The sequence below is a fragment of the Choloepus didactylus genome, chromosome 8 (assembly GCF_015220235.1).
Source record: "Choloepus didactylus isolate mChoDid1 chromosome 8, mChoDid1.pri, whole genome shotgun sequence".
NCBI lineage: Eukaryota > Metazoa > Chordata > Mammalia > Pilosa > Megalonychidae > Choloepus > Choloepus didactylus.
The window spans coordinates 40,609,003-40,681,091 of NC_051314.1; the positions used below are offsets into that span (position 1 = coordinate 40,609,003).

The 72,089-nt window shown below is 43.8% G+C and overlaps 1 protein-coding gene and 1 long non-coding RNA gene across 2 annotated transcripts; one reads left to right on the plus strand and one right to left on the minus strand.

Annotated features, from left to right (window-relative positions):
• Positions 1-1,725: 1,725 nt before the first annotated feature.
• On the minus strand, positions 1,726-23,174 carry LOC119541835. The gene is made up of 3 exons (XR_005218358.1): positions 23,147-23,174; positions 9,741-9,948; positions 1,726-9,197 (listed from the first exon to the last, which is right to left on the minus strand). It is a non-coding gene; the product is annotated as an uncharacterized LOC119541835 (long non-coding RNA).
• Positions 23,175-26,002: 2,828 nt separating this feature from the next.
• On the plus strand, positions 26,003-30,824 carry DUSP6 (dual specificity phosphatase 6). Its single transcript, XM_037846121.1, has 3 exons — positions 26,003-27,216; positions 27,829-28,266; positions 29,329-30,824. Exons 1-3 carry the CDS (start codon positions 26,817-26,819, stop codon positions 29,634-29,636), a joined length of 1,146 nt encoding a protein of 381 aa, XP_037702049.1. The 5' UTR covers positions 26,003-26,816; the 3' UTR covers positions 29,637-30,824.
• The last annotated feature ends 41,265 nt before the right edge of the window (positions 30,825-72,089 follow it).

Consider the following 72,089-nt stretch of genomic DNA (forward strand, 5'->3'; position numbering starts at 1 on the left):
TGAAAGGTCTCAGAGCTATGATGAAAAAAAAAATTTAATATCAAATTACAGGGTTCTGTACTTTCCAGGTATGTGTTGTATGTAGGGACAAGGAGGGAGGGATGTTCTGGTTCCCAGTCAAAAATTATGGCTAATCCCAATCAACCCCAATCAATCCCAAGCAGAGCACTAGATAGAGGAAAAAGAGAGAACTGAGGTTCATGGTGTGGGCCAGGAGAGAGTCAGACCTGAGCTAGCTGAGTACACTTGTGTAAGTTGTTTGATCTCTTTGAGCCTCAGATTTCTCACCTGTAAAATGAAGATAATACCTGTTCAGTCCTTCTCACAGGACCAAAAGAGATCAAGTACATGAAGGTGCTCTGAAAAATCTTAAAATATTCCACAAATACAAAGTACTCGTTAAAAGGTTCCAAATGAGAAAAACAAAGAAATACTGAAATATGTCAATGGAAGTCAGAGATTCTCTGAGAGGTTTTCCGTCTTTGAACTTGGTTGAAAACAAAAATTCCCTTTGATTTTCTTTGCCTGAAGAGTTTGCCCAGCTAACTGCTGCTTTACATAAATCACCAGCTCCACCTGGAAAGTAAGGACATCAGAACCTCTGGAGCCCCTTGGAGGCCAAGCAGATCTGAAATCATCTTTGTTTTGGTCTCCTTCCATTGGAGTAGAAGCTCCCCATAGGCAAGAATTTTGCCTGCCTAGTTCACCAGTACCAAATACTGGGTACAGTACACCACACTTAACAGGTTCTCAACCAAGAATGCACTGAAGCTGTCTCCCCATACCATGCTGGGGTGTTACCTGCAGCAGAAACCGACCAACTGAAAAATAAAGGAAAGAAAAGAAGAAAAACGTCAAAAGGTTCAGGAGAACTCTGGTAAATGTTTCAGGAACATCCCCTCCTCCCCATCTCTTTCCCCAACTCCCTCTTGCCCCCTAAACTCCAGGGGGAACAGGCTGGCTATTGCTGCTTTAAGATACATTCCAAACATAAGCTGAAAATAACTTCAAAGAAGGTGACATCTTGGGGATGAAAAATGCTATGGCCAGGAGATGCTGCTTATAAGAAAGTAAAATACAGTCTGATGCTTTTTTGGTTGCTGTAGTGCAGGAGCAGTGGTTCCAGCTGAATTTAAAATTGCTGCCTAAATAAAGGAATGAGGATCTTCTGGGAAATGTAGGCCCCAAATGGAGGGTTGTGGTTTGAAAGGGTTCCCACGCAGTGATTTTTAAAATGCCTATTGACCTAACCGCTGTGACTGCTTCTCCATCATAATCTGTTATATAATTACTGTGCAACTTTAAGTGTTGCTGCCTCTTACAAGACCGATTTAAACTTACCCACCTAGACCAGCACCACTGACATTTTTCCAGAGTCTGTGAGGCGCTCTGGAATTGCACTGGCAGAACTAGGGAAGCTGGTGGTCTCGACCAAACTCAGCCAGGGAAGATTGGCTCAGGGGCTCCTTTTCCTTCCCAGGTTTGTTTGTGAGGCCACCACTCTCTGAGGAATGCCATTTTGGAGATGAACGACTTGAGAAACACATTGTCTGACACTAAAGTACTACCACCACCCCTCCACTGCCAGAAAAAAAATCTTTGATATTTAACATTGCATATTGGAAGGCTTAGCTTTGCTTCATGTCCCACGGGGCACCTGAAGCATCTGAGAAGCTATTTTAGTCAGAATTCTGTGACAGGGCTAACTGAAGCCAACTCTGGATATCGTAAGCAAACAAATGAATTTATTGGAACGATATAGAGCAGCTTACAGATCAGAACAAGAGGCTGAAGAATCTGCTTTATTAAAGTACAAGAGCAGCTCCAGGGATACAGGTTTTAGAATAATGCAGTTTCCTTAGGCCGTTGCCACTAGGCTCAATGATTTCCAGCCATTCTCAGTTTTTGTGTCACTTCTCTCTACATTGAAATTCCGGGTCAAGAGCATCGGAGAAGCCTAGTTTCAGTCATGTATCCAATCTCCCATTCGCCAGGATAGGGGGAGACACCGAGATTGATGGTTGTTTCTCAGAGAGGAAAAGAGGTCCCACAAGAAGAATCGAGGCTCTCTCCTCAGCCTGCTAGGGAGAGGTGTGGAGGTTATACTATTTTCAGCTCACCATCCTCCAGTTCTACCTCATATCTCTCCTTTGCCCCAAGCCAAGAATTAGCATGCAAGGCATTTCCACACCAGAATAGCATACGCTCATTCTCCTCAGAAACAATCTGTAATATGTGAGCAGCTTAGAATTTTGGAGACAAGAAAAAATTGGTAAAAGGAGTGATATTGGAGGTGGGGGGGGTGAGCATCATGCCTCCTTTTGAGCTGTTCAGTTGGTTTCTGTTCTCGTAGGACAACATGTTTGATTTAATTTAAGAGCAACTCAAATTCTATTTCCACTGCAGTACCTTGAGTTTTCTATTCGTGATTTTTAAAATGTGAAGGGAAAACAAGGACTCAAAAATAGCCAATGGTGTTTCCTTAATTCCTTTTTTCTAGAACTGTTCTTCCTTAAATATTTTTCTTACATTGTATTGTGTAATTAATGTAACATTTTTAAATTGATGAGACAAAAATATAAGGGTGCAGTTACCAGAGAAGCAGGGAAAAGTTACTGGTCAGATCCCTTCCCTACCCCTACCCACTCCACCCCCACAGCTTGCTCATTTTGGTGGTTCTTGACTCTGCTCCCTGACCTACTTTGTCCCAGGGTTTCCAAATAAGTGACCTCTCAGGTGGTACAAACTAACAGCCTATAATGCACCCAGGAATTCATCTGAATTCATCCAGCATCCTAGAGTGAAAAAACCACCACCACACAATGGAGAAGAAATCTCTTCCATTTAAGTGTTATGCCTGTACAGGTTCTGATTTGGGGAACATGTAATTCTGTTGTTGTTTTATAAAATATATGGGTTTGTTTCTCTCTTAAACTCATTTATTACATTTTTTAAAAATAACTTTGGCTTGTTTTATAGTTCAGTAAAAAGTTAAAAATTGACTTTGATTCATGTTAGAGCAAATCAATATATTCATTCTGCTTTTTTGCCTTTTTTCCTTTCAGTTCTGCAAATTCCCATCATGTCTCTATCACACTAAGCCACCAAAGCAGAACGGAGCTGAGGTTCACTGGACACTGTCATCATCACATGCCAAGCATTATGCCAGGTGTCTTAGCATATATTATTTCATTGAGACTTGTAGTATCTTTAATGGACATGTGTAATCTGAGACCCAGAGATGTTAAAAAATGTATCCAGGGTCACAAAGCTAGTAACTGGTGGACTCATATTGGAACCCACATCTGCCTGATTCCAAAGAACAATCTTTCTATTATGTTATATCAAATAAGACAGTTAGATATTAGCTCATCAAGAACTACTAAATACTCCAGGACCAAATGCACATTAGGAGTCCCTGAGGATCAAACCAGAGCTAGGAGAGATAGAAGAATGGAAGCAGAAAGACTTGTATCTGAAAAGTGGTCCTTTGGCTCCTTCTCTTTCCTTTCAGGAGCACCCAGAGGGTGGGAGGGCTGTCTGCTGCTGAGTTTAGTGTTGATGCTTCTGGATCAGGGAGAAGGATCAACGAAGGCTGGGGCTGGGGGCCCAGCTTATAAAATAGCCTGAACAAAGCTTTCATTGAAAGAGACATTGATTCATTCTTTCATGCAATGAAATTCATTGAGTGTCTTTGGGAAGCCAGGCATACAAAGATAAATAAGACATGGTTCTCCCTTCAAGGACCTCAATGTCTATTGAATGGAGAGAGATAAGTCAACAAGCTCTTGGAGTGCAATGGGATAATATATATTGTCCACTACACTTACGTACTCATCCTATAGTCAACATATCATGGGCACATGCTGATTTTTGATGACCCAGTAACCACTCCACCTTGATTTTCTTTTAAAGGATTACCTCTCCCCTCAGTGTCTGGTGGGACTATTAAGTCTAGGTGCCCCCAGCCCTCCATTCACCAATAGGCAGCCACCTGACCCAAGCTGGAACAATGTTCACCCTACAAAACAAAGTCTTGAACAGAGGACAGAAAGATGGGGAAATGACAGAAGATTATTTGTTCTGGGGCAGGGCCTTGAAGACATGATACTGTCAAATTGCTGCTGCAGTTGCTGCATCCCCACCACCCTGGTTTCTATCAATTTCTGAGTCTTCTGGTCCATCCTAAGAGCTGACAGAAACCCTTCCCATAAATTCCCATGTCACTATGTTAGTCAGTTGCTTGCATGCAAAGAAACCTCACTAGCCAGATCAGCCATCTCTTCTTTAGAACAGAATGTTTGCTTGGATTCCCTCACACTTGAAGTCCATATATATTGACTAATAGGGGCCTTCACTAGACAACAAAACCCAGTTAATTTAATGTTTCCTATTGGTTGTATATACAAAGGTGATTATTCATATGTACATGAATCTTTGGGCACACAGAGTCTATGTCTTCAATTTCTCCCTCTACATCTATAAAGTGATGGTGCAAAGTCTTCTGTATGTGGCATCTCTGGTTCAGAGAGGATTCTGATTGATAATGTTCATGCTTTTCAAGGGATACAGAGCAGAGTGCTTGAATGCACTGGAAGCCACAGAATAAATATGATCATCTTCCTGAATATCAAGTTTGCATAAAATAAATTTGGGGCAAATTATTTTTACATGAAAACGAACTCAGGGAGTTGAATGCAAAATCTATGTGTTTTAAGATACATAGGAGACTTTAAAGTCTGAATTTGAGGCTACAACCCCAGAACTCCCAGAACGAGTTAATTAGTTACTCTCTTTAGCCACAAGGAGTACACTGGTAGATATACAAAGCACTGACATTCATTATGAAATTTTTTGTGCAAGCTACAATGTGATTCTTTTTCCATGTATACCTGCACTGAAAATCTGAACTTTGATATCCGTCTTCATAGAATTTCCCTCACTCTACTCTACACCACCAAGTTCTGGGGATTATGCAATTTTTTTTAAGCAAGTTACTAAACCTCTCTGAACTTTAGTTTCTTCATCCTTAAATTCTGGGGTTCTACACTTCAATGCAGATAAGTTATGAGAATTAAAATGTGACAATGTTCATGAAAACACCTCATCTAATGTCAAGCATGTAATGAGTGTTCAATAAATACTAGTTCCTTCTCTTCCATTTTGTTCTGAGAGAGAAGAAAAGAGAGGAAGGGAGGGAAGACAAGAAGAAGAAAGTGACAGAAATTTTACTCCTCCTTGAAGTGACTAACACCCATGAGGGCCAAGTAAAGCCCTCCAAGCAGAGGCTTTTTTTTTTTTTTTACTACCCAATTAGCAAGTCTGTAAGGTGGTCCAATTTTATGGCCATCCCAAAGGACTTCTTCTTATGGTTTCTTGTGCCTTGGGTTTGGGTACTTCCAAGCCTCCCAGTGCTGAGACTCATGGTACACTACTCTGGAGCTCCAAAATTTCTACATTAGTCAGAATTCCTTCAGTTCCAAGGGATGTAAACCCAACTCAAATTGAGTTCAAGCAAAATAAAGGGGACTTAGCTCTTACACAACTGGGAAAGACAGTGGACTGGCTAACAGAATTGAAGGATGGATAGCAGAAACTGGAATGAGAACCCCACTCTGACAGGACTTTCCACCCCCTTTGCATTGCTGCTTGCCCATGCTTGGTTTCATTCTCTTCAACCACAGACTGAATTCTCAACTAAGTGGGAAACCCCAGTTTTTCTCCATATCTTTGGAGGCAAAAACATTTCCCCATCAGCAGTCTAGCCCCCAAATCAGCAAATCCTGAGGATGGATCTTATTGGCACAGCTTTGTCACATGCCCAGACTAGCCCAATCACCATGCCCAGGGGAATAGGGAACCATGACTAGCCAGGCATGGGGCACGTGCCCATTGCTGCGAGTGGGGAAGGCAGTGAATTTGTGGGAAGAGGTGGCTGAGAAAGCTTACAACAAAAAACAATACCACAGTCCTCTACATGTCCTCTCCTAGGGCTCCAGCTGTCTCTTTCCCATCCTCAGATCATTTCCATGTCTGAGTGGCCAACCTCTCTTCCCCCGACTCTAGAAGCAGTCTGTAACTGTTGACCCTGAAGATCTCTAGTGGCGGCACTGGTGTCACACGGCTCTTTCAAAGACCAGCCCATTAAAGAAATTTTGCTCAATGTATTTTCTCATTCATTCCATCATTTCTTCATTTATTCACCCAGGCCTTCATTCATTCCCTCATTCCTTAATTTATTCACTGAACAAACACTAACCGGATACTGTTCTAGCAACTGGAGGATACAAAAATAAATAGAACATAACCCCTACTACCCTCAAGGAGATCATTAATTCATTAGGAGTTGAGCAGAGAGAATGGAGAAGAAGAGAAATGACACAGAAAAATAATTATATTGGTATGATAAGTGATATAATAAAAATATAAATAATGCATCAGGAGGAGGCAATGGTGGAATCTCCTTGGAGTAATCAGGGAAGACTTCTCAGAAGAGGTGGCTTTTGAACTATCTCGCAGGGCTCAGTTCTATTTACTGGGTGAAGAAGGGGAGAAAGTACACTCTAGGCAGAGGGAACAGCATGAGCAAAAGGGCTGGAATAAGCAACTACAAAGGTGGGTGAAAGTCAGATCATAAAGGGTTTGATGTAGCATGCTAAGTAATCTGGAATTTTTCCTGAAGACCTGGAAAGTTAAGTGTGTTAAACAGTGGAAAGACATGAAAGATCCCCTTGGTGAAAGATGTGTTGTGGGCAAGAGAAGTGAGCAGTCCAGTTAGGAGGGCTGCAGCAGTATTGTAAGTGAAAGATGGTAACAGACTGAACTCACTGTTGTGTTGGAGAAGGGATAGATTCCAGAATCAGAAGTGATAGAGCTGGTCAGACTTGTGACTACTGGGTATGGAAAGCCAAGAATAGAGAAGTGGAAGATGCGGAGTTTTTCAGTGAAACAAAGTATATGTGTGTGTGTGTGTGTGTATGTGGGGGGGGGGGGCAGGGGAAGGCCTCCATTTAGCTCCTTTCCAGTGGTGCAGAGGGTATGTTCTAACTTGGCCATTGGTTTTGTTAGCCTTTTCTTATTTGTCAAGGCTGTCTTACTCTACCCCCACCTCCACTTTCTCAGCCCTGGGATGAATGCATCACTTCCTCCTAGAGAATAATCTCTATTATCTAGGAAACCTGGCAGGGACACAAAATTCCTCTTTCCATCATGTCTCCTAGGGCCCAGGGGAACAATGTTCAAGTATAGATTCTTGAAAATAGTCCTGGGTAGCATGCAGTACTCCAACATCAACAAGCAAACTCTAATGATGACTGTGTGTCACAAGGATACTGACTATATTGGTGATCCTATTTACATTATCATCTAGGTGATCACAGCCCATCCAGCTCACACCGTCCCACCATACCTTCTCTATAAGGATTTCCAGACTGCTCAGCACTATCAGTTCCTCTACAGAGAAAAGGCTTTCAGTTACTTGTGGTCATGCAGAAAGAATCCTACAGAACTTGGGTGTGCAGAGTTGGACTTGGTGAACTATGCTCTCCACTCAAAAGTACAAAGGCACAAGTAGAGAGCAGCTTCGGTGAGTCAGAGCCCACTCCGCCTGTTTGTCCTTTGCACTCTGCCTTTGGAACCAATAAATACCTTAACACCTAACACCGCATCCTCCTATCTGCAGGAAAACAAGCTGGTAGGAAAGTTGTGTAAGACACCTACAGGCACCAATGGCTCCATCCTCCCTAGAAAGCCCCTCAACCATCTCTTACTTTTGAGATAGAAAAGATGAATCGGCAACAGGTAACTAATATTTTAGCAAACATATTAATGGTGCTTGGAATATCACCTTCTTTCCTGGGCAATCATCTGAAAAATAAAAATCAGGTGCCCAGATGTTCTAGTAGCTTTTGTAACCCCAGAATTTTCAAAATCATGTTACTCAATTCCCATTTGTAAGGTTAGCCAGGTGAACAACATGTATGGGCACACAGGTTGTAAAGGAAATCTTGATGGATGATAGAAGAAAAAGAGAAAGCTCACTAAAAATTTATGCTCTCAGCCAATTTTTGCTGGATGATTAGATCCTTGCATTTGTTACAGCTCAATCACCTGTATTTCATTTTAAATACATTTCCATCAGTTTCTCTGCCAACAGAGCATACTTGATAGAAACATCTCATAATCAATTTATACTGCTTCACCAGTTTTATGCATTTTAAATTTAAGGAAACAACAATTAGGGTATTTTCAATGATAAAAAGAACTCTATTAAGCTACCACAAATATCAAAAGTTCCTGGCCATGCTAACACTTATGTAATGGTTCTGGAAACCCCACACACTGGAATAGACCTACAACACCAGGCGTGACTCATCAAATATTTCTATGCACACACTCTCTCTCAAGCACTCTCTAGTTGGGATTTATTTTTTCAAAGATAAAATATGGTACATCAAATCCCAAACTTCTTTCTGTAATTTTTTGGAAAGTACTGTTGCCTCACATGATAGCATTAGTGGATGCTGCTGTTTTCATTAATAAGGCAGCCAGATGGGCTAGCATTGAAACAGGTTGAAACTTTGAAATTCTTCCTCAGGAAAAAAAAAATAAAATAAAGAAAATAAAAATATCATAGAGAACATGTGGGTTCTCAAATTTCCAAATAGTCCTCATTTCCTCTTGTGACTTTATTCCCAAGTTTATTTTTTAAAAGTTGTGGCTGGTAGGATATGACTGATCGCCTAATCCCCTGAGCAATGCTAAGGAAAATGGTGAATGTTGTAGAATTTTAATCAGCATGGGCAGACCTGAGCCCCCGAGATGAAGGCTCATTTTTAACACCTGCTATGAAGCCTTTTATTGTATGCCTTCCATGAGCCCAAATGCTTGTGGGGAATTTACCAAAGTTTATGGCATAACCTGCATCCCTGAAAGCACCTGTTTGGTGCTAACTTCAACACCAAGGTAATGCATTTTGCATTAGCAATCATCAGAATGGAGTTTAGGACCCCAATCAGTGATGAGCCAAACCAGATTGGCAAGGTGGAGGCTGGAGGGTGAGGGTTTGGGAGGCAGTTCTGCCAGGCATTCGAAGCAGGTTGTAGATGGGATTTTTTTTCTAGGTGGTAGAGGGAGAAGAGTTCAGCCAGATGGTTGTCCTCAGGGGCTTTCCATAAGAGGTCGAGCCTGTGTCCCACCTGCAGGAGGGTGAAGAGAAGGAATCAGACAGGCGATCACCATCAGAGAACCAAGCAGCCTGAAGTGAGGCCCCAGGTCCAAGTACAAGGTTGAAGGAGGAACCTGAGCTCTGAGGAGGATGTATTAAAAAAAAGCTGAATTCCCATTTTAGAGAAACTTAGAGGCAGAACATAGAGGCAGGAACAGGACAGAAACCCAGTTATGAGAACTGGAATACCAGGTACAGCCCGTCACGGAAATGAAACGGCAACTTTGCAGTTGGAAATGGGGAAAGAGGTCAGACCAGAACCTGGAACCTGGCTGACCCAATACTGAGTTACGCGAGCTACTTATATTTCCACTGAGTAACAGCAGACTTGGGCCCAGTGCCTGGGGTAGGGCTGAGTTGCAGGTAGGGTTCCCAGGCTCAGCCCAGGGTTTGAGCCTGAATTCAGGGGATGGGAACCAGGCACAGTGGCCGAACACCACCCACACCAAAGTTCCCATGGCTCCCAGCCCTGTTTTCCACAACTTGTTCCCCTTTTGCAAGCTGTTTTTGTTACCCGGAATTCCTAGGGCTGCTCAATGCCTTCAGGACCTAGTTCAAAAAGCGTCTTCTCTGGGAAACTCCTCCTTCCTCCTCTGAGTACTCTATACACGTTCCCATTATGATACTTTCTACACTGTGTCTTGTGCTGTTTTTGTTTGCACGTCTCTCTCCCCAGCTAGCCTTCAAGCTTCTTGAGGAAGAGCCTTGACATCTCCCGAGTCCTGCAAGATACAAGCATAGAATAGATTCTCAATAAATATCTCATGATGAATAAATGAATGGAGTGATTGAATGACCAAGTATTTATTAAATGAAAATGAATGAATCAATAAACAGGTGAACACATGTTAATGATTCCATGTATTGACATGCCAACACAAAATAATAGAAGCTGACATTTATGTACCCTGTGCTCAGCACTTTCCATATATGATCATCTTTCATCTTCCCCATGTATTGACATGCAACACAAAATAATAATAATAGCCATCATTTATGTACCCTGTGCTCAGCACTTTGCATAGATGATTGTATTTCATCTTCAAACAACCGGAGAGGTAAGTGCTATTAGAACACTCATTTTGCAGAAAAGAAAATGGAGGCATCATACTGGAGTCTTCAAGAACCCAGTCTGATTTGGGATCTTTATGTTCTGCTCAGCAGTAGGATCCCTCCCTTCTGGGGCCCTTTACTTGCCACAGGGGATATGTGGTTGTGGGGGTGGGGAAGCGTTGCGAGGCTCTGCTCGTCTCTCTGCCTTTCTCCTCCCCTGCATCATGGATTTAAAAAGAGAGTATGTCCAAAACCATCTTGCCAGGTCCCAAGTGATGGTGAGACCCATGGGTGAGACCAGACTAGAATGGGCCAGGGCCCCCCAGTTTTCCCTTGAGCTCTTTATTCTGCTAGCCTTACGGTGTGGGATAGAGCAGGAACTGAAGTAAAATTGTAAGGAATTTTCAAATTTACCTGATATTTGTACATCCACCACTTTCCAAGGACCACACAAAGCCCTTTAGGTACATATCTGCTTTAGTCCTCATTTCACTAGGATAGATTTCCTTATCCCCCAAAGTAAATGAGTCACCTGAGATTCAGGGTTTAACAACTCCAACGTCCCATAAGCTGGAAGCAGAGCTGGGATTTGAACCAAGGACCCTCTGCCTCCGACATGAAGCCACTCAACAAATACCTACCATGTGCCTCCTCGTGGGTGTGTTCCCACCCCCCCACTCCCCACCCCCCCATGGTATGTTGCCCCCAGTAGCCCCTTGATGTTGGGAACATAACCATAACCACTTCCTCTGGCTATTGGTCAGAGTCTCCTTTAAAGGTATCATTTTAGTGGCAGCTTTTTGGTCTGCCTGCTAGAAGAAGTCACAAAGATCCCATTTGATAGCAACCTCTGAAGGACTGTCCGCTGTAGTGATGCACAAGATGAAGAGTGGCTCCCGCCATAAAATGGCTCTGAGAAGCATGCAGAACCAACAGGCTCATTGTTGATGCCCTTTTCCTCTGTCTGCCTTGGGGTCTCCTTCCCCTCCCCGGAACCTCGGTCCCCACAGAATCCTTCTCCTCCTGTTCTCTCCTCTTCTTCTCTTTGGCAATTCCTCTGCTCAGAGTTTACATGCAGCCATTTCTGTTGACCTGTTGAAATGGCACCAAAAGGAGAGACGAGCACCTAGAGACCACATCCTGCACTGTTTGCTCTGTGAAGTTCCAGACTGTTTAATCAGCGCTACCTCATCCTAATAACTCCAGATTCCACTTTTCTTAATGACTTCCCCCTCCTTAAATGCCTACACAGTTATCTTTGAAGCAGAAGAATAGATGAATCATTCTCAGGAAATGGGGGGAGGGACGTGTGGTTGGAATGGCAGATGGCTGAGTGTGTGGGCACAGAGCTGTCTGTGTTGTTCCTTCCACCACCCTCTGGAAAGGAGTCTTTGGGAGTGTACATTCATTCCAGGGTGGGGGTTGTACCCGCTTTCAGGTACTGACATGTAAATCCACATCCGCTGAGTTCATCTCAGACAGCCAAACTCCAGGGAAAATGGGAAACTCAGGCTCAGGCCTGGATTGGACTATTTAGCCTGTCCTTGAAGTTGTGACATTCAACCTTCTAAAGGTAAAATGATAAACTACTTTTGAGTAGTGGCCACAGAATTCCTCATGCTATTTTCTTTTCCTGTCCCCTGCAGGACGTGAACTAAGTATGTGAATAGTCTTCCTATGCTGCAGCTCATCCCCCCCTACCTCATAAAGGATTGGCAAATGCCTAGAAGAGAGCTAGAGGACGGAGACTGTAAATACAGATAAAAATGTAGGTTATGCAGGAAAACAAATTTCTTGCTGGGGGGTTTGGTGGTGGGGGCATGGAAAGGATTTAAAGGCGCGAAGGTGTCAGGGATGGAGAAGGAAAGAATTCATGTGTTCCTCTCCAAAGTTAGCTCCCTGCTGCGTGTATGGAAATGACCCCAATTCTGGTAGCGTCTTTCACTTGGATACCTGAAATAAGTTTCTAGAATTCTACGATCCCAAGGGAATTTACTGTTTGAAAGATTCTGACTTTTTCAGAAGGCTTCATTGAGTCCTGCTGTTATTTCTAGGTAAATTTCCAAACATCATCTGAATGTATAGGGAAGGATAAGCATTTACTATTTTATTTTATATTATGAAGCTCGTTTCATCCACAACTCCCCCCCCCCCTTTCTTTTATTGCTTTTCCTTTTCTTTCCCTACTTCCATCACCACCATCTGTCCCCCTTCACCTAGACCCACACCACAATCCACCGCACAGGACCCTGCTGTGGGCACACAACTGTGCAGGAAGCTAAGGGTTTGTCATTCTTTTCCCTAGTCAATAGGTGTTTTGGTAAAACATACATCTAGAATTTCTCAGCACAAATAACTGTCTACCACTTGGAAAAAAGCCTTGTAGTTAAGAGCATTTTTTATTTTAATGAGCACTTCTTTAAAAATCCATTTTAATAAAAGTCATCTGATTAAGAATAAACTCAGTACAGAAATCAATCTGAATAATCATAATAAAATATTCCAGCAATCAGGAATCTTGCTAATAATAGAATTTCAACCCCCATTGTGATTTGATGATTTGTTTAATTAATTTGAAAGTCATTCATATTAATCTCCACAAAAGCACTAATTCCTACATTATTCCATAGTTCCAAGACATGACTGACTCAGAACAGTTTTTGTGCCCCTAAGATCCCCTGGCCAACCTGAGCCCCAGGCCTGGGCCTCTTCCTGAATGCCAGCCTCCTGGGGGGCAAGGGGCTTTGGCAGGACCCATCTCACCTGCTCAGCAGGAGCCTCAGCGACCCAGGGCCCAAGGCTGACCTGAAGAGACATGTGCCTTTGGACTGCTCTGCTCCCACCTGTTCCAGGTAGCTTGGTGAGACGGGGATCTGGCCTCCTCAATGGCTCCCTGCGGTGGCTCGTTAACAACCCAGAAGTGCTGGGGAGCTAAAGTTTCAATCAAGAGCCTGGAAACCCTCTTCCTTTCTACCCTCCCTCACCCCCACCTGATGGATTGTTCCAAAGTGACTTGCAGGACAGAACAACTGGCTGTGATTTCTTGTGAAGTGATGACCAGTTCTTTAGCACACCAACTGATATCCGGATTCTTTGCTCCCTACCTCGCCTCTTCTCCCTCACTCTTGTAGCCCTAGGATTTGCGCCTCCCAACACAGCCTTAGCAAGTAATCTTTGCCTCAGGCTTTGTTTTCCAGGGAATTTGGGTTAGACAATGATTATTGTTTTAAAATCGTATGTTCTATCTTCAGTCCTGCCTCCAGTCTATTTTCTCCTTGGTAAGAGGGATGAATGGAGATATATAATTCTCATTAAGGTGAAATAGAGTTGCTCCAGTAAAGTGACTCTAGGTTGAGAATAATTCCTAAATCTCATCTCACTTTCCAGTGAGTTTTCTCTCATTCACAATATGAGTGGATGTTGGTAGTTCTTTCCTTGAATTGGTTGCTTCTGCCCAGTCTGGTATAGTGAACCAGGACAGCAGAGTCCTTCTTCCTATGTACCTCCCAGTACTGACACACCCACTGCCCGATCTCTCCCTTATTATCCTTGTTGTTATTCTGCCTGCACCGTGCCCTTACCTCCCAGTGAATTCCTGATGTGTACTTAACCATAAAGCCAGTTCAAACTAATATTCAAACTCTTGACTCAGAATATTCTGTTCCGTGTATAATATGCATCTTCTAATCCGAAACTGAGAAAAATATCAGCTGCCCAGAGCAATGTGGTATTTGGGGCTTGTAAACAAGACACTTTAAACCTCCTCAGACTAAGAAAGAGAAGTAAGGGAGTTTTTCACTTCTCTATTCAATGGGCGAGATAGTATCTTCTTATGGAGGAGCGGGGTGGGGAAAGGCTGTTAGACATTCTGCGGCATCGCTCCTTCCTTTTCTGCTTTTGCAGAAGGCAGGGAGTGGGAATGCTAGGAGAGTACATTAAGGCTGTTACTTTAATGAGTTAAAATTCCTCAGAAAGTTGCATAGATAATCTATAGCTGAGAAGAAGCATAAAACAAACAACTCTTCTGGGATTAAAACAAAACAAACATTACAAAGGACTCTTTGACCCTGAGCCAGCCTAAGGAGTAAGAACAGTTTTCATTACAACTCGAGATTTATAATGAGTTGAGAAGGAAAAGTTAGTCATCAGTGAGTTATGTACAAAAAATTACATTTTAGGATTAGCAAGTGGTTCTACATTTTCCCATTTGAAACTAATGACTGATTAATGCTATTTAAGTTCAGTGGCTACAATGAACTTATGATGGTTGAAAAATAAGACATAAAAAATAAAATATGATTAACAATCTAATCAAAAAATGGGCAATGAATGTGACTAGACAGTTGGTAGGAAAGGAAATTTGAACAGTGTTTAACATAAGGAAAGATGCTCAACCTGATTCTTAGTAAGAGAAATGCGAATTAAAGTCCCCATGGGATACTTATATTCACCTAAGCAGATTGGCAAAAGGTTTGAGAGCACACTGTGTTGGCTAAGGTATGGGGAAATAGGCAAGCACACATATACTGGTGGGAATGCAAACTAGTAAAATCTCTGAAGGAGGTGTTTTTGTTTATGGCTATCAAAACTATAAATTTACATACTCTCACTAAACAATTCCACATCTAAAAATTTATCCCACAGATATACTCGCATATAAGGTGAAAGAATATGTAAATACTTATTCATTGCAGCTATTGCTTACAATAGCAAAAAGATTATAAGCAACCTCCATATCCATCAATAGGAAGACTGAAAAAATTATGCTATGCCCATGCCATATAGCTATTAAAAATAATGAGGAAGCTGTTTTCTGATGAGCCCATCTCTAAAATGTGTTAAGTGTGAACTCAAACTGTACTCCTGTATGTTTACTCTGATACGATTATGTAATGATAACATCAGTAATAATAAATGTATATGCTTCTCTATGTATACATTCTCTCTGGGAGGATACAGAACTGGTTAACAGTAGCTGCCTCTAGGGAGAGGAACTGGGTGGCTGGGAGAGATTTGCTTTTACTCCATATCACTTCTTTCCTTTTAAATTTGATCCCATACACAAGGATCACCTATTCAAAAAAAAACTGATAAATGTTTTATTTTTAAGAAAAGAAAAACTCAGTATAATATGTGTATACATTTGAAAAGGGACCTTCATCTAATTCTTGGGCTGACTCTATATTCTGTAGTTCCAAGTCAATAGGAAATAGCATGCACATTTTTTTTAAAACAAGTCCCTTTTAAGATTGAATCAGAAATTAAAATGATAAAATGGCAGTCCACTTTACTTTATTAATAAATGGATAAATCTTTATTACTTTCCATCTATAACTCATTCTTTTCTGTACAATCACGTTTCTAGTTGTTTTCCTTGAGTTCTTTGCAGGAGAGGGATCTAAAAGGTAAATAGGTAAGTATATGGAAATGCAGACTGTGGCATCGTGATATTTATACTACCCATAAAATAAGAGCTAATTTGTGTAAGCATTAAAAAGGGTTATTCTTCTGTGATCTGTAATCTCCCAATTGCTTTGTGACGAATTTCACCAGTAAGTTTTCCAAGAAATGTGTCTTAAGAGAGAACAGATGAATCAGAATAATTTACTGTACTAGAGCAAATATTTCCATTAGAAAGAACTAATAATTTATTACGTAAATGTACTCCAGAAAGCATGTATAACCGTCTCCGTATGTATTCCTGACATGTCTTCTCATTGTCACTCTGTTAATGATTTAGTTTCCATATATAAAATGAAGTCCTTCGGAGTTCCTCATTATAAGTTTGACTCATCCAGTCCTGGGGACGGAGGGGCCCCATCAGTCGTCTAACACAACCATCCTTTTGGATCTTGAACTATGATACTGTGATAATAGTACACTGAATGCCACCCTTGTACCATTCACTCTGAGTTCATAGTCCTACCTCTAACCTTCCTAAGGGGAGTGTCCCCATGTGATTTATCTTTTTATCCCTCAGAATATCTTGCACTAACAGCAAATATATCAAACGTAGATTGTCCAAAAGATAGATGACAAAGTCATTTTGGCAAAATTTAAAGCATTTTCAATCCATAGTGCATTCTGTGATAGATACAACGTTAACTTTTCCAAAAAGAGCAGAGTTCTGTTGTGGTCCAGGGGAGCGGAATGGGGATGAGTCCTGGGAAAGGGCCAGAGAGGGAGCAGACGGAAAGGGCACGACGAGGTGCTCCTTGCTGTGAGTACGGACTGCACATCCCACAGGCAAGGCACAATCATAAAGCCTAGTGTCCAGGTCTTCACTTAAATGACTGCTTAACTCATTGTTTTACAAATATGGGATCCTCTCATCCCACACCCTATTTCAGCTGGAATATTTCTTTAACAGTCCTTACTTTTGTTTATAATGGAAAGCAAAGGGAGAAGAGGCTTTTCTTTACAAAAACCATTTTAGAGAACGGTGTTTACAAGCAAATGTTTTGTAATGGCTCTTGCATCCTAACTCTGATGGATCCTTGAGGTGGAAATGCCACTTCTTGGGTAGGGAGTGCTTGGGACTTCTGCAGAAGCTTCCCCCCCAATCAGGACTTCTGCCATTTTTACTCAACTTTTAACTTTTCTGTGGATTTGAAATTTTTCATAAGAAAACGTTAGGGGACAAAGGCAGTTTCTTTCCCCAGGAGGAATTATGCCTCTGGCATTTAGAATAACAGTCTCCCCTCTTTCCTGGCTACAATTACAAGCTTCTCTCGGTATCTCCCTGTGTGAGGTAAGTATTTTGTCATCTTCTATTAATAGGGAGAGATTCTGAGTCACAGATAGGCTGAATGAATTTCTAGCCCCAGAGATAAGAGACATAAAACTAAGCCAGATGATTAGTACATTATTTTAGGAACAGGACAATTGGAAAATAAGGAGCAGGCCGGTAAGAGCATCACTTTCCTGGACAATTACAATTGCTTCCTAATTGGTTTTCCTGCCTCCAGTTTCTCTCGACTTACCCAGTTGTTACCAGAATTATATTCTGAAATCATGTCACACCCTGTATAAATGTCTTTGATGATTTCTCACTGTCTAAAGAAAAATCCCATACTCCTTAGCAAGACATTCAAAGCACATTTCCATCTGGCTTTAAACGACTTTTTCTATCTCTTTGCTGCCATTTGCTTTCCATGCTGCCTGCCTAGACTGTGGGATGGGAGACAGGGGGATACTGCCTTCTCCATGGGGATCTAAGGCAGATCCTCCAGTGTCTCCGGGACATTGCTGAACACCTACTCCTACCCTTCGCCCCACATTTCCCCCTCTTGTTCCCATAGCACTTCCTTTCTATTGCAATTACAGCATTTATTATGCTATAGTCCAGCTATCTAACCTCCTGAATCAGACCGTCAATTTTTTTTGTGACAGCAGGGCCCAAATCTTACTCATTTTCATATGCCCCAGCAGTCAGTTCCATTCTAGATATGCAACTGGTGCTCAATAAACATGTGATGCTGTCATCAGGAGAGACCTCCTTTTAGGCAGACCCGCAGACAGAGCTGCACCTGGTTTCAGGTCTCTTGAAAAGAAATCAGAGCGCATGTCAGTCCAAGTGCTGGGCTTAAAAGGGCAAGCGGACTAGTAATGTTTAACATCATATTTGTCTTTTTAGAAGTTCTGATCCGTGTGGATAAGGTGTACTATTTGATTCATCCCTCGGTTAACCTTCAAGAAAGTCTCTACACTTGTTGACCAGAGTTCACTGGTGAGAAACGCTACTGTCTGGGATACCATTCAGAGCTTCTCAAAATGTGGTCTACCTGGATGAGCCCCTCCTGACTGCTGAATTAAAATACAGTTGCCTGAGCCCCTCCCCAGGTCTGAATCAGAATCAGAGAGGCCAGGGTGTGGACTGCAAGCAAGTTCTTCCAGGCATTTCTAAACATTTAATTTTGAGACCCATTAGTCTGGCGGGAACACTCTCTTTAGTGCTCACTGGAAACTTCTCCCTAAGAAAGGGGATAGATAGAGGACAAATGCTGTGAATCTAAATCAGTGGGCCTCAGTCCAGGTAGACTGTTAGAATCCCCAGAGAGATTTTGAAAAATACTAGCACCTGGGTCCTCCCTTAGATCACTTAAATTGCAATCTCTGGAGATGGGACTTGGGCATCTATCTTTTTCAGAAGCTTTGCTTTCAAGCTAATTTGGCTGTTAAGTAAACTTCAGATATGTTTGATGAAAATCAGGAGCTTCTAGTGGCTAAAGGCCCCTGATTTAGGCCGCACCCCTCACCATATCCCCTCACTCTCACTGTAAAAGTAAATCTCAGACCAAATTTTGCTAAATGGAAAAAATGTTTTGTAGGTGGGTACAGTCATACAAACTGTGTGTGGCTGGGGAGTGTTCCTTCTCCTGTCCTCAATACTCTGATCAACAGCACCTTGCAAGAAAGGCCCAATACAGCACTGTCCCAACACCAGAACTGGTGGGGCTTGTGGTCTGATCAGGGGCAGGATCCCAGAGGAAGCGGAGGGTTGCAAGCCCCAGTGTTGAGGCTGCCACTGTCATGCAGGCAGATGGGCTCCCTGCCACCTTATTATCTTGGATGTGCAGGGTCTGTGGGTCCTGTCATATCCCCGTTAACAATGACAAAATGTAAGCACCACTGATTTCAGCAAGAGAAATAATTTTTAAACATCATTTTTATGCTAAATTGAAAAAAAAAAAAACAACTCTCAGGTCACCAAGTCTAAGGTGTTGGTTCACATCAAAGAATATCACAGCTGATTACTCATCCCTAAAGCGATAGAGTACTACAGTACTTATACTGAATTACTTAAAAGTAAATTACCATACAGACAGTAAAATAAAAGGGCAAAGAAATACCATTATAAAGGCTTTTTCTCTGGGAAACTGGTTAGGTGGGGCCCAATCTAGTTAGGGTTTTGACTTCTAGGGTTTGGATAAAGCATCTAAAAGTTCTGGTGGGTCCATAAAAATCTGGAGGTGTACACTTGACAGACGTGATAAAAAATAACCTTCGAATCATACATCTGCAAAAATTACTATAGAAACGGTGCTAAGCAGGTGGTCTCTTTATTTAAGACTATATTTCAACAAGTGGCTTCCCAGAATAGGACCCTTCGCCCGGAGAGGAAGTTTCCTTCCAGGCATGGGAAAGTGACTCTCATGCCTGGCTGAGATCCCTCCCTTGCCCATAGGAAAAGCTCCTACTGGGCATGAAGTCTGAGAGATGAAAGAACTTCCCAGAGGAGGAGATTTCTTAGATGCAGGGGGCCTTAAAATCTCAAGGATCCAAAATATACATACATGGGTGCTCCCATCAGTGACAGGGAACCCAGACAATGTATATACAGCCTGGGCCCAGTGGACTTCCATTTCCCCTCCCGCAGAACCAGCAGTTAACAGGAACGGCTGTGAAGCAGCAGCCATGGAGGGGGGAAGTATCAGCTGCTTCAGCAGGCAAGCCCTTGACTGCTGGGAAATCCCTCAGATGCAATCAGCATTCCCATTGTCTTCAATTTATTCAGGTCTTTCAGCACAATGAACAGAAACCTTGATTTCAGCAACTAAGAAAGGTGGTAAAGTGATTGACTGTTCCACAAAGAAAATTTCAGTATCTTCTATAGAATGTTTTTCTATTCCTGATAACAAAATTGACACTGTAATGTTTTCATTCTTCTCCAGCCAGGTCAATAAACATTTATTAAGAGCTGTGTGTGTATACTAATAATAAAACAAGTAATGGTCCTTATTGTTTCAGAACTGTCCTACCACTTTACAAGTATCACTCATTTACTGCAATAGCCCTGTGATGTAGTATTCCATTTTACAGATAAGAAAAAAGAGACATAGGGAGGTTAATTGATTTCCCCAGTTACATGGCTAGAAAGTAGGGGAGCCAAGATTAGAATCCAGGTTTGTCTGTGGAGCTCCCAGTCTTGACCATCAAGATGAAATTTAACAGAGCTAAATGTAAATTTAACACAGTCATGGTTTAGGGTCACCTTTGTAGACCAGGCAGCAGAACGTACTAAAGAGGCTTCAAAGGACTGAGATGTGAGTTTGGAGTCTGACATTTGAGCCCAGGTTTCCACATCCATAAAATTGTGGTAATGGTATAATGCTTTGCGGGGTTATATTACAGTTTGATTTACATGTAGAAAGCTTGGTATCCTTGTTATGCTGTCATTTTCATGATACATCCAAGCATAACGTAATTAACTCACCAAATGGCTTAAAGCAGTGCTTCTTAAACTGAAGCTTTGCGGGCCCATGGGGTTCCACCAATTCAGTCTTGGGGTATCTGTAAATTCTCACATTTGAGAAACTGCATTAAAGCATTCCTTGTATTGAGGACACAGTCATTTCCAGTAACTGCCAAGGCAAAAATAGGGTGGCAGAAACAGTATCTACCTAAAGAAGTAATTAGTTTTTGTACACAACAGCAACATGTATTGCTCACACCAGTGCAGACAAAGTAACACAAGATGGGGAGAAAAGTCACCAAAGGAAATATGGCCCAGACAAGGAAGCACAAGGCAATGATCCTGCACCTGCACGTGGATGCAGGGTGGCTAGTCCCCAGTACACAGGGTGCTTCACAACATGCTCTTGCAGGTTCTGAGAAAATGAATACCTATCATCCAAGGCAATTCAAGCCACACTTTCCCACTAAGGATCACTGCTGGGGATCTGGGAGTAATACAATGGGAAACCAAATGCATGTTCCTAGGGGATGCCCTCCTGGTATTTTAATTTAGGACTCACATTTGGAACTTTCTTTGGCTTGCTTTATGCACAGCCTATCAATGCATATGTCCTGTATTTCCTTTTGGCAAAACTCTTTTTGGTCCTGCAGAGACTGCTGTTCAGACACTCTTTTGACGCACCTGCCAAGAGCCCTAGGTGAGTTTTGTGTACTCCATGTGTCCTTTATTCTAAGTCAGACTATTTCAAACACAACCTCCAAATGCAGCTCAATTCTCTTCTTGGGTTTAGTCACTGTGAAAGTCATTGTCACTTAGAGGGCCTCCATGGGACCTCTAAAAGTGAATCTTGAATATGCCATGAGACACTTTTAATTAGACCTTCTCCCTATTTGCTGAAAATCTGTTGAGCTATTTTCACATGATGTCTTAATAAATGTCATTGTATTCAGCGAGATTACTCAAAGAAGATTAAAGGTCAAGCTAATCCATTTAGGTCTCATAAATCGCAAGTATCTCCAAACCCAGGAAAAATCCTGAAAGCTGGAATGCTTCTTCAGCAGCCAAGTGAGAATTTATAACCAAAAGACTTACTAACAACTTTTAAGGAGCTTTTCTGTGGGAAACACTGGGACCTATGAAATTGCCTCTGTGCACTTTATGAGAATGGGTCAGAGAGAACCTGCTGTATTTTCCAATCTTTAAATACAGCCCTTTACACAATGAATGATACCTTCAGCAAGGAATTACGGCCTCCTGAAATAAGGAAGCCTATGGTTCTTCCAGTAGCTAGAATCAGGAAAGTGAGATTCCAGGCAGGTGCTATATTTTTCATATATCTTCTCAGTTGTCTCTAATCCTCATGGTCCCTTTGAGGTTATAAACATTTCCAATTTTACAAACTACTGAATTCCTTTCCCTGCTTTTTCTCCATAGCACTTTCACTTTCTAACATAATTTATCAGTAATTATTTTGTTTATTGTCTATCCTCACTAGAATGTAAGCTCTAGGAAAGCAGGTACTCTTTTTTGTTTTACTGACACCTGCTTTCCTAGCTCCTAAAATGAATGAATTCGTGAGGCCCAGAGATTCTAAGTGACTTTGCCTCTGTCAGAGTACTACTGGGGTACAGTGACAAGATTTGAACGCAGGCCCAAGTGCCACGTCGAAGCACTAGGTAAGTAATGGTAGCAGTGAGAAACAGAATCTAACATACACTCTAAGAGAGAAAGAAAACCCAGCATTTAGTGGTTGGCTGACTAATGAAGAGGTGAGAGTGGTCAAAGAAAACCACCAGATGTAAAAGGAGTGGGAAAATAAGCCTAACTTTTGATTTTTGAGATCTGGGAGGAGAGTACAACAGAATATGTGAGGTTGCAAAAGGCTGGCTGTCAAAACTGAAAATGCAGACTTTGAAATCCTTCAAATTTAGGCAGAAAACAGTGCAAAGAATGTGCAACAAATATGCTGAGTATGGTGTTCACAGTACCTTCTAATTCTTCAAGTCTGAAAAGAACCTGGCTTCAAGTCATTGTTTGCTACTGTGTCACCTTAGGCAAATTTCTTAATCTCTGTAAAGGGAGGTAATTTACATGGGTTGTCTGAAGACTAACCGAAATTATGCATGCAAGCCCATAAAGCAAGACCATGCCCATCAGGTAGAAAATACCCAATACTCATCACTATTTCTATCATATTAGTTTACTGTGGTGCGGGGACTGAGCTTGTGCCTCAGCTTACCAGGCCTGGGCCAGGGGACCTGATCACCCCCTGGGGAGGGTAGTAGGTACGGGCGTGAGTGCCCTCTGCAGCCCCCCCGAGCCTGAGGAGCGAGGTCAAGGCAGCTCCCTTTTCCTCACCCAAAATGCCACTGGCAGGGGAGGCTTGCCGGAGGAAACCGCCTTTCTCCCAACTGCCCTTTCCCCACTGCCTTATCTTACCCACTCACTCCCTGGTGCCAAGGCCACTCCTGCCACCGCCAGCGCGCATGCACCGTGGCCAGAACAACCCCCGCCCGCTGCAAAGGCTCCTGAATCCTCTCAGAACCAATCCTAGCCCCTATCCCTTCAATATTGCCATTTAAGGCTACTTCACCTCCTTTCCAGCCCTGCCCCTCTTACCAGCCTATATAACCTGTAATCACCCCTGAATAAATCTCTTTGGCGCATACCCCTACTGGATGAAGAGTGTTTTTTGTCCTTATCGCCGCCCTCCTTGCACGCCTCTCGCCGAGGACTCTGGCCAACGTCCTCCGCCTCGCCCTCGCCTCCGGGAAAGAGCCCCCGCCGCCGGTAACCTTTAAGCAGCCCCGAGAGCTGAGGGCTCGGCTACCGGCCGCCACTCCCCCTAGAAGCAGTAACCCCGACCGCACTGTGGCAAAAGAACAGGTCGCTTAAAAGGGCACCAGCAGGGAGAAGTTAGAAGGTAGCTGGACACATTGTTTCTTAACCATGCTAAAGGATTTAATCCTGGTCTGGGACAGCATCTGCTTGGTTTAACAGCAGAATTGTAATGGATTAAAGTGGTTTGCGCAGTTCCTCAAGGGCTTTGCAGCAAAGAAGCGAGTTCCAAGCGATTTCTTAGGTCTCAAAGGGTCCCAAAGGACCCAGGCCATTTTGCTGGTTCCCAGTTCAGAATGATTAAAAAAAAAGTTTCAACAGCTAACATGTTAAGGCACATCACTGTACCCATTCAGTCATCACAGAGAGCCTACGATGCTAGCAAATATTTTTATCCTTTTTATAAAGGCTGCGGCTTAGAACAGTCAAAGGATATATAATCAAGGTCTCACAGCTAGGAATGGGTGGGAGCAGAATTCAAATCCGGGCAGCCTCCCTCCCGAGGTCCTTCACTCCTCACGTCCTAGAACAGACGGTCAGAATGCCATTTTATTAAATGTAACGTGAAGGACCGACATTTCCGTTGCAGTAGCGTTTCAGACAGTAGAGAAGTATGGATAGAACTAAATGTTTCGATCTTCAGATGTGTGAAGCGCTGGGATTATTTCCCCAAATCTTTGCTCAGACTCAGGTAACAGCAATTTAAAAATAGATGAGGAGAAACCAACTTCCTTACAGGATTGAAAGATTTTGCTCTTTTCAGTTCCGCCGCAAGGCATCCTGCCTCTCTGTGCCCCTCCCCTTTCCACACCGCCCCCTCCCCCCTGCCACGTCCCAGTGACTGAAAAGTCGTGAGCTGGGAACGACTGTAACAGGTGGGGGCGTATCGGAGGTGTCAGCTCGAGCGCAGACCTCCCCCAACTGTCACTGGAAGATTTCCAGTGAAATGCGCGGGGTTGGGAGCTTCGTTCAAAGCGCTGCCTAAAAAAGGCGCGAGGGGGGGGGGGGCGGCAACCCCCACCTACGTCGACCGTGCTCCTCCAGGGGCGGCCTGCCTGCCTGCAGCAGAGTTCCAAAATTGGCAAGCTGGGTCTTCGAGCCGCCTTTTTTTAGCCAATATTCCCCAAGCCAGGGAAGAGGCGGGTGAGTAAAACTGCAAATTGCAGCGGGGGCTTAGGCAGGCAGCTCTTTGGATGAGGGGCGTCGAACGAGGAGAGATCCCGCGACCTCGGTCGTGCTCCGCTACTGCCTAGGTGGGCGCAGAGTGCGGAGCGCAGCGCTCCAAAACCCGCTCCCACTCCGCCCTTCCCCCGCTTCCGCCGCCAAGGCCGCGCGACAGGACAATGAGCGGTCTCTTTTCCGACGGGGGTTAAGGAGTGAAGGCCGGATTAGGGCCCGCGCCTTCCGGCCGCAGGCCCCCCCGCCCCGGCCGCGCCGGCCGCACACAGGTGGTTTTCCGCTCCGGAGGGACAGGCCTAGACTCTTTTATATAACAATAGTGCTCTGCGCTGCCGGAATGCGCCTCTCCGTCGCCGCGGCCCCTGCCGGCCACGCCTCCTTCCGGCTGCCCTCCAGCCCAGCGCTAAGGCGCCTCCGTCGAGCGCTAGCCCTAGCCAGCATCTCCCCAAGTTATCTCTTGCTCCGCAGAGCGGCAGAGACGTTCCCCGCGACTCCCCGCCCGCCTGGGGAGCCAAGGAACCCCAGGAAGCCTTCTCCTCGCCCCTTACCCTTTACAGACCGCCACAGAGCGGCAGGCCGGTGTTCACTCCCGCACCTTTCCTCTGGGGCAGTCAGTGCCCCGTACCCGTGGAGCGGGGAAGCGGGGGCTGCGGGGTGGTGGCAAGCAGGGCGACGCGCAAGCGCAGCTGGTGCTCTGTGTGCGCCTGGAGCTGCATCGCGGGGGTGGGAGGGAGCGGCCAGGCCAGGAGGGGAGTTCAGCAGCCTGGTGGGGGCCGGAAGGCTCCCCTCTAACTTGATTCTGGGTCTATGGTAACAACTCCGAGCCCGCCTGCTGAGCCCCCAGCAGCCCGCAGGCCTTGCCGGAGGACTTCCCTCCTGCCTAGCCGTTGGCCGTCCGCGCCGGCCTGGTCCCGTATGCCCTCCCGCGTCTCGCCCAGGCAGCCTTGCCAGACCCTCGGAAGCCGAGGTAGCTGCCCAGAAATGATTAACGAGCGCGCACCGCCCCCCTCCTCCCCAGCGTGCGGTGGGTGAATGGGGGCTGACTTGGCTCCCTGGAACAATGGTTCATAACGCCCCACGCCGCCGGAGCGGAATAAAAGCACCGAACTGCCCAACGACCTTATTTCTGCAGCTTCCACTGTTTTAAAAATGTAAATTAAAACACCAATAAAAAAGAACTTTATTCTGCTTTTCTGGACAACCAGACGTTTGTTTGTTTGCTGTAAAATGTTTCAACAAAATCCTGGTTTGTTTCGAAAGACTTTGGATTAACATTTAACACCTCATCGGTCACTAAAGCCCAGGCAGTTCACCAGCCTCAACACAGCTTCGTCTAAAAGAACATCAGGGCAAACAGAGCTGGACTTTTAAAACTGGTAAATAAATGCCACACACCGCCTAAAGGAGGGCAGGGGGTTAAAGTGAACTCGGGTCCAAATGAGTTTGAAGGGAAATAAAAAGGAAAAAAAGACTAGCTCGGGAGCACAGGCATCACGAACAAGGGCTTTTGTGCCTGCTAATTGCACCATTTGTGCGCAAAAGTTCCGAGGCAAAGTGTAAACTCTCAACAGAAGGAAACATGAGACAACTGAAGTGCCCTGGTTTATGTGCCCTGCTCCTCCTCCTCCTCCGCCGCCGCCGCCGCCGCTTCTTTCTCCTTCCTCCTGCCGAGCCCGCTGTTACAGCTTGTTTGCACTGGGGCTTATCCGGAGCGGAAATTCCTTTCCGTTTTTGTGAATGACAAACTCATTAACAATTCATCAACACAACCTGTTCCAGCCGGCCCGTCCCCACGGCAACAGCCCCTTCCGCAGCGCGCTCATTGGCTGGCCCGGAGAATGTATCCATTGAGACGCTCGCTGTTTGTATCCATTGAAGAGCTGCCTCGCGCAGGGGGTGTGCGAGGGCTGAGTGCAAGGGACGGTGAGCAAATCGAGCCTTGAATAATCCGATGAGAAAGAAGCCCGGGTGGATTTGAGGTGCAGCCTTACAGGGAGGGATTAGAGGCCGCTGGACCCCCCCCCCACTCCTTTCTCAGTAGCACCGAATTAATTGGATCTCATTCGCTGGGGAAGAACAAAACTGTCTAAGCAGCTTCATTCAGAGAGATTCATTGACACCAAGAGCGGCTGCAACCAGTGCAGAGACAACCGCCGGCTTCACTTCTGTCTCGCCTTCTCCAACCGCTAACCCCGGCTCGAGAAGGGGGAGGCGGAATCAAACCCTGATCCAGGAGCGGCGGCTTCGCGCGGCGCCCTCAGCCTATGTCTGCCCCAAAGGGCGTCTGGTAGGCACCCTGCCCTTGCTCGCAGCTCGACCCCCATGATAGATACGCTCAGACCCGCGCCCTTCGCGTCGGAAATGGCGATCAGCAAGACAGTGGCGTGGCTCAACGAGCAACTGGAGCTGGGCAACGAGCGGCTGTTGCTGATGGACTGCCGGCCGCAAGAACTGTACGAGTCGTCGCACATCGAGTCGGCCATCAACGTGGCCATCCCGGGCATCATGCTGCGGCGCCTGCAGAAAGGCAACTTGCCGGTGCGCGCGCTCTTCACGCGCGGCGAGGACCGGGACCGCTTCACCCGGCGCTGCGGCACCGACACGGTGGTGCTTTACGATGAGAGCAGCAGCGACTGGAACGAGAACACGGGCGGCGAGTCGGTGCTGGGATTGCTGCTCAAGAAGCTCAAGGACGAGGGCTGCCGCGCGTTCTACCTGGAAGGTACGCTTCCAGGGCTCTGCTAAGGGGCTGGGTGGAGGGTGCGGGGCTACGGGCTGCGGGCAGTGCACGCAGAAGGGAAATGCTCCTGTTGGGCTCGGTCAATCATTGGGAGCCGCGCTGCCCCGCCGGGGCCAGGCCACCCGCTAGGGGATGCGAACCGCGTGCGTTCGCACCGGCTAGCCCGGCAGGCGCAGAATCCACCCGCTTCCGGCTGCGCGCATAAGGCATTTCTTTTCAACGAGTTCTTCGGCTTGCGACTCGGAACGTTCTCCACCTTCTCTTGCTTTCTGTCATTTCGATTTTATATTAAGATTTACAAAACGGGAGAGGTCGTTTGGGGGCAGAGCGGTACTTCTAGCCTCCAAAATATTCAGTAAAGTTGCCATTGTGTGCGTTTCCGCATCCCAAAGAATAAGGGTTCCGAAGGGGGAGGCGGGCCGTTTGTTCCATTCTGCAGGGTGCACGTTTTAGTGTATTCCTCGTTTTTTTGTCTCTGTGTAGAGTGGTTCTTAGGGTGCTCCTGATGTTTCCTGAGCCCGGCTGCGGCTCTCAGGAGCTGTGAAAACTACTATGAGATCTCAGGTTACAAGATTGCTTTTCTCGTCCTGGCAGGTGGCTTCAGTAAGTTCCAAGCCGAGTTCGCCCTGCACTGCGAGACCAATTTAGACGGCTCGTGTAGCAGCAGCTCGCCGCCGTTGCCAGTACTGGGGCTCGGAGGCCTGCGGATCAGCTCCGACTCCTCCTCGGACATTGAGTCTGACCTTGACCGAGACCCTAATAGTGCCACGGACTCGGATGGCAGCCCGCTGTCCAACAGCCAACCTTCCTTTCCGGTGGAGATTTTGCCCTTCCTGTACCTAGGCTGTGCCAAGGACTCCACTAATCTGGACGTGTTGGAGGAATTCGGCATCAAGTACATCTTGAACGTCACCCCCAATTTACCGAATCTCTTTGAGAACGCAGGAGAGTTTAAATACAAGCAGATCCCCATCTCGGATCACTGGAGCCAAAATCTGTCCCAGTTTTTCCCTGAGGCCATTTCTTTCATAGGTGAGGCTAATTAACAGTCGTTGCTCTGACTTTTAAGTGCAAAACTCTAAGTCACTCATAAGAGTTTAAGCTTTTGATAGTTCTTACTGTTTGCTAATTTGTAGGATTGCAGGTCTCCTATTTCCCCCGGCATTCTTAACACAAGTTTATTTTCTTGCTAAAGAAAAAAAAAGGTGTTTTTGACTTGATTGCAGACCACAGGTGTATCTGAAATGCTGTCTGTTTCTTGACACTTTAAATCCAGTCATTCGAAAAGGGGGCCCGTTGATAATCAGACAACAGAATATTCCCACAATCTTTGGACTCCAGGAAAGGACTAGGTAGCAGTTCTCACTGTAGGCAGGAGTTCTTACATTGCCTTATAATTTTTAAAGACTTGGGAATTTAATTTTAGAAGACCACCTTAATTGTTGAAAAGCAGTATGAATGCTAACTGTTGTGATCCAATTGAATGATACTCTGATACCGGTAACAGTGAGACGCTGTGGTAACATGAACCCAGCAGGAAGATCTGTGGGCTGGAAGCCTGGGAGAAGCGAATCTCCAGGCATTGTAATGCATTTCCTATTACAAAGGAACTCATTTTCAGGCCATGTCGACATCCTGTTCCTCCTAATGGGCTGTCCCCTGTGACTTCCCTCTCTCTTTTAAAATGCCTGAATACCTCCATTGTTAGCTGCACAACAGTTGGAGAATAATTTAATAGACCCTTGCAGTCTGCTTGTCTGTAGAAAAGGCATTCACGACCATATTGCAGGGTTGCTGGTATTCACATGCTGAGGCAAAGAATGCACACATTAAGGAGTTTTTTTTTTTGTTGTTGGCAGAAACGTAATACAAAAGCTCCCTTTTCAGAAAATATCTGAAATATGTAATTGTGCCCCATTGTACATGTTTTATCTCAGTGATATATTTTCTGCTGCCTGCAGGGCTCAACCTTCACACACGATTATTTATCTTGAAAAAAAGTTTTTTTTTTTTAATTCAGTGCTTAGACTGATCATTCACAAAGGGTGACTTTTCTTCTACTGAAATCTTACCTTTCTCTTTGTGTGTTCACAGATGAAGCCCGGGGCAAAAACTGTGGTGTCTTGGTGCATTGCTTGGCTGGCATCAGCCGCTCAGTCACCGTGACTGTGGCTTACCTTATGCAGAAGCTCAATCTGTCAATGAACGATGCCTATGACATTGTCAAGATGAAGAAATCCAACATCTCCCCCAACTTCAACTTCATGGGCCAGCTGCTAGACTTCGAGAGGACTCTAGGACTGAGCAGCCCCTGTGACAACCGGGTCCCAGCACAGCAGCTGTATTTCACCACCCCCTCCAACCAGAATGTCTACCAGGTGGACTCCCTGCAATCCACGTGAAAGGGCCTTGCACCCCTCCTCACTGGGATGTGTCTCTTCAGCAGTTTCTCTTAGCAGCATCCCTTGGGCTGCTTTCTTTGTGTGTGGCCCCAAGTGTCCAGATGACACCACCTGTCTGAATTAGACCAGGTTACCAAGTATGGAATTGGTTATTACAAAGGGAGAGGTTTGCTCCCTTCTCTTTTGAAGAACAGTTCATACTACATAGATACAGGCAGTAGGTTTGCTCTGCACCCGTGTGTACAGCCTACCCACGCAGGGACTAGAATTCAAGAACTTCCAGGTATATAGGGTAGGACCAAATGGTAGGGTAGGAGCATGTGTTTTTTAGAGCCTTGTATGGCTGTTTCCTTTTGCATCTGGAACTGACTATTGTCTTCAATGAAGACTGATTCAATTTTGCATATAGAGGAGCCAAAGAGAGGTTTCAGCTCTGTATTGTGGTATCAGTTTGCAAAAATAAAAATAAAAAAAAATCTGATACTCCATTTGATTATTGTAAATATTTGATCTTATATCACTTGGCAGTGTTTGTTTGAATTGTGTTTGTTTTTTCTTTGATGGGTTTAAAAGAAATTATCCAAAGGGAGAAAGAGCAGTATGCCACTTCTTAAAACAAAAATTAGAAAATTTTGCTCTTTTCTAATTCAAAGGGTATATTTGCAGCATGCTTGACTTTACTGTACCGATTCTGAATGACCTTTTCATGGACAATATTATCACTAAAACTTGTTAGGGTGCAGTCTTTAGTCTCTTTCATATATCTTCTTTGTGATTATTTTTTTTTCTGTAATGTAGTTTGACTATGCCTTACCTTTGTAAATATTTTGGCTAGTGTTGTTCTCAAAGGGGTATCTGGGAAAGACACCAAAATCATGGGCTCACTTTTTTTTTTTTTTAAACTTCAGCTGTGCTAAACAGTATATTACCTCTGTACAAAATTCTTCAGGGAGTGTCACCTCAAATGCAATACTTTGGGTTGGTTTCTTTCCTTTTTTTTTTTTTTAAAAAAAAAGATTTGTATAAAACTGGAAGTGTGTGTGTGAGCATGGGTACCCACTTGATAGATAAAATGCATATGATTTTGAAGAAGGGAGAGTTAAATTGCTCCATTATGTTCATGGTGTAAAGTTTTGAGCTGGAATTTATTATAAGAATGTAAAGCCTTAAATTATTAATAAATAACTATTTTGGCTATTGAATGTGTATTTTTCAGTTCCTCAGCTGTACCTACATGTGCATTGATCCATTTTAGAAGAAATTTTTCAGTGGGCACTGATATATCAACTTATAAGGGATATGGGGGATATAGCAGGGCAAGTTCTAACATGTAAAGTTATTCTCAGACTGTCTTTCAGGTGCAGTTTATGAAATTAATCTTTTGCTTCAGATAAAAATGACAACATAGAGTAAACTGACTGCATCATGTATATGGAGAATATTCTCAATGAATATTGTTTCAGTTTATTCAGGAAAATTGTAGTGACAAAAGAAAATTGAAGCCACAAAGCACACCTTGCCAAGGTATAAGATTAGGATATTCATGAATGGCAATGAAGAGGGTTACCAGGGTGACAGCCACAGTGCTGATCTCTTTCCTTTCTTGTTGGGATCTTCTGCTAAAGAATGCTTAGAAATGCTGGGGAGAAAGTGGAGATAATTCTGTTTAAGTCTGTAGTCACTGACAATTAAACCTGCAAGTTATCCTATTGGAATAACAGTCTGTAATGGTTTCACCCCTTTCACTGAGCCTGGATGTGGCTTTAGGATTCAATCAATCCACTTTTGCACTTAGATGAAACTTGTGGTATCTCTGCTTTAACGTGCTTTGCACTAGGCTGGTTGAAGTTATTTTGAACAGCTTCTTTCAAAGTAAATGCTTAATATCCTGGGTGATTTTCTCTGCGATATTCTCTTTCCTCCCCCTGCATAAAAAAAAAAAAGGCAAAACCAAAAAGTAAATGGCAGAAGGATGGAGCAAAACCTTACCTACATTTTGGTTTCTTTTCACATGAGCTTAGTCTCTTCCTCTGAGATAGAAGAGATGAGCTTTTCACCCACATGGCATATTTAATGTCAGTTGGATTATTTGGTAATCTGCATTTTAAGAGGAAAGTGACCCTCTTTCTATGGCAGTTGTATCAAACTGTTCAGTGTGATTTTTAGCAATGAAGTATATATAAAAGGCAAGCAGAAACAGTGCAGAAAAATACTAGTCTTTCTCTCCTATTTGGGTGCCCCAAGTCAGCAGGAGCTCAGAAAGGAGAAGTGGGTTGCAGTTCAACTTGGCTTGTGTTAATCCAGTTCTGAACGGTTTCCGCTCCTGGCATTCCCTAAACTGTCTGTTCAAAGTAGGGATTTGCAAGCAGCGCTAGCAATTTCCTGTCCAGCTGCAGATCAAGTAGCTGTGTGCCTCCCCCTCCCCCTTCCTTTTCTCTGCTCTCTCTTTTTTCTTTCTTCTTTTTTTTAATATAGGCTGTGGATAATTTTAGTGCATTTCCTCTTTGTGGATTATCATCTTTCCTCCTAGAACCTGCATACATTGAGTTCCTACTGCTCGGCTGAAGCGGACAGCTGGCCTCCCCAGCACTTCCTCTCGTTTCACTGTGGGTTTGTTGTTAGTCCGCTTCTGAAATTAATAATGTTTTCTGGCCAAGTGCCACAAGCCATTACCACAAAGGGGAAGTAACACATATGAATAGCAGGAAGCCATGCAGGGTCACAGTGTGAGCTGAACCTGTGGAGAGAACATAATTGAGCCTGGCTCATTCAGCAAGTGTCTGACAACGATTTGGGGGGGAGCTTGCTCGCTGCATTTAAGCAGCTCAAGCTGTGAAAAAAATAAAAAGTTTTCAATAAATTGGTAGAAATGGTCTTTGTCACCAGTCTAAATAAAAGAGGGGGAGCAAGAAGAGTTTAGGGCCCCCATAAAGGCTTGGGGTTTCTGCTCCCTCTTCTAGCATATTGTTTCATAAGGCTGGTGAGCAGAGGGGAGCCTGCTTCTCTCTGTTCCCACAAAATGTCTCATGTTAAATGGGTAGTTTTTCTGGTTCTCAGAGACTAGGAGATTCAAAGAACTATTCTCTTTCTCTTACTTCTACAGAAGGTGGAAGGTTGTAACCGACAGCATGAGCCCCCACCTCACTCGACGTCCCCTTTCTCCTGGCCGTATTACAACTCCTCTACTTCCTTTGTGCTTGCAGAAGCCGCATGAAGGCGATCATTTTGCATCTTGGAGTTGGGCTGCTTCCTGAATGGAGCCGGCGCTGTTACTAGGGCAACCTTTACCAGCAGCTGCAGCTCCCCGGCCTCCCTCTTCACCTGCTGTCCCCATTAATGGTTTCCTCGGGTCTCCGAGAAAGGGAGAAAATGTTACTACTACCTTCCCTGCAGCTCCCTTCTGCAGGAGGCTCAGGAGTCCTTTCTGGAGAGGAGGTTATCTGCTGGCTTTACAGGAGACACAGGGGACTTGGGAAATGCACTAGCTGATGGAATGAACTGGAATTACGATTAAAATTGGACTAGAAAGAATTTTCTGGGGATAGAAATACCAATATGCCTTCAAAAGAGTAAAAATGGAAATTTGCCCTCCCCTGACAATTAGGAAACCTGAACTCAAAACTCCCACTCTCTTACTAATGATTTGGGTGGCCCTGGGCAAGGTACTCAAGCTCACAGAGTTTCTTATTTCTTGTCTAAAATGAGGGAGTCTTTACTTCTCATTCTAGAATTCTCTTATAATTCTAGCCTTTTGGTCATGGATTGATGATGTTTATTAAATGATAAAATAATGATTGAGTGGATGAAACACATAATAAATAGCATGTATTTAGGCTACCAGTTACTGTACTTTATGTACAATATTATCCCATCTTATCCTCAAAATAGCCCTATGAGGTAGATCCTGTTATTATCCTTGTTTTCCAGTGAAGAAACTGAGGCAGAGAGCAGCCAAATAACTCTTCTACAGTCCCCTAAATGGGAGTGGTAGAACTAAGCTTTGAATCCAAGCATTCTGGCTCCTGCCTCATAATCTTTGCCAGGCAAAGAAAATCCAAATCTCTGGCATTTACGATGCTTTTAGCTTTTCCTGCTGCAAATTGCTTGTCATCGTTATTTGCTCCTCTTTATAAAACCCCGTGATGTTGGCTAGGAAGTGGTGACCCCATTTTTCAACTGAGGAAGTGGAGGAAGCAGAGGGTAAGTGACTATCAAATCAAACCCGAATTCGGCAGCCAAATCCCGAGAGAGGTGTTCTCTGCCTGGAAGCTTACATCCTCCCTCTCCAAGGAGAGATTGCCTATCTTGGGCCCATTAACACACAAATTACAAAATTAATTTTCCTAAGGATTTCTAAAGTGGCTAGCAGCTGTTCGGCCTGGCCCTGACCCTTGCCAACACTCCCTTTGCAGGATTTCATAAGTGAACCAGCCCCAAGAATTTCACTTCCTCACTGTGATCTGTCCTGGAGGAGAAAGAGAGAGAGAGAGAGAGAACACGAGAGCACAAGAGGGAGATCTGCAGCATAAGAATGGTAAACCATATAGTAAATCAGCAAATAAGGGAGGTGGAAAGAGGGGAAGTAGGGGGCGGGGTACGTAGCAAAGGCAGTTCATATGGTGGCTGGCTGTAGGTAAATATCTTCGAAAAGGCCTGTAGAAAAATCGGACTTCAGACCTTTAACTGCTTCAAAAGGATTACTCTGGGTGTAAATTTATATGCAGTACATCATACAGCCATAATAGTTTTCCAAAAGATCCTGCAACACTTTCAAATATCATTACTCCCCTTGTGTTCTTGTTACTCATTTAGCATTTAGTCCTAAATCTGTCCAGTTTTGGTGGCCAAATCTTCAAACTTCTTTAAAGCCCCAAAATGATTTCCTAACAGTATTTAAGGGCACAGAACAAAGTTCAAATGATCTGCAAATATTTATCCAGGCCTTGCTGTGCATTGCACTAGTTCGATGAAACAAGGTTAAAATAAAAGGCAACCGAAGACTTGAACAGGAGCCATCAAAGGCTGAAGGCAGAGTCATATTTCTAAACATAGCCACTTAATCTTTCTGCTAGTGCCTCAAATCAAAGTGGAACCCGCAAGCATTGGGCAAGTGCTTGTGTGTCTCTATCCCCACCCCCATTGCTAACCCCCATAACTAACATTTTAGAACCTATATATTTTTTTTTACATAGAAAAGGATTAATAGCCCACATGTATACAACTTGACTTACCCACTTCCCTTCTTTGTCATGGAAAATACTGATACAGAACATGGGCACATCCATTGACTATTACTGATTGGAAGTTTGGAGCCACTATACCTCCAAAAATGAACTCTCAGACACAGGAAGGAAAAGTAAAGAAATTCCATACATTATTTGATGACGACATCTAAAAAAGGACAAAGCAAGTCCAAAAAAGGTTACTCCTTCTAAGCTGGAATTTCCCCCTTTCCTGCTTTTGGAGAAAACTTAAGTATTTATTATATTAAGCATTTTTCTTTAGGTCCAATTACAGTCCTACTGCTAATGCAAACAAGAGGAGGAAAAAGAAGATAGTACAGAAGGAGATCTTTGGGACCATGATAGATCCCAGGACAATTGCAGCAGGGATTTCCTTTTATCTTAGGCCCTTGTTATCTATTGCTACACAGTAAACTATGTAGTGGCTTCAAACAACCATCATTTATTTGTTCATGAATCTGCAATTTGGGTGGGACTCCTTGGGGAAGGCTGGTGCGTGGTGCATCTGCTTCATGCATTATTGGCTGGTTCAGCTGGAATCTAGGCTGGGGGATCCATTTCCAAGATGGCTCACACCCATGGCTGGGAAGTTTGGTGCTGGCTGGCTGTTGGTTAGGTGTGAGGGTGGGGACTTCCGTTCCTCTCCATGTGGCCTAAGTTTCCTCATAGTATGGTGACTGGTTTCCATGAATGGACATCCCAGGAAGGAGGGTCAGGTAGAAGCTCTATTGCCTGTTTTTTTTTTTTTAACCTTAAAAAAATTACTTTCAGGAGAGTTACAAAAATAATTCAAATCCCATATAGAGAGCTCCAACATACCCTAGCTCTATTGCCTTTTATGATCTATGCTTAGCAGATCAGGCTTACCTAGTTCAAGAGGGAATGTAGAATCCACTTTTTCATGGGGGAGGGGCAAGATTATGAAAGAACATGTGGCATGAAAAATACTGTTGCAGCCACTTTTCTTTAAATGCAATTTTATTGATTTTATTGAGATATACTCACACACCATATAATCCATCCAAAACATACAATCAATGGCTCACGGTATCATCGTATAGTTAGTTGTGCATTCATCGCCACAATCAATTTTCAAGCACTTTCATTACTCCAAAATAAAGAAAAAAATATAAAAAAAAAAAACGACAGAAATGCAAAAGAACACCCAAACCATCCCATACCTTTTATCCCCTCTATTATCCCCTCTATTATTTATATATTTTTGTCATTATTTTATTACTCATCTGCCCATACACTGGTTAAAGGGAGTGTCAGTCACCAGGTTTTCACTAGCACATCGTCATACAATAAAAGCTTAACATTTATACAATTATCATCAAGAATCAAGTCTTCTGAATTACCGTTCAACAGATTGAGATATTTCCTTCTAGCTATTCTAATACACTAGAAACTAAAAAGGAATATCTATATAATGCATAAGAATAACCTCTAGATTGGCCTCTTAACTCTATTTGAGATCTCTTAGCCACTGAAATTTTATTTTGTTTCATTACTTTTCTCCCTTTTGGTCAAGACGGCATTCTCAAACCCACAATGTCAGGGTCAGGCTCAGCCCTGGGAGTCCTGTTTCTCATTGCCAGGGAGATGTATACCCCTGGGAGTCATGTCCCATGAAGAGGGGAGGGTAGTGAGTTTAGTTTATTTGCTATTTGGTTAAGAGAAAGAGGACACATCTGAGCAACAAAAGAGGTTGTTTGGGGGGGACTCTGCGGCATAATTATTAGTAGTATGCCTTTTTTAAAAATTAAATTCAGTTTTATTGAGATATATTCATATACCATACAATAATCCGTGGTGTACAATCAACTGTTCATAGTATCATCACTTGGTTATGCATCCATCACCCCAATCTATTTTTGAACATTTTCCTTACACCAGAAAGAATCAGAATAAGAATAAAAAATAAAAGTAAAAAAGAACACCCAACCATCCCCCCCATCCCACCCTATTTTTCATTTAGTTTTTGTCCCCATTTTTCTACTCATCCGTCCATATTCTGGATAAGGGGAGTGCAATCTAGAAGCTTTTTAGAATCACAGTCACCCCTTGTTAGCTACATTGTTATACAATCATCTTCAAGAGTCAAGGCTACTGGGTTGGAGTTGGATAGTTTCAGGTATTTACTTTTAGCTATTCCAATACATTAAAACCTAAAAAGTGATGTCTATATAGTGCGTAAGAATGTCCACCAGAGTAACCTCTCTACTCCATTTGAATTCTCTCAACCTTTGAAACTTTATTTCATTTCATTTTGCATCCCCCTTTTGGTCAAGAAGATGTTCTCAATCCCACGATGCCGGGTCCAGATTCATTCCCCAGGAGTCATATTCTGCATTGCCAGGGAGATTCAATCCCCTGGGAGTCAGGTCCCACGTAGGGAGGAGGGCAGTGAGTTCACCTGCTGAGTTGGCTTAGCTAGAGAGAGAGAGAGGGCCACATCTGAGCAACAAAGAGGCATTCAGGGGGAGACTCTTAGCGTGCTTCAACTTGGCGGGCCTAGGCCAGGGGACCGGATCCGCCCCTGGGGAGGGTGGTGGGCACGGGCGACAGCGCCCTCCACAGCCCCCCAGGCCTGGGAAAGTGAGGCCGGAGGCAGGCCCCATTTCCTCACCCAAAATACCACCATTAGGGGAGGCTTGCCGGAGGGAACTGCCTTTTCCCCACCCCCTTATCTTGCCCGGACACTCCCCGTTGCCAGTGCAACTCCCATCACCACCAGTGCGCATACATTGTTGCCAGACACCGTTGCCAGAGCAACTCCCGCCCCTTTTCAAACAACCTCCGTGCTCTCTTAGAACCAATCCTAACCTCCGCACCCTCTCAGAACCAATCCTAGCCTTTATCCCCTCAGCATTGACTTGTAACAACCCCCGCCCTCTATGCCAGCCTATATAACCTGTGCTCACCCCTAATAAACTCTCTTGGCTTCTTCACCCTCAAAGAACCGTGTCCTGCCTGTTCCTTCTCGCCGCCCTCCACACCTTGCACGCCTCCGCCGGGGACCGGGCCCAGTCCCCCGCCTCGCCCTCGCCTCCGGGAAAGAGCCCCCGCCGCCGGTACCCTCCGAGCAACGCCGAGAGCCGAGGGTTCAGCAACCGGCCGCCCCCCCCCCCCCCCCAGATAAATCAACTGCGACCGCAACTGGCGCCCAACGTGGGGCCGGTCCTCTCCACGCAGCGGTCCAGTAAACCACCCGCTCGCCCGGACGCCTCTCCAACTCCCCTTCTCCTCGCCTGCAAGGTAAGGGCCGCCTCTCCCTCGCCGCCCCGCGGAGCCGCCTCTCCCTCGCCGCTCCACGTCCGGAGCCGCCTCTCCCTCGCCGCTCCGCGCCCGGGCCGCTCCTCCTTTCCCGTATTAACCCGGCTATTGCCCCCGACTACCTTTTGTCCTCTCTTCCTATGTCCCCCATTCCTCCTGACACTCTTCCTCCAGTAGCTCTCCCTCTTCCCCTCCATTACTTTGCTGTAGTCCTTTGTGTCTTTGTTTCTTTGTTTGGCGCCGTGTGCCTCTTTGCAACCGCCCCCCCAGACTGCTCCAAAATGGCGAACTTCCTCCTTCTTCCACTGAGGGGAGGAAGTGCTCTAGTGATGACGTCAGCCCTAAGCCGGGCTGGAAACCGCATGCGCTTTACCCCGCCCTTTCACAGGGCGGAGCTAGTCCGCCATCTTACGCCTTAGGCCCCGCCCTTTCATAGGGCGGAGTTAGTCCGCCATCTTATGCCTTAGGCCCCGCCCTTTCACAGGGTGGAGTTAGTCCGCCATCTTATGCCTTAGGCCCCGCCCTTTCACAGGGCGGAGCTAGTCCGCCATCTTGTGTCTTAGCCACGCCTACCGCGCCGCCATCTTGCGACGCTTGGGGCCTCCCACTTCCGCCTCCCCCTTCGGCGAGCTCCCCCTCAGAGCCGCTGCCGGCAGCTGCCGCCGCTCCTCCCACCCTGCTGACTAACAACCCCTGGCTGCCTTCTACACCTCAAGGCAACCCTTGGGACAACGCTGCCCCTGCCCCCACTCCCGTGCCAGGCCCTCTGCAAGCGCGTCCTCCTTTCTCTCGCGCTTTTCGCTGCTTTCCCCTTAACTTTACCCCCACACCGCAGAAACCGTACGACTGGTATCCCATTGATTCAGATATTATCAAGCAGCTTCGCAGGGCCGTTAAGGAAGACGGGTTAGGTAGCCCATATGCTTCCCAATTACTGCAGGATATCGCCATGGACTTTTGCCTCCCCCAGGACTGGGCCTCGCTTGCCCGTACCATCCTTAACCCCGGCCAGTTTGTTGATTGGCGTGCCCACTTCCAGGCGGAAGCAGCTAGGCAAAGCGAGCAAGACGCAGCCGCTGGAGTCTATCATCACCCCGAAGCCTACTTGGGCACGGGAGCGTTTATAAATGCATCCGCCTATGTTAATGCGCCTGCCACCTTTTGGACTATCCTTCGGGGAATCGCCTTGCGAGCTTTTGCCAACTGTTCCGCCTGTCGGCCTACTAAATTCACCAAGCTCCTCCAGGAGCCAAATGAGCCTTTTGCCACCTTTGTCTCTAGAGTCGAAGAAACCTGCGCTCGGAAGGTTAATGATCCCCAGGCCCAACTGGCCCTCGCTCGAGAACTCATTCTTGAGGGAGCCAATCCCCCTTGCAAGCAGGCTATTCTTCCCTTGCGGGAGAAAAGCCTATCTGATTGGGTACTCGCCTGCAGCGCCTTTGACCCAGCTGCCGCGTCCCTAGCCCAGGCTGTCTCTGGCGCTGTCACTGCCGCCTTAGCCGCCACCACCGGTTGCTTTAAGTGCGGGCAGAGCGGTCATTTTGCCCGGGAGTGCCCCAATGCGGAGGTCAACCGCCCGCCTTTCATGCAGCGCAATGGGCGCCCCCCTCCCACTCCTTGCCCACGCTGTCAGCGTGGCTATCACTGGGCGCGCGATTGCAAAAATAACCCCAAAGCCCTCTGCCGCTGCCCCGGTGTCAATCAGCGCCAAGGCGCTGAGCAAGCTTTAAACTTCAAGCGGGGCAAGCCTCAGCCCCGCCCCTAAGAGGCAGCGTGCCAGCCAGTTCTACTAAAACTCATCACCTCACCGGCAATAAAACGCTTCTCTGGACAGTCCCTATCACTCCAGAAAAGCCTACTCGTAAATTAAGAATAGGGGGGCAATGGTACACGGGCACACTCGATTCAGGGGCAGAAGTCTCTTGCATGCCCGCTCAGTATGCTACCATGTGCATGGTTCTTAATGGTCCCTCGGTAGTGGGAGCCACTGGTACCTCCACTTCTCTTCAGGCCATAGGACCCATTAAGTGGGAGGATGAGGAAGGCCACCCAGGCACCTTCCGCCCGTTATTTCTACACACCATAGACCAAATTTTATGGGGCCGTGATATCCTCGCCGCCTCTGGGGCAGTGCTTACCACGCAGCCCCCCCAATAATGTGCGCCACTGCTCATTTAACACCTCCAGCGCCCGTTCCTCTGCAGTGGGATACTGAGGAACCTATATGGGTGGAGCAGTGGCCCCTTCCCACGCACAAATTAGTCGCACTCCAAGCCCTTGTCCAAGAACAATTGGACGCAAGCCACATAGAACCTTCTACTAGTCCATATAATTCGCCAGTATTTGTTATTCATAAAAAGGCCACAGGGAAATTTAGGCTCCTCAATGATCTGCGGGAGATCAATAAGCATATTCTTCCCATGGGTTCCCCGCAGCCTGGTCTCCCCCATCCGGTAGCCATCCCAGCCCACTATCATGTAGCCACTATTGACATCAAAGACTGTTTCTTTTCCATCCCGCTACATGAGCGAGACTGCCCGCGCTTTGCCTTTACAGTTCCCGTCCCCAATCACGCGGGCGCGGCTAGCAGGTACCAATGGAAAGTCCTCCCTCAAGGGATGCGTAACAGTCCGGCCATCTGCCAAATGTATGTTAATCACGCAGTGGCCCCCCTGCGAAAGCGGGCCATGCTCATCCATTACATGGATGACATCTTGGTGGCCTCTGGGGACGCCGAGGCGCTTCCTCTAATCCTTAAAGACCTCACCGCTAATTTAGCTGACCTCGGCCTCACGGTTCAGCCGGATAAAGTTCAGATTGTGCCACCATTAGCCTTCTTAGGGTTTAGTATTAATAAAACCATTGCCCCGTCCGCTCCCCAGCTAAACATACCGGATCAGATCACTATCACTGAGCTCCAACAGCTCTGTGGCCAGATCAATTGGCTCCGCTCTGCGTTGCCAATCACCACCGCGCAGCTCCAACCACTCTTTATGCTGCTAAGTGTCCCTGAAGCCCCGCCGTTAGCAATCTCTCGGCGCATTAAGCTCACCCAGGAGGCAAAGGAAGCCATTGCTGCCATTAACAAGGCGCTCGCTGCCTGCTGTCTCAACAGGTTTAGCACTAAAGCGGGCAATCTTATAGCACTCATCCTTCCTACGCCCGGCACACCCATGGGCTGCCTGTGGCAGGAAGGCCCTCTGCTTTGGGTGCACCCCGCTAAAAGCCGGCTTAGGAAAATTTGCCCCGCAGTGCGGCTCTGGATCAGCCTAGCTTCAGATCTCGTCACTCTGGCTGTTCATGTATTTGGAGAGCCGCCGGAAAAAATTGTTTGGCCCCTGGACACAGGCCAAACCCGCCTGCTCATACGTGATAACCCGGACATGCAAATCCTCTTAGAAGGATTTCAGGGAGAATTCAGCTGCCACTATCCTAGACATCGACTGTTACAGGGGCTCGCCAAGCTTCCCTTCCGCAGCCCTTTCCACCCTTTCCCCTCCTCTGCACCCATCCCGGGTGCCACTACCGTCTTTACTGACGCCTCCAAGACCCGTTTCGCCTTCCTCTCTTATCCCCCAGGCCACCCAAAACCCCACCTATTTAGCTATGTCAACCTTCACTCAGTCCAAGTGGGGGAAATCTTGGCGGTGTCATACGCGCTAAACGCCCACTGCAACCACCCAGTAAACATTTTCACAGACAGCCTCTACACGTATCAGGTCTGCCGAGTCCTCGCGTTTTCCACCTTTTTCCCGGGAGACTCGGCCATTGATAAAGCACTTTCTGACCTCAGAAGCATCCTGGAGCATCGACAGGATCCTTGGTTCATTAGCCACATTCGTAGTCACTCAGGCCTTCCGGGGCCCTTGGCTAATGGCAATAGTATAGTAGACCAAGCGGTCTCAGCTCAGAATACCCAAGCTATGCTAACCCACACGGCAGCCCCTCTGGGGGATGCTGTTAACCAGGCCAAGTTATTGCATTCCAGGTTTCACTTTTCGGCTACGTCGTTACATCATTTATGTGGCCTCCCCCTAGATACCTGTAAACATCTTGTCCGCAATTGTGCAACTTGTGCGCCCTTTGCGCCGCTTGGCCCCCTGCAACCTCAGGGAGTCAACCCATGAGGCCTAAAACCCAATTCTAGATGGCAAATGGACGTAACTCACGTTCCGTCCTTTGGGCGCCTCAAATATGTGCATGTAATAATTGACACCTTCTCGGCCATGTGTTATGCAGTCCCCCTTGCCGGGGAAACGGCTAAACACTGTATCAAGGCCCTAAGACAAGCAATTCTCTTCATGGGAGTCCCCTGGGACCTAAAAATGGACAATGGGCCTGCCTATCGCAGTGCCTCCTTTGCGGCCTTCCTTCAGTTATATAACATCACCCATCATTTCGGCATCCCCTATAATCCTCAGGGTCAAGCCATTGTGGAAGCAGTCCATCGCCGCTTAAAAACACAAATTGAAAAAGAAAGGGCAATGCTCCCCCAGGCAACTCCAGGGGACCTTATCATAGCAGCCCTTATTCACCTTAATCTACTCACATTCAATAAAGAAGGGCTTTCGCCCCTACATAAACATCAGGGGCCCTCGTATAGGCCCACCCAGGCCCCGATGGTTTACTGGAAGGACCCAGAGAATAATGCCTGGAAGGGTCCCTCCCCACTCCTCGCCCAGGGGCGCGGGTTTGCTTGTGTTTTCCCAGATGATGCAGCACAACCAATCTGGATCCCAGGAAGGGCAATCCGGCCCGCCACCAGCAACCACGCGTCTAACGAGACGAGAACGCCGTCGTCTTCGCAACCTGGTGCACCAGATGACAACAGTGCACCTGGGCCTGGACCCCAGTCCGAGTGAAACCCCGGAGAAACAAGAAATCAGAGAAATCATACGCCTCTATAGACAGGCAAAAGCCAGCCCCCTGCACCTCCACAACCCTCACCCAAGCATTGCTTCCCTTTTAATAATCATGCTGACCCTCGCCTCTTCTACCCAGGCCAACCCCCACCAGCCTTGGAAATGGACCCTTGTGCGTTGGGAGGATTCAAAAATTGTCTTTTGCAATATCACTGCACAACCCCCCTCCTTTTCTTTTAATGCCTCTGAACTGTTTCTTCCCGAAACCTTTGCCCCCGCCAATAGCGATTCTGGTGGTTCTAGAAGGGGAGGCCGAGTTGGAGTACGCAGTAACAAAAATCTAGACCAGTATTACATGTGCCCATCCTCAAATCCTGGAAAATCGTACTGCAATTCCCCCAACGAGTACTACTGTGCATACTGGGGGTGTGAAACATTAGCCACTAATTGGAAGCCTCCTGTTCCTGATCAATACCTTACCTTAAAGTGGGCCCCTACAGGGTGCAAACTCCCTAGTTAACTGGCTCGGCCAAGAAAGCGAGGGATCCTGCACACATCTTAATCTTACAGTGCAGCTCCCCACTGATCCCTCCTGGTTACTCGGTTGAACTTGGGGCTTCAGAATCTATGAGAAAGGAGCCGACCGAGGATCACTTATTCTCATAAAAAAGGAGGCTGTAAGCCAACCATGCCAAAATACTGCTTTAAAAGTACCCTCTGGCATAGGTCCCAACCAAGTCCTTAACCCTCTTAATCCACAGCCCTCCAGCCGCACCTCAAGTACAAGCAGCGCATCCGGAAACCGCACCTCAGCTACAAACAGCGCATCGCCAACACCACAACCCCAACCGTTTCTGCCCCCCTCTCGTTACTCCTCTCCCCTCCTCGACTTTATCCAAGCAGCCTTCACCTCGGTAAATTCCTCCCACCCCAATCTTACCTCCTCTTGTTGGCTTTGCCTCTCCACTTCTTCCCCCCTATATGAACCAATTGCCTCCAACCTCTCCTTTTCAGAAAACACAGAGAACAGCCCCTCGGAATGCAATTGGAATACCTCTGCCGTCCCCCTAACCTTTCATTCAGTCTCCTTTACAGGAAAGTGCATCCACCCTCGCTCAAGTAACTCTCCCAACCTCACAGCTTGTGCCAACTACTCATCTCCCAGCAGCTCTGCCAAGTTTCTTATTCCCCACAACTCCTCCCAATGGCTCTGCTCCTCTACAGGACTTACCCCCTGCCTTAACGTGCAAACCCTCAATATAACTAATGAAACTTGCCTCCTAATTGTCCTTATCCCTAGGGTCCTATACCACAGCGAGGAAGACTTCTTCCTCTGCCTGGAAAGAACTGCAGCTCCTGCCCCTCTGCAAAAGCGAGAGCCCATCACCGCCCTCACAATTGCCTCCCTCCTAGGTCTTGCAGGCGCTGGCACCGGAATCGCTGCGTTAGCCAGTCAAGGTTCCGCCCTAACTCACCTCCGGGTGGCTGTTGACGAGGACATTCGTCAACTACAAAACGCTATTTCCCATCTTAAAAATTCTGTTAACTCCCTCTCTGAGGTAGTGCTGCAAAACCGCCGAGGTCTCGACCTTCTTCTCCTCAAAGAAGGAGGCCTTTGCGCCGCTCTAGGAGAAGAATGCTGTGTCTATGCCAATTCCACAGGTCTCGCCGAAGACAGCCTAAAGAAAGTCCGAGAGGGACTAGAACAACGCAAAAGGGACCGTGAAGCTGCCAACTATTGGTCCCACATCTTTACCTCCCTCCTCCCTTACCTCCTCCCCCTCATAGGCCCCCTACTAATAATTATTCTAGCTCTCACCCTAGGACCCTGGGTTATCCGCAGACTTCGCCAACTTGCTAAAAGCCAGGCCAATACCAATACTGTCCTCTCATCATTTGTGCAAGTCCAGTATCAACAACTTGCCTCCACTGAAGAAGCTAACCCTCCTCAGCGTCGCCACCCTCGTCCATCCCGCAAGCAGCAAGGCCCCTGTCGAGCGCCCGGGCGCCACACCAACGCCGAGCTCCAGCCTCGCTGAGCCACCGTCAACCCCTTTTCCCCTCCCCGGCCTCCCCCTTCCCTCATCCCTTAGCGGACCTCTCTGGTAAGCTTCTTCCTTCAATTAGAAAAGAAGGGGGAAATGCGGGACACTGATTACGTGCTTCAACTTAGCGGGCCTGGGCCAGGGGACCGGATCCGCCCCTGGGGAGGGTGGTGGGCACGGGCGACAGCGCCCTCCACAGCCCCCCAGGCCTGGGAAAGTGAGGCCGGAGGCAGGCCCCATTTCCTCACCCAAAATACCACCGTTAGGGGAGGCTTGCCGGAGGGAACTGCCTTTTCCCCACCCCCTTATCTTGCCCGGACACTCCCCATTGCCAGTGCAACTCCCATCACCACCAGTGCGCATACATTGTTGCCAGACACCGTTGCCAGAGCAACTCCCGCCCCTTTTCAAACAACCTCCGTGCTCTCTTAGAACCAATCCTAACCTCCGCACCCTCTCAGAACCAATCCTAGCCTTTATCCCCTCAGCATTGACTTGTAACAACCCCCGCCCTCTATGCCAGCCTATATAACCTGTGCTCACCCCTAATAAACTCTCTTGGCTTCTTCACCCTCAAAGAACCGTGTCCTGCCTGTTCCTTCTCGCCGCCCTCCACACCTTGCACGCCTCCGCCGGGGACCGGGCCCAGTCCCCCGCCTCGCCCTCGCCTCCGGGAAAGAGCCCCCGCCGCCGGTACCCTCTGAGCAACGCCGAGAGCCGAGGGTTCAGCAACCGGCCGCCCCCCCCCCCCAGATAAATCAACTGCGACCGCACCCCAGGAGTCATATTCTGCATTGCCATGGAGATTCAATCCCCTGGGAGTCAGGTCCCACGTAGGGAGGAGGGCAGTGAGTTCACCTGCCGAGTTGGCTTAGCTAGAGAGAGAGAGAGGGCCACATCTGAGCAACAAAGAGGCATTCAGGGGGAGACTCTTAGGCACAATTATAAGCAGGTTTAGCCTCTCCTTTGCAGTAACGAACTTCATAAGGGCAAGCCCCAAGATAGAGGACTCGGCATACCAAGCCGTCAGTCCTCAGTGTTTGTGAGAACATCAGCAACAATCCAGGTGAGGAAGTCTAACACTTCAGCATTTTCCCCCAGCTCCTCAGGAGGGCCCTGCATATTGTTTTTCTGCTCTGCCCAAATTACTTTGGGATGTGTCGCTATTTCACTCTAACCTGTACAAACCTAGCATATCTCACTTCCTATTCAAAGTTCCATGTAATTGTGGTGTTTGAACAAACTGACCGTAGAAGTTATGCTGTTTAGAAAATACAGATCCTGCACCAAATAAACATCTCCTCCCTTGGTCTCACATGGAAGTTGAAGTTTTAAAACACAGTCAGTTTCAAACTTTACCCTTTGGCCCTATTTGCCCTAGTCTTAATCAGATCTGCTTCATTCATATTTCTAATTGAAGTCTGGGCTCTTTTTCAGCTTCTTTTTGTTTTTAACAGTTGCTGTATGCGCTAATATTGACATGCATATCTGCTGAGCTCTAGCTCTGAGTTGCAGGTGTCACACAGATACCCAATGTTCCAGAGACCAATCGGGTTATACACAAGGGGATCAGAATCTCAGAGTTTGGAGGTAGCCATTACAATTCAGGAAAAGATTTGACTGCTGTAAGACCCTATATTCTAGGGACCATTATAATAATCATTCCCCTGATAGGCTGTGCTCTAAGATTCAATTCTGAGTTTACACATTGTAGTTAGTCCATGTTGGTGAGGCATTATAGTGTTTGCCTTTTTTTTTTTTTTTTTTTGGCGTACTTCACTCAAAATGTGCAGCCATTTTGTAACATAAAACCTGCCACATCTTACATGGAAGCTATTTGAATCTACTACTGTAAGAAGTAATAATGAGCCCCCTTTGAGTTGGATCAAAAAGTGTTTAGATAATTTAATTTTAGGTCCTATCTTGAAAATGTTCTAGTTTTCAATACTGCTGCAATTATTCGTATCCAGTTCTTTTTTTTTCCTATGGCTCTGTGTTAGCAATAGCAGTATGCCATTGTTTTAGACCAACACATAAAATAAAAGATATAATAGAGTTTTAACATTATGTCTGAGATTGATTTCATCCAAGTTTTTGTAGTAGTGACAGTTAATTATTTTCATGCAGAATAGCATTTGATTGTACACCACTGCTACATAGTATTCCATAGGATTATGTTACAATAGTCTATTTTACTTTGGCAGACATTTGAGTTGTTTCCAGTTTTGACCACTGTGAACAATATTGTAAGAAGAATTCTGTGCAACTACTCTGATACCTTGCACAAGTTTCCCTGGGGTGTATACAGAAAAGTAGAACAGCTGTAGATTATGTATATCCCCAACTTCAGATCATCACAAATTGTTTTTGAAGTGGTTGTACCAATTTACATTCCCATCAACAATATTTGAGATTTTATGTTATTCTATATCTTCATCAGCACTTGGTATTGTCCCACATTTTAGTTTTGCCTACCTGGTGGATATGAAATGGTATTTTATTATGATTTTTAATTCTATTTTCTAATTCTTAATGAGGTTGTACCCTTTAAGTGTATTAATTATCCGTGGGATATCTTATCTTATGAAGTGCCTGTTCAAGTCTTTTGCCAAGTTTTTAATCAGGTTACTGCCATTTTTCATATTGATGTGAAGGGTGCTTTGATATTTTAAATACCAGTCCTTTATTGATTATATGCTGAAAATATCAGTACAATGTTTTTAAAACCTTGTTCCTCTAGTCCTTCTCAGGGAAGATCCAGGGTGTATTTTGGGGCAGGCTGTACACTGCCCAGCTCTAAGGAGTGCCAACCAGAAAGATGGACACAAACGGTAGTGCCCAACCTGCATAACCTTATGTGGAGGCCCTGCCTTTGGGGCTTATGTTTGCTGAATCCAGGTATTTGTGGCTAAAAATATTTGAAAATCACTGACTGGATGTATTTAGCAAACGTGAAAACAGAGCCAGAGGTATTAAGTGGCTTGAAAGAAAAACCACTTTCGAGTATCTAGATTAATTTGGGTTGGTCCAGAAACATTTTTGGGTAAACTCAGTCTTGAACAAAGTTTTGAAGAGGGGATGGTTTATCACAGATAAGTGGAAAAGGGTCATATTATGCCAAGCTTTGGAAGTAGTAAAAGACAAATTCTTTGTAAGGTGTGGCAAAAATAATTTTCAAATTGTAAAACAGGATGCCCAGGGACATGGTGGCGGGGAGGGGGGGGGGGATGAAATTTAAAGAGAAGTTGCAGAGTGTAGAAATAACTGTGGTTTTTGTCTGCCTAGCCTCCCTTCATAGTTACTTCCGGTTACAGAATCCTGCTGTATTGAGGGGGTTGGAGAGGGTGGATTAGTTTCAGAGTCTTATAATAGGGAACTAAAACTAAAAGTCATCAAAATTCACAAGAGTTTATTCTCTTCTGTAAAAGTCAGGAAGTGGGAAATCCTGGGCTGGTAGGGCAACTTCACAGGATCGTTTAGGACTCAGGCTCATTTTATCTTTGATCCCCAGGGTCACAAGATGGCGGCTGCATCTCCAGTCATCTTATTCACTTCCTAGTCAATAGGAAGGAAGAAAGAGAAGAATGGGAAGGATTCAGTTCCCTTAAAGGAGCTTCCTGGAAATCCTACACCAGGCCTAAAACCTATGTACTCCAAGGCCAGAATTAGCCACGTGATCGGACTGTAGAGGCTGGGGATGTTGACTCTTAGTTTGGCATGTGCTGCCCCTGATACAATTGAGATAAGTTATTCAGGGAGAAGGGGAAACTGAATGATAGGTAGAAGAATGATAGGTAGAAAATTAGTAGTATCTGATTTGCCTTCTTTTCTTGGGGAAACCCCACACTCATCGTAGGGGAGGGTACATGACCCAGGCTACGCCAATAAGAGTCACCTCATTTCCTGGTCTCAGTGATTGGTGCAGGGATAGGGCATGATCCAATTCCAGTTAAGCAGATTACACTCTGGATTTTTCTATGGAAAGAATTTTCTCTTAAGGTTGTTAAATCCCAGACTTCTTGAGTCAGAATCATTGGAGATGAGGCCTGGGAATCTGGTTTTTATAAAAGGCTCTTAGGTGATCAATTTGAATGATTTCTTTGGGAATTACCACATATGACATGTGGATTAAACTGGCAGTTAATTTAATTTAATATCTGGTCATCAAAGAACAGTGTAAAAAGGAACTTGCTAGATGTCTCTCATATCGTGGATATCATAAGGTTGAGCATATAGCCTATCTATAAACTCTACCTTAGCCATTATGGGCTCACAACTATAGACTCTCTTAGATTAGAGTAACAGTTTCTCTAATTTATTACATGCCTTATAAGGTAGCATTTTGAAAACACAAATTGTTCTAAAAGTACTATATCCTAATTTCACCAGAGCACCTAGATCTGCTTTGTTGGGATTTGATGTTACAATCTTTGTTCACTTACTTTCTTGGTAGCCTTTGACTGCATAGATTTGTGGCTCACCGCCTCTCATATTTTGTCTTTCCAGACTAGTGTTTAAAAGTCTCTTCAGTTTCTTTTCACCCCTAATCATTTTAAGTGACCTTCTTTGAATATGTTCCAGTTTCATTATGACATTTTTGAGGTTTCATGAATAGAACTACACCCAGTATTTCTGAAGCAGATGAATTCTGGTGTGTGTTGGCATGCACGCGTGTGCGCTCGCGTGTGGAAAACACTCCTAAGACTGTGCTTTCTATTTTGCTTTCAACATCCTTCCTGATGATGCTTGCTTTTGTGAATGCTACAATACATTGGCCTGACTTCTTCAGGGAATGGCCTACAGTGATGCCATCATCCTTTTCCTGAATCACGTCTGCACTCTGAGGCCTTTGACTCCCAAGCACAACTTGGCTTCTCTTTCCCTGTGGGCATCTGCTTCCACTAAGTGTAACTGTTCTCTACCAACTTTTACATCTCTGTGAGACCTTCCTGGTGTTCTTTCTTGTCAATCTGGTATTTCAATTGGCAGAAAATCTCAGTGTCATCTATCAACTTGAGGTCTCATGTTATTGTTGTTTAAATCACTTTTGGAAAATGGTAAACAAGACTAGTCTATGTACAGATTCATGAAACACAGTATTTAACATATCTTCAAACAGAAGATCCATCAACAACCCACAACAATAATAGAATCTGATTACAAAGCAGAATGCTTCCTATGAAAACATAGCTTTATGATAATTTAAAAAACCCTTGCTTCTCCCACCCCTAACTCCAATGGCATTGCCATTCCTAAACCTCTCCTATAAAAAAATTCTGGAATTTCTACTGTTCTCTATCCAGGATTTCACATTTTTAATGACCTTCCGATTCCTTGGCAAAAACAATTAGAGTTTAAAGGATACAATTAGAGTTTAAAAGGAACAATTAGATTTAAAAGGATAGATGCTGGCTGACTAGACCATAGAAGGTGTTTTGGTGAGACCATCTCAGTCAAGATCTGGTTGTCAGCTGTGGAGTGATGTTACAAACTCAGTCAGGAGGTTCAGACTGTCTGGGTTGGAATCCACATCTGTCACTTACTAGCTATGTTATCTTGGGCAAGTCACTTAGCCTCTCTGAGCCTCAGTTTCTTCATCTGTATAATGGGAATAATAATAACAACACTTAGCTGATGGAGTTGTAAGGACTAACTGAGACAACTGATATAAAACACTTAGTGTAGTGCCCATAAATTATGATTGGTGAGCTTCTGGGGAAGAGAATTATGCTATCCATTAATTTATTCATTCAACAGTATGTAGACAATCTGGTACATTCAGAAATGTTCTGAGAGAGACATACAAAGATAAATTGGATGCAAATCTTGACCTCAGAGAACTTTTAGCCTCAAAGTGAATACAGTAATGTACATAAATCATTATAAAGTATAGAGTGACAAATAACATAAAGTTAAGAACATAGGCTCTTGACTTAGACTCCTCCAAGTTCAAATATCAGCTTCATCACCAGCTACCTATGTGACCTTAGACCAATTGTTTACCATCGTTAAGTTTTTCCTCTTCTTGGCTGTTAAAAAATGGACATGAGAATAGTACTTACCTCATGATGTTGTTATCAGCAGTAATTGAAGAAATTCATGTAAAGTGCTTAACACTTCAACTGGCACATAGAAAATGATGCCACCTATTTCCATGAAAGTAGTTCAGAAAAGCGCTGCTGAAATTTTTTCTCCTGGAAGAGAAGGGTCATGGAAGACTTACTGCAAGAGTCTAATAAACTACAAAACCAATTTACGAATTTACCAAAGAATATGCACTGAGCTATTACCATGTGGCTGGCCCAACTATCGTATGAGGTGAGTACTTTACTTTCCTTAGCTTTCAGATGAGAAAACAGATACTCAGAGAGTTTAAGTAACTTGCCTAAGGTTCCCTAGGTAACTTGTGGTGAAGCTGGTATTTTCTCACAGGTCCATTTGTCTCAAAAGCCCAGATTCTTAGCATCTGCTTTATAACTCTTTACAATGATGTGGAGAGTGCTCATTTATGGGCCCTCCTTTCCTAGGATGAGGGTGTCTGCAGAGCTGAATTCAGCATCACAAGGGTGTTTGCTGAGTATGGAATCAGAGTCAAGGGATTTTGTAGCATACTTCCAGGTTGTAGAAGGGTCAAGACAAGTATTTCTGCTCCGTGGTGAAACAGACAAAGCAAAACACATCTTTTAAGTCACTGGGATGTTGAGACACATTGGATTGTGCTGGATAAATCATGAAAAATTTTTTTTTCTCTGGTTCTCTTGTCCTTGCTTTCTCTCTGGAACTCCAGCTTCCTTCCAAGTTGGCTATCAAGCTATAACTAATTAAAACACAAATTGGTTATTTTACTTACAGGTTAGATTCCTTGCTCCACCCTAATCCCTCTGTGAGAGATGGGACATACCTTCTTTTCAACCTCAACACATTGGGAGATCATTTTCTAATAAGAAAAACTGAATCTACATTGATTGAGTCTTTCCTTTGTGCCAGGCCTGGTGTTATACACAGATTATCTCATGTAATCTTTGGTACCTTCTTGTGAGGTAGTGATTACTCTCACACAGTGGTTAAGTGGAGCTTGAGGGTGGGGTTCAAATATTGGTCTGTAGTTGTCTGACTTTAAGCAAATTATTTAACCTCTCTATGCCTCAAATTCTTTATCTCTAAATTAGGACTAATATATGGATGCAATAGAAATAAATGAATTAATGCATCGAGTGTGGTTAGAACACTGTCTTGCCCCTTGTAAGTAATAAATACATGTTGGCTCTTATTATGTCCAGTTTGCATATGGAAAAACTGAGGCTCAGAGGGATTAATTCAGTTAGGATTGCAGAGCTGTTAAATGTGCTAGATCAGAAAAGGGGAAATTCCGATCTTATTGCAAAATTCTTGGGGAATATAAGCTCTTTGGAATGAAATTAATATAGCTGGGCCTCAGCCTTATTTGCAGAATGAGAGTATAGAAGAATATGACTTTTAAGGGTTTTCTATCTCCAAAATTATTATTATTGGGTGTTTTAAGCACAATTATTGGAGAGGAAACTATGGTTTCTAAGAATGCACCAGAGAAGATGTGATACGTGGGTGTGAGCACATGGCCACACATGAATACCTGCCTATGTGTTTCAGTTCTAAAAAGAGTGATTGTCTTTGGAAGGAAAAGGGAAGAGCCCAAGATGTAGATAGTTTTGTTGTTAATTCTACTCTATAAGCTGTTGACCTAGGATTCTGCACGTCCTCAGGGAGTGTCCTCTCCCAGGCCATTTCCAAAAGGTGATTGGCAAGGGAAGTTCTTCTAAAAAGATAAGTGGGTTCTTAAAGTAAACTCAGAACAAATGGAGTACAAATTCTGTTTACTAAATATTTCCTGGTCAATGGATACTAACGTGCAGCCCTGCATGGCCTGTTCTTTGAGAATTGGAAGAAATGAAGTTGAATTCTGTTTTTGCATCGTTTTGGAAAGATCCTTGGAAACTGACCCAGATTGAAGATTGCATCATTTCAGAGCAGCAACTTGAATCTGTAGAAATAGATGATACCACATGGGTGGTGTGTTTACTTTGGAGTCCATGGAGAGAAGTCAGAGGCTTTGAGAGGTCATTACAAAATTTGTTAAATACGTTCCTGGTCATTTATTAAATGAGTTAAAATTTTTTGCACAACCACAAAACTTTCTGTGCAGTTTACTTCCTTCATGTTAAATACACTTTGAGTTTTGCATGGTTGTGTTTCTGGATTGCAGATTTTGCTGCTAGTGGTTTTTCTACTCACTAAAGACGTTTACCTCACTCATCTGACAGAGGGGAAAGTGTAAGCTTGAGCTAGCTGAGTCAAACATTTTGAAAATTTTTATTTTCATCTTTTTTTCTTTTTAAGGAGTCTATTCTTTTTTAATATTTTATTTTTACGTGTTGGTTCTTAGCTAGCTAATTTAGTACATGACTCTTGTAATGATTCTGACAATTTTTAAGATGATTTCTTCAGCCTAAGTAGAGGCCAGTTTTAAAGTCTGGTGGTCTGGTTCAGTGAGGCTTATTAAACTAAAAAGCAAAGGCTAATATAGAAAGAGAAGCCTGAGGATTACTTGCTGACACCCAAAGTCAGAAGATAGTGAAAAGAAAACACAATCTGGCTTTTTACCCTACGTGGGAAAGAAAATAAATAAAAGTGAACCAAACAAAACTATAAGGACAACTGTAAATAAATAAATCACCATCAGCCCCCAGGAGCCTCCCCTTGTGGGGAGGACAGGTGGGCTATAGCCAGTTAGGGCCAGAAAAACAAGGAAGGAAGTGGGTGGGATCACAAAACATTTCTGAGGAGCCATTAAAGCAAAAGGAAAAGGAAAACTAAATCCCTGATCTGTATATCTGAGGTATGGAGAGGCCCTAACCAAAAGTGGGTGGAACTTCCAGGTCACCAGAAGGTCACAGAAAGAGACAGGAAGCTCAGACAGCATCCCGTCTATCATCCTGACAGCATCCCGTCTATCATCCTGACAGCATCCTGTCTATCATCCTGACAGCATCCCGTCAAGTCACACCCTTCATGGCAAAGCAGAGTGAGGCCAGTCCTTTGACTTAGGTTGAGGTGTGTGAGTGAATCAACCGCTAGAGAACTGAGGTTTAAGGGAAGAGGTTTACTATTGTTACTTTTTAATATTTTGGAGCCCTTTTCCTTAATTTGAAGTGATGATCAGCATTTCTTTAGTATTTTACTATTTTATTTTAAGTGCCCCTGGGATTATTTTCAGTTGGAAAGGATGAGGTTCTCGATGTATCCCTAAATAAATGACTTTCCCCCTCCCCCCCTTTTTTTTTCCCTGAAATCACCTTTCTCTTTAGAACCCCGGATTTCAGATCCAGAAAACTTTTACAAAAGTATTCCTGGCTTCACCACTAGTGAATGAGCTGAGACCAGGCAAGATACTGAACAGCGATACCAATCACAGAAAATGCTCGAGGTAGGACTGTTTAAACTCAGGGTTGTCATGAGACTGTTGGTTGTGACATACTTGGCAGACTTGGGCATGTACCACAGTAACTGACCCTGAACAAGTCCCTCCATCTCTCTGGACCTCAGTCTTCTCATCAGTGAAAAAGCCATCATGGAACCAACCCACCCAGAGCTATACTGCAGCTTCAATGGGAGGATGTGCTTGCCAGCCTGCTTGGCAAATTTTCCCTCTTCAAATCTCAGCTCATATCCCACCTCCTCTGTAAAGTTTGCTGATTTCCTTAACCCACTTGGGAGCTGCTTTTTAACATGGTCCCATGACAATTTGTCCTCATCTCCATTGTATAACATTATGCCTCATAGTATATCATAGATGTTGGTTCAACTGCGTTCCTTCATCTTTGAGGCTTCATCTCTTTTCATAAAGTATTGTTGTTAAAATCCAGAGTTTAAAATGGGTTCAAAATCTTTCCTCAACCAATCTCTCTAATCTTGAGCTAGTTACTTAACGTTTCATGGCCTCTGTTTCCTCAACTATAAGCATGATTGTAAACCTGTTACCTAGAATGGTGCCTGGCACATACTAAATGCTCAATAAATATCTGTTGACTTTATGAACTGACAGGAGTGTTGTGCATATTAAATGAAATGCAAATGTAAAGCAGTGTCATGCTCTTTGTAGATGATATTAATAAATTTTTGGAAAGTGATAAAGATTATTTAATAAATAAATATTTGTAAAGGGCTTTGATCACTGCATGGCATTAAGTAGATAATATGTACTGGCTTATGTTCTGGGAATACAAGTAGTGAAAATATTATACAAGGTTTTGCCTAGGAGAAATATGCAAATAAACAAATGTTTGCTAAGTAGAATGATGACTCACCCAAACAGAGATAGGAATCTTTGAGGATTTGATCCTATAAATGCACTTAGAATTACAGAACTTTTTGAAGAAAGGGGACCTTAAAGATCTTCATCCAACTCTTTTATTTTGTTACTTTTCTCTATTGTTTGTCTGCCTACCATTTCTTTGATTTCTTCTCTTATTTGTACCATTTTCTTCCTTTTACTTACTTTGGATTTACTTATTCTTTATTCTTTTCTTTTTTTTTATTTTTTACTTTCAAACACTTGGGATTTTTCTAGATATTTTGTTTTTGATTCCTAATTTACTTCCATCATTGTCAAGAGAACACACTCTGTATGATTTCTGTCTTTTTAAGTATCTGAGACTTGTTTTATGGCCCAGCTAATGGTTTATCTGGATGAACATATCATGTGCACTTGAAAAGAATCTATATTCTCCACTTGTTGGGCATAGTATTCTATAAATATCAACTAATTCAAAGTATTTCATACCGTTTAGATCTATATGTTTACTGATGTTTTACAGATGCTGAGTGAGGAATGTTCAAATCTGCAACCTTGATTGTTGAATTGTCTCTCTCTCCCTTTAACTGTCAATTTTTGCTTTACCCATTTTGAAACTTTGTTATTGGGCATTTACTGTCAGCTCTTTTATTTTGCAGAAAAGAAAAAGCTAAACATTGCAGCACCCTTAAAAAATTAAAAAAAAATTGTTTGGTTGATTATAAACATGTATATGCTTGAATTGAAAAAACATGCAATGCCTAAGTTTATAAAATATATAAAACTTACTCTTAAAGTCCACCTGCCAGAGATAACCACTCAAAAGTCTGAAGAAACATTCTTTAGATTTAAAAAACGCTTCTATAAATACACATATAGATTTTGTATGTTTACATAAAGAAGATTATATTCACATATTTTTTTGCAGCCAGTTTTTTTTTCAGTTTCAGGAATTGATAGAGAACTTGTATTTCACTGAGCATAGGTTTACCTCATCTTAAAAAAAAAAACTTATTACATTGTATCTAATTGTATGAATGTACAATAACTTATACAACCAACCTCCCATTGAGGGACATGTAGTTTGTTTACAGTTTTTCACTATGATCAGCAATACTATAATGAAAATCAGTGCTTTGTGCTCACATAATTATTTCCTTTGAAAAAATTCCTGGAAGTGGAATGACTGGGTCAATGACCTCACACTATTTACATCTGATTCATGTTGCCCTATCGCCCTCTTTAAGACTTGTCACTCTCATTTCAATTGCTACTCTTTATTCTTTCTTCCTCTGGTAGGGTAGCACCCATTTTTCAAGTCAGTTTTCTCTCTATCACATTGTAAGATCAGACAAAGTCTTTGATGGCAAAAATATTGAAGATATATAAGTAGGGGGAAAAGAAGGACATGATGAACTTTCCATCTTTAATTCTCCCTTCCCCTTGACCACACAAGATGAAAGTAGAAGAAACAATGCAGAGGAGAAAAACCAGATTTTATTAGAGATGTGCGAGATATGTAAATGTGGGCCAGAATATTTTAACCTCAGAGCTCAGTTCGCTTCAACCCACTGCTATCAAGAAAAGGAGAGCTCCCATTGAGCACCCTAAATCCAGAGTAAACAATGCAGAAGATAATATCCCAGTACAAGAATGCATGGGGCGGGGCTGGAGGATGGGTGAGTGATGGTGGTGGAGGTGGTGGTGGTGGTGGGGGTGAGGGTGGGAGACGGGGTGCAGATAAAATGGGCGTTTACTGAACTCCTGCTCTCTATATTTTAGGTGCTTTGCGTATATTATCTCATTTAATCCCCAAAACAACCCTGATGGCTAGCCAGAGATGTTATCATCATTATTCCGTATTCACAAAGGGACGACCCAAAGCTCTCAAAGGGCAAGCACACTGGTTAGAAGCCACAAAGGCTGGGTTGGGAGCCAGCTCTATCAACACTGAACGGATTGCTTTCTGGTCTCTTTGCGTCTGCCCCAGTGAGTGGGAGTATGGCCTGGAGGAGGGAGAGGAGAAGGCGGGGCAGATTTCTGTCCCCCAGGGACAAATGCCTTTGTGAGCTGCGGGGACTCTGTTGGCTGTGTTTCCATGTTCCTAGACCAAGACTCAGAGCCGTCCTAAACTGCCCCTTGCTCTTGGCAACAGTAAGGCTTATGTTTGCGTCTAGAAATCACAGTAGCGATCACAATGAGGCTGTGTTCATATGTAATCGGGTTTGACAGAAATTAATTTTTAATCAGAGGCTCCATTCAGTCAGACAACTGCCCTTCAGGGCCTGTGTCAGGGTCGGCTGCCCAGCGTGGCCTGGGGGGTGTGGAGGTGGGGGTGGGGGTGGGGGTGGGGTGGGGCTGGGTACTGACTGGCCTTAGATCTTCAGGCAGGTCAGGCACTGGCCTAGCCAGGGGCTGGAGGCAGCAGCAGGGCCATTTATTTCGTTGCCCAGGACGAGTAAGTGAGGTGCCCCTGCTGAAAAACCCTTCTGTCTCCTCAAACTAAGTGTCCTTTTGACAAACTCAGGGTCTGACAGATGTCCTTCACTGTGGTCTCAAGAGCTCCTGTTTATTAAGTGCTTCCTCCTCTGTGCTGTCATTTAATCCTAACAGCAACCCTGCAAAGTAGTGCCACCAGTCCATTTTATAGATGAGGAAAACCGAGTCTTGGAGAGGTTAAATAACCAAGATTACACACTCAACTAGAAAGATGGCAGGTAGGATTGCACAGTTCTTCTGCTAAACCATTTTGTGTCCTCCCTGTGGAGATCCTCACCATTCCTCTGGGACTAGTTATTGGAGTATTGGAGCACTGCCCAAGCTCTATCATGTCTGATCCATCTTTCTCAGTGGAATTATGTTATACATCCACATTTATTCATGCCTCTCTACCAATTTTTCACAAGTTCACTCACTTAAACTCCATCTGTCACTCCTTTGTCTTGTTTATTACCAACATCCATTGGTTCACACTGATTTGGGACATCTGGGGGCTTCTGCGTCTTCTCTCTTAAGGCTACTTCCATTTTACTCAGGAAATGCACACTCTTCTCTTTTTTGTCCTGTAAAAAGGCAGAAACTCATGGCTGGGACTTCTCGGTGTGGGCGGCACTACTGTTTCCAGCTCTGCAAATTTATCCTCCAGCCACCTCCAAAGCTTTATCAGTAGACGTGGCAACTTCTCTCCTAAATTACACAGGTTGGTTTAAAAATAGAGTGCAGGGTTTCCCTTGTCAGGAGAGCTGTCAGGCTGCCCACTTTTGACAGCATCTTCTACCTCCCCTCTTCTGTACACGTCAAAGCCTTTTTATATTTTTGTTTAAAAAATGTTCTGCCTAAGTTATCTGGAAGCCTTGAAATTACCACAAAGCCTCAATTAAAGCCTCTAAGGGTGCCTTAACAAATGCTTCAGTTTCCTGATTAAGAGTCTTGTACGATTTGATTTTCTATGGCTCACTGTCTTTGCTGTGGCACTATCAGCATGAAAATGAATTTTAAAAATACATTCTAGCAGAGATGGGAGGCCTGACACAAAGAATTCTTCAGCTCTGAGTCGAGGTAGACTAAACTGGGGGACACTGAGTGCCTTTAGTGCTGAGTATATATCAGTTTGCATGGTGAGGGCTCCAGAAGTCATGAAAACATAAAACAAATAAAAATAAGGTCTGGTAGTAAAAACTGAAAAAAACAAAACAAACAAACAAAAACACACACCACCAAAAAACCCCCCAGCGCACCCCAGGCAGAAATGCTGGGAAAGAGAACAGCTCAAAAACTTGGGTAAATATCCTCGAGTTAAATCTTTTCTAAAATGATAGAATTTGTTGAAACATTTTGTCCTTTGTGTGCGGAATGTGAAAACCTCCATTTTTTCCATAACCTCTTGCCTCTCCATTCCTCTCCTCTTATCTGCACTGTCTGTTCCTGCCTTATATGGCTGTTCTCGGAAGTCCAGGAATTTGAATGTTATGTGAAAGGCTAATTCTAATTGGGCTCAGTGACATTCATGTCAAATGAGAGATGTATGGGGGTCGCCTTGTGAAAGATCAACAAGGGCCTGGCATCTGCTGTTCTGCATTGCTTCTTTCATTCCAGTCTTTCTCTAAATACATACTGGTGTTAGCTAAATGGCCCAACAGCCCTATTATCCCCTCCACCAGGCCCCTCTCTTGCAGCCCCCACCCCCGTTTCCTTAATTAGCAGGATAAACACTATTCCCTAGCATTTCTTTAATATTTCAGCATGGCAAAAAAAAAGTGTTTGCATTTAATATCTTATTTATTACATATAAAACCCTGTGAGATAAGGAGGGCAGGTTATTAAATCACATTCATTTTATAGCTGAGGAACTTGAGGCTTTAAAACGTTCTAGCTACTGCTTATGATTGCACAGCTCGTTAAACACAGTGTCCATTTCCCCTCTCCCAGTCCCAGGTTTCTTGGCGCCCCTGAGACACAATGCTTCCTGTCTGGACATCAGACACCATGTGTGGATCCAAGTTAGAGATATTTTGTAATATGAAAGCTCATCAGCTCTATGCTTCCTTATTAAACAAGTTTTCTTTATCTCGATCTAAATGACTTCATTCTTTAGGAAGTATATAGCTTCAGTCATTCAACAAATATTGATACTATACTCATTTGAGCATACAGCAGTGAATAAAACTTAGAGAGTATCCACCCTCATGGACTTTATGCTCTAGTGGAGGAGAACTACAACAAATAAAAACACATATACATATACGGTAGGTCTGGTGGTGAGAAGTGCTATGGAAGAAAAGAAAGCAAGCGAAGTATTGTTAGTTCATATGAGGTGGTCAGGAGGCCTTTCTGATACAGTGACATGGATGAAATGCCTGAAGGATGTGAGGGAGTGAGTGCTCCAGATATTTGGGGGGCAGAGCATTTAAAGCAGGATTAATGGCATATGCAAAGGCCCTGAGGCCTGGTGGGTCAGTGAAAAGACAAATAGGATTGCCTGGCTGGAACTGAAGGAAGAGGTAGGTGGTGGGTGGGAGATAAGGTCAGAGACGTGGGTGGGAAAGGAGCTGGTGAAGTAAAGCATCTCTTGAACCAAAGTAAGAATTTTGGCTTTAATTCTGGGAGAGATGGGACATCACTGGAGGGTTTTGAGTGCGGGATGCTTGTGTCAAAGAGAGCAGTTAGACAAATGTCTGCATCCTGCTGGGCTGTGGCCTGGCTTTGACCCCTTCCACTGCCCAGCCTCTAGCCCACTTAGTCTCTTTTATTGTTCACCAGGCAAAGGTGGCTATTTAATTTGAATGGCCCAATGAAAATAAAAACACAGGTCACTTGTTCAAACAGCTGGAAAAAAGTGCAATTAATGTAGTAAAATATAAAACTATTTCCTTTCTTCTACAGTCTCTCTCTCTCTCAACTTGTCATGGTGTTTTAAACATATTTTGTGTAATTCTAAGCAAAGAAACATTAAAATTTTAAGTTGTTAGTGTGAATTTTACCAGTCATCTTTATACTGTAAAACGCTGGTTTTAAATATAAGGACATTTTACTTGTATGTGGAATCTCCAAAAACACACATTTTTGCGTTTTGTAGTTCCTATGTGCATATGTATGTCATTCTTGCCAGAACAGTGGAAATGCTGTACAGAACTAACTCATCTGTTTTTTTATTTTTTTTTTTAACATTTTATTTTGGAATAAATTCAAAGTTATAGGAACAGTTGCAAAAACCATACAAACCCCATACACAGAACTCCAGCATTCCCTGACCCCCCCGATACCCCCCGATCCACAAACTTTAACATGTTGTCCCACTGCTATTTCTTTCCCTCCCTCCCTCCCTCTCTCTCTATCTATCATCCGTCATCTATTGCTCTGTCTTCTGAACATATGAGAGCTAGCTGCACACATCCTTGAACAAACACTATAATTCTCATATACAATTCCCATGAACAAGAACATTCTTTTCTGCAATCCCATTAAGCGCAACTAAGAAGTACAAAAGATGCAACAATGATACGAAGCTTACATTCTATATTTCCTTTTCCTTATGTCTCAGCTATGTCCCTTTGAGCCTCCTGTACTCCATCGTCCGATCCTATCCAGGGTCATCCTTGGCATTCAATTGTTGTCTATTTAGACTGTTTTTTTTTTTTTTCTCAACTGTGGAAACATATATACAGCCTAAATCTTCCCATTCCACCCCCTCCCTAGCATTCCATTAGTAGGATTAATCACATTTAGAGTGTTGTACTGCTATCATCTTCCCACCTTCCATTGCTAGAAATTTCCCTTCACCTCAAGCAGCAACCTTACACTCATTTCTTAACTCCCCATTGCCCCTTCCCCCATTTCTCTTTGATACCAGCTTAACTTCTATAGGACACGTAAACTATGTTCCTATACTCCTCCATTCCCCCACCTTTATATAGTTCTTGTCAAAAATTACATATTTTACGTTGAGTTCAAAACCACTGATTTGTCCTTAGAGTTTGTGTATTTTATATCATGTAGGAAGTAAATAGTGGAGTTACAATTCAAAAAATTATTGACTTCTATTTGTAGTCCATTGTGGTTGGAGTATGTGCTTTGAATATATTCAGTTTTCTTTTTTCTTCTTAAATTTATTGAGGCTTGTTTTATGTCCCAGCTTATGGTCCCTTCTGGAGAAAGATCCATGATCCCTAGAGAAAAATGAGTGTTCTGGTGATTTGGGATGTAAGGTTCTATATATGTCTGTTAAAATTCTCTATATCTCTTTCTACTTTCTTTGTTTCTCTGTCGATAGGGCTCTCTTTAGTATCAGGAGTAGGGCAGGTCTTTTATTGGCAAACTCTCTCAGCATTTGTTTGTGAAAAATTTAAGCTCTCCCTCAAATTTGAAGAAGAGTTTCGCTGGAAAAAGTATTCTTGGTTGGAAATTTTTCTCTCTCAGGATTTTAAATATGTCATGCCACTGCCTTCTTGCCTCCATGGTGGCCGCTGAGTAGTCACTACTTAGTCTTATGTTGTTTCCTTTGTATGTGGTGAATTGCTTTTCTCTTGCTGCTTTCAGAACTTGCTGCTTCTCTTCAGTATTTGAGACTCTGATCAGAATATGTCTTGGAGTGGGTTTATTTGGATTTATTCTATTTGGAGTTCGCTGGGCATTTATGCTTTGTGTATTTATATTGTGTAGAATGTTGGGGAAGTTTTCCCCAACAATTTCTTTGAATACTCTTTCTAGACCTTTACCCTTCTCTTCCCCTTCTGGGACACCAATGAGTCTTAAGTTTGGATGTTTCATTTTATCTATTGTATCCCTGAGATCCATTTCGATTTTTTTTAATTTTTTTCTCCATTCTTTCTTTTGTTTTTTCATTTTCTGTTCTGTGGACTTCTAGGACTTTGAGTCTTTGTTCAACTTCCTCTAATCTTGTATTGTGACTATCTAGAATGTTTTTAATTTGGCCAACAGTTTCTTTTATTTCCATAAGATCTATTTTTTTATTTATTCTTGCAATGTCTTCTTTATGCTCTTCTAGGGTCTTCTTTATGTCCCTTATATCCTGGGCCATGGTCTTCTTGATGTCCTTTAAATCCTTTGCCACGTTTTCGTTCCTTGATTGTAGTTCTTTGATTAATTGAGCCAAGAACTGGGTGTCTTCTGATATTTTGATATGGGTGTTTGGACTTGGGTTCTCCATATCGTCTGGTTTTATCATATGCATTGAGATTTTCTGTTGTTTTTGGCCTCTTGGCATTTGCTCTGCTGGATAGGGTTTCGTTACGGAACGCAGACTCCCGGTTACACCAAGTATATGGCCCCTGTGGTGCTAGGAGGCCTCATCCAACTGGCGCATCGCTGAAACTGGTACTCTGGGTCTCCCTCTGGTTTTTTTCTAGTATTCCTCATGGAGATTATTTTTTGTCCTATCTCACCTAGCCACCATCTCAGGTTCTCTCCTAACTCATCTGTTTTTATGTCACTTCTTGATAGGTACACGATTTTACCAATGCTGTTTTCCTTGTGCTTACTGATGCGTAAGGAAGGCCTGAAAGGAAAAGGGCTTTGGGTTGCTCTATCTTTCCCTTTCCTTCTATGTCATCATTTTCAGAGTAAGGATTAGCTAATACAGGAAAATAGCAGGAGTAACAAAGGAAGTGATGGGGTTCCTTGGTCATTCGGGTTTTATAGAACACCATCAGCTTCTTTCTGCACTAGAAGCAAGTTCTGGTTGGAACAGAAAGTGTGGCCCATTGAAGCCCAGGTGTCATAGATGTAACATGCTTATCTTGTACCTGCTGTCATCTGGCTAAACTCCCATGCATTTTTGGCCAACCGGGATTCTGTGCTATATGTGAATGGGGAGACAGTGGACATACATCTTGTGTGGAACTCCTCTCATGCATGCTCCATTGTCCCATTGGACTACACTTAAACACAATTTCAAAGATAAAACTGTTAAGAATTTTAAGGTAGCAACAACAGAACTTTAAACCAAGCAAGGGCTCCTTCTGAGCACAGGTCACACACCCATGAAGCTGACCCTATTGTTGTTCACCCCACTGTTTCTGGAACTAGTTGAATTTAGTGTAGGTTTTAGAGGGCTGTTTGGAAGAGAGGAAAAGCCTGCTGCCTGAGAGCCTTCTCTATGCCTTGGCGTGGTCACAATTCACACAGCCTGCAAAGAGGAGGGCTCTTGACAAATCCTGATTGAGAAGACAGTACCTGCTAAGAAAGGAAGGGTTATATCAGAAAGCACTGAGAAGCTAGAGAGACATGGACAAAGGAGAGACAACTTAGCATGAGTGAAAGTGAGAAAGGAGGAGGGGAGTGGATGAAGAAGAGAAAATAATCTATGGCAAAGGCAGCCACCAGTGAGGGCCTCAAAGGAATAAAGAACACCTATGGGGTTCAGAGAAAGGGATGTCAGAATGATGACCTCAGTGGTTTAGGTTGATATGATTTCAGTCTTAGGACTATAGGCAGGGATAACTTCAAAGAAAAGGGGAATACTAATATAATTAGGAAATAATCAGGGCCCAGGAATACAGAGACAAAGTTGGGTATGAGTAATCATTCATTAAAAAAAGGGGCTGGGCATTAGGCTACTCATTTTTTATGGGAAGTGAAGGAAGAGTAATGATTTAAGACGGTTACTGTGAGTATATGATATGTACTTTTTTTTTTTTTCCCTTGGGGGAAAAGATGAAAGAGTAGGATCACTGCAGGGGCAAAATAAAATGTCAAGAAAAGACAAGCTTTCTGAATTCAGACAAAATGAGAAACTTGGACTTCAATTTCAGACTGAAGAATAATGTCAGGGATGAGACATTACAAAGAAGCTGGTTGTCTGACATTTGTTTGTGATTTATGGCTAAGGTTGTGGGAGTGGAGGTGTTGCCCAAAAGGAGTTAAAGCACAAGGAACTTATTTAGAGGCCGTATGTCTTGTGAGAAGGGGTGAGACGAAATTTTCCTTATGGAACAGCCACCTACAGGCTTAGTCTCCTGGGGCTAAGGTCTGAAAAGTTTCTGAAGAGAAAGCTGTGGTCTATCTGATGCTGCTGGTAGACCAAGGGAAGAGTTGCCTCTGCCCTGAGCTCCACTCTTTTGAGGGTCCCATTCTTGCCCTCTCTGTTCTACACTGGTCAATGGGGACATACCCATCTGAAGTCCCTGTGGCCCTTTTTCTTTCCCCTAAGGACTAATCCATCTGTACAGACCAAAACTTGAATGCATAGCGAAGTACATGCTCAAAGAGGGTGAGCACGTGTGTTCTCCAAAGGAGGGGAAGCCTGGGCTCCCTCTTGAGACCATGCTCCAGTATGCTAATGCTGCCATTATGCAAAACACCAGAAATGAATTGGCTTTTATAAAGGGGGGTTATTTGGTTACACAGTTACATTCTGAAGTCCAGGATAATGTCCAAATTAAGGCATCAACACAAGTATACCTTCAGCGAAGGAAGGCCAATGGCGTCTGGAAAACCTCTATTAGCTGGGAAGGCACGTGGCTGGCGTCTGCTGATCCCGGGTTGTGTTCCAGCTCCTCTCTCAGCTCCTGTGCTTTCTTCAAAATGCTGCTCTTGGGGCATTTTGTCTTCTCTTAGCTTCTCTGGAGCACACTCTGGGCTAGTATCTCCAAAGCGTCAGCAAAAGTCTGCTTTCAACGGCCATCTCCAAAATGTCTCTGTAAGCTGCAGCACCTCCTTCTGTCTGTGAGCACTTTTATAGGACTCCAGTGATTCAATTAAGACCCACTCTGAATGGGTGGGGTAAGATCTCCATGGAAAGTATCCAGTCAAAGTTCTCACCCACAGTTGACTGAGTCACATCTCCATGGAAACAATCAAAGGATTGCAACCTAACCAACACTAATATGTCTACCCCCACAAGATTGCGTCAAAGAACATGGTGTTTTGGGGGACATAATACATCCAAACTGGCACAGACCACATAATGGATACCTAGGACCCTGACATACCCCAAAGTTTGTCCTCCTGATGACAGACTACCATACACTTCTAGGCCTGTGGGGTTGCCACAGGCAGGCTGCTAGCACGAGTTTGAACCACTTGGATGTGCTAGCTGGGCTATCTACAAATGTGTCTTTGAGGTTGCTTGGGGCACCAGATGGGAATGAGAGAAGAGAAGGGGGTGGGCAGGGGCTAGGAGAAGGCTCTCCTCATGTCACCAGGTTTTAATATGGAACTATGAGGAGGCTAAGAATTATAAATTTGAACCTGATCTTAATATTATGAGGGGATAGTTGTCAAGGTAGGGGGATAGAATATTTGCCAGTCTGTTAGCTTCATTATAACATTTACTTATTTAGTGTTTGGTTTGTGGGCCTTCATTTGTTCTCCTGTGCTGGCCCTGCCTCCATATGAACTCTTTTCTGGGTCCACAGGCTTAGCAGAAGGTGAAGGGTGATGAGATTTCCTCTAACTCCTCCCACCTCACATTGTTGCTGTTCTGTTCTTACCTGTAGCAATTATGATGGAGACTCTTAAAGACTGAGTAAGAGAGTCTTCCTCCTAAATATGCTCTCAATTACTTCTCGTTTTGTGAATGGATATAGTTAGTTTTAGGTGAAGAATAAAAATATCTTGTTTTTGGCATCATTTGTCCTTGTACATGGGGGCAAGAAACTTGAAAACCAGAGTTACTGGTTAAACTGAGTATCCCATTTCAATCAGATGCCTGGAGGTCATTCTCTACTCTGTTAGCCATGGCCAGGCCTTCCTTCACAATTGGGGAAGCAGCCCAAGTTTGTCTTTACTGCTTGCTTTCTTTCCTTTCCTCTCAGTCCAGATTCTGAACCTTTTTTTTTTTTAATTCCTCAAGGTGGAAATCAGGAGTTTTAGAAAAGGGAAGTGAAATAATTAGGGCAGGGAGAGCAGAGAATCCAGAATATTCCATTGGGTTTGAATGGTCAACTTCTGTTTTGTCCTCAGGACAGGCAGGCAGAGCTGGGGTTCCTGTGATTGTGAACAATTTTACAACCTATGTATTTTACAACAGTAGGGAGAGAATTGACAGCCAGGGTTAGTTAGGTCGGAGACAGCAAGAACAATACACATGTGCTGAGCTCTTTCTCAGGTGCCAGGCCTGTGCTCAGATAATATACATTATCTCATACAGTAATTGATTCTAATACAGTTATTGTTCTCATTCTACAGTAAGGAAACTGAGACTGAGAATTTAAGGTACCCACCCCAGATTCTACAGCTAGTCCATTACTGAGCTGGACCTGAAATGAAACCTTTATGACAACAAAGCTCATACTTTTGGGCACGAGACTATGCCAACCAGCTTTCCAATTGTCCTTCGTCTGTGGTGGGGACAGTTGTTTGATTTAGTTTCTAGAAGAGAGCAACATTTCAGGAGGTTATGAAGGCTGAGCCTTTCCATTAATCATTGTAAAAGCACAGACCCAGAGGGGTTGAATGACTTCTCTAGGCCACACAACTCCTTAGTGGCCGAACTAGACTCCAGGTGTCCTGAATTGTGTATCAACACTTATTCTGCTACACTCCAAAGAGGGACTAGCTTAGAATTGCAGTTTGAATAATGATAGAGAGAGTGGAAATGTTTCTTTTTAAAATTCAAATTGGGAGTAAAGTTGCCAGCATCTCTTGTTCCTCTGCCTTTTCTTCGGCTGCAACCTGTTCTATGAATTCTGAGAGCTTTCAGAAGGAAATGAATCACCCGTGGTTTGGCCTATAATATGTCATTTTAAGGATAAAGGCACATGGTGGTTTCCCCTGCACAGTTTCTAAGCTAAACATATGTTTTGTTTTTGTGGTTGTTTCATTAAAACTCTGTTGATATAGAAAGAAAACTCTCTTCTTTCTTCTCATTGAGGGGTAGGGTATAGGAGGGGCAGGAGAGGTTTGCCCCAATTTTCAAGGACCTAATTTATACTTGACTTTCTGTATATATAATAACCCTTTGTGCTCCATCTTGGGTATTAGAAATTGTGGGAAAAAATTTCACATGACGTCTCTATTTTTAAATATTTCAGCATTAAAAAAAAGATTTAAAAAGGAAACTGTGAAAAAAATTTTGAAACTTTTATTTACCTTATGGGTTCAGAAGTCATTTCAGCTACCTTTAATAGCAGAACAAACCTTCCCCGAATTTAGTGGCCTAAAATGACAATTGAGCTTTCACTGTGGCCAGACTGAGAACAATGGTAGATGGTTTGCAAAGAAGACCATGACAATTCCTTCTATCCCTATACAAATGCCCCTTTGCAGTGTGAACTTGCTTCTCTTCCCATCAAACAGGGAGTTTTCTTTCCACCCCTGGAATCTGGGTTAACTATGCATAGTGGGTTGAATAATATCTCCTCAAAAGTTCATGTCACCTGGAATCTCAGAATGGAAACTTCTTTGGAAATAGGGTCTTTGCAAAAGTAATTAACGATCAAGGTGAGATCATACTGGATTAGGGTGGGCCCTAAATCCAGTGAGAGTGGTTTTATAAGAGACAGAACAGGACCCACAGAGGCACAGAGAAGGTGATGTAAAGATGGAGGCAGAGATTGTGATTATGTGTCTACAAGCAAAGGAACACCAAGGGTTTCCTACCACCCCAGAAGTTAGTAGAGAAAGAAGGGACAGTTTCTTCCTCTGTCTCCAGAAGAATCAAGGCTGCCAACACCTTGGTTTTGGACTTCTAGCTTCTAGAACTGTGAGTGAATAAATTTATGTTATTTCATGCCACCCAGTTTGTGGTAATTCGTTATGGCAGCCCTGGGAAACTAATATGTCATGTGACTTATTTTGGCCAATGGGACATGAGCAAACTAGATGCAGATGTTTGAAAAGAGCTTGTGCACTAGGGCTTGCTTCCCTGCTGCTGGAAACTTGAGATCAACATTTAAAGAAGCCTAAATGAGCATCCTGGAGAATGAGAAACCTCCGCTGAGGCCTTGGACACCTAGACAGACCCAGTTGAGTTGACTCAGATTAGAAGAAATGAAGAAAATAATAAATCATTGGTTCTATAAACCACATAGGATTTATTTTGAGGGATTTGTTTGTATAAAAATAAAATTTACTACCCTGATCAAAAGTTTTGTTTTCTACAGTGATATAAAAAAATCTGTTTTGGAGTATATAAATAGTCTGAATGACTAGCTAGCAATCCAAGAAAGATTTAATAAAGTTTGCTCCACAAACGGTGTTACTAATATTGCCTCCTGACATAGGTTTGCAAAACTTCTGTTTAGAGGCAGAGAGTCTCATTGGCAAAGAAATTTAATCAATGATGGTAAATCAAGAGTGAGATGTGAGTCCACAGATTTATAGAGCAGCTCTAAGCAAGCTGTTTCTCCCCCCACTCTCATTGCAAAGGGGGGCACAAGCTAAAAATACCTTTGGAAAACTAAAAGTCACCTGCAATGCATTTCTAAACAGATAAAGGTCAAGCATGTAAACTATATTACTGGTGGTCATAGTGAGAGAATGGAAAGTAAGGATGCAACCTGGAGAATCATCTTACAGAATTCTTGGGATGTAATTTTTCTTCAAGTGGGACCAGGAAAATCTCTTCATACTCTTTTACTTGTGGATTTATGGATATTTTACAACAGGTCTTATCACATCAATGTCTTGAGAAAAATATTCCATCATTCTTTTAACAGAAGGTGGTGGTGCATAAAATCCACCAAGAAATACCCTCCCCTATTGTACCGTTGACTGGAGAAGGAGCTCTCATAAGGAAGAATTTGCTTTCACTGAGATTTCCAACTTCCTCACTTTCACTGCCATGTGCATGGGGCAGAGCAGCCTCTGGGGGCTGAATATTTTTCAGAATCAAAGCCAGCATGAAGCAGGGCATGCCTGAGCAAAATAGATGTGACTCAGGACTGAGACAGCTCCCAGAACACAGAAAGTGTGGGCTCGTGGGACAGGAGGGGTGGGCTCGTGGGACAGGGGCCACAAGGGCAAGAAGGACTGGCACAGCACTGGAACTGGTGAGTCAGGAAGCTCCTGGGTCACAAAAAGCTTAAGCCACTAATTTTAAGGTGGTTAGTTTTGGAACCAAAACTGACATGAAAATAGAACAACCTTAGAAGATTGTTTGGGACTGACTGCCCTATGGGCAAATTTTAATAATTAGGTTTGAGGTCATTGTGAAAACAAAGCCTACCAGTAGCAATAGCATAATAACTATTATTATTATGATACTTACACTCACAATGTCATAACACAGTTCTTCTATATCATGATATTATTTAAATGCGAATACTCCATTAAAAAAATACTTGCTGTACACTTTCATTAGTAATATTGACATATATTTTATCTAAAGGTATTTTTGGGGAGGGGATGGCATTAGTATAAATATATAAATATATACATATGGTATAATATCTTAGGAATTCAAAATTTGACCATCTATTCACACATAATGTGATACAATTTAGTCATATTCCTTTCTTCTGTTTGGATAGAGAGGAAATGTTTATTATAGGGTAGGGATAAAGGGAGGGGCATTTGATTGGGAGATGAGGTCTTTGTGAGTGCAGCTAAGAAGTATGGGTCAGTACAAAGACAGTGAGTGCCTGAGGGGGTCTTGAGAAGATGAGATAGGGTATGGAGAGGAATATGGGTGCCAAAGATAAATCATTTGGGCTTGTCCTGTCTTCAGGAATTGAAGAGAAAACTTCTTTTTCTTCCTTCCTGTTACCGAAAGCACATTAAGTTAGAGTTCTTATCATAGTTTAGGTACAATATGTCACAGAACAGTATTTATCCAAATATGTTCTTTGTATCATTAGTTTCTCAAGATGCTCAATAAAAACAGATAAGTAGTCAAATAGGTTTGACAAATATATATTAAATCCCACTCTTTGTCATAATGCACATTAATATGTTAAGGCCTTAACATATTGTTAAGAAATTCTTCCCTCTTTAAAATCCAGTGTTTGTCAATCCTATTTAAAGACAGAAATATCACCCCCCAAGAATGTTTTAACATTCCACATAACTGACATTCACTTGAGACACACTGAGTTAGTTGGCTCAGTTCAACCAACAGTTATTATGCTTATGTATATATATATGAGGCATTTTGGAATGATACAAAAATATGTTGGATATGGTATTGTTCTCAGAAAGTGAATGGGTGCAATTGGAATATAAAAGTTATACAGAAAAATATTACATGACATAGAAAGAGATAAGGACTGTGCTGTAGGTTGCTTTTATTGGAGGTAACAAAACCTGGCTCAAAGTCGCATGAACAACAGAAAATTCAGAGATAGGTCAGGCTTCATGACTTTGCTGCATCAGGACTCTGGCTCCATTTCTCTATGAGGCCCTCAGTTCTCCCTTCTTCTGGGTGTCAACTTCATCCTCAAGCTGGCTTCCTTCATGGGAACAAGATGTTTGCCTATAACAACCTAAGACATATAATTCCTAACTTTGAAATCCAGGAAGAGCATGTGCCTTCCCACTACCATTGATCAAAAGTCTTAAGATTTGTGCTGATTGCACCTCCCCAAACCAGGCCAGGTGGCCTGGCCAGGAAAATGCCAAACATCATTGGCTTAGTCTGGGTTACTGGGACCAATGTCTGGGTCATGGGAGATAGGATTATCCTTATTGGCACAGACCCTACTCCTAGAAATAAGATTGGCCTCAAATTCACCCAAACCCCATGGTTGTTAACATAGGTTAGAGGATGTAGAATGGATGTCGGAGGAAAACCACCACAATGTCAACACTAGAAGGGCCATGAAGAACAGTTTAGGAGTTCAGTGGATCCACTGATCAATTCCATCTGTTGGGAATATTGGTGGACTAACATTTGAGGTTGGTCCTGAAGGACCTGAGTTGACCTTGGATATGTGGGAAAGGAGAGGGAAAGGGCATTTCAGGAGGAGGAAACTACATGAATCAAGTCAGACAGGCAGGACTTGAGGGGTGTGAGTGAGAAGCTGAAGGCAGATCCATTTGGATGGGATAGTCATAACAATGTCTCTGTGGGAAAATACATTTTGCATTCCAAATACTTAAAAAATGAGGCTTAGAAACACAACCCATTAGTAGATTGGGAAATCCCTGTTCTCTTAGTGATAGTGGTAGCACTGCTACAATTGATGATGCTATATGTTCCAAGAAATGTATAATTGGCACATCCATGTAAAATCTTTATAGAAACAACTACAGATTTGTTCGAAGTTATTTCTGAGAAATGATGCCAGGTTAATGCA

Bases quoted from the DNA above. Each gene is read 5' to 3' on its own strand.
- DUSP6 (XM_037846121.1), top strand. From the start codon at position 26,817: ATGATAGATACGCTCAGACCCGCGCCCTTCGCGTCGGAAATGGCGATC. The intron at 27,217-27,828 runs GTACGCTTCCAG...TCGTCCTGGCAG, and splicing joins CCGCGCGTTCTACCTGGAAG to GTGGCTTCAGTAAGTTCCAA. The intron at 28,267-29,328 runs GTGAGGCTAATT...GTGTGTTCACAG, and splicing joins TGAGGCCATTTCTTTCATAG to ATGAAGCCCGGGGCAAAAAC.